Source organism: Nicotiana tabacum, chromosome 21 (genome assembly GCF_000715075.1).
Source record: "Nicotiana tabacum cultivar K326 chromosome 21, ASM71507v2, whole genome shotgun sequence".
Taxonomy (NCBI): Eukaryota; Viridiplantae; Streptophyta; class Magnoliopsida; order Solanales; family Solanaceae; genus Nicotiana; species Nicotiana tabacum.
The window spans coordinates 66,235,268-66,307,356 of NC_134100.1; the positions used below are offsets into that span (position 1 = coordinate 66,235,268).

The 72,089-nt window shown below is 38.9% G+C and overlaps 3 protein-coding genes, 1 long non-coding RNA gene and 1 other non-coding gene across 5 annotated transcripts; 3 read left to right on the forward strand and 2 right to left on the reverse strand.

Moving 5' to 3' along the window:
* Positions 1 to 19,073: 19,073 nt before the first annotated feature.
* On the reverse strand, positions 19,074 to 29,594 carry LOC142175499 (uncharacterized). Its single transcript, XR_012704607.1, has 2 exons — positions 29,027 to 29,594; positions 19,074 to 19,279 (listed from the first exon to the last, which is right to left on the reverse strand). It is a non-coding gene; the product is annotated as an uncharacterized LOC142175499 (long non-coding RNA).
* A 14,366-nt stretch (positions 29,595 to 43,960) lies between these two features.
* LOC107771168 (DNA-dependent metalloprotease WSS1) lies at positions 43,961 to 48,834 on the forward strand. The gene is made up of 4 exons (XM_016590498.2): positions 43,961 to 44,310; positions 44,410 to 44,605; positions 46,126 to 46,803; positions 47,495 to 48,834. The coding sequence occupies exons 1-4, from the start codon at positions 44,153 to 44,155 to the stop codon at positions 47,684 to 47,686; spliced, it is 1,224 nt and encodes a 407-aa protein (XP_016445984.1). The 5' UTR covers positions 43,961 to 44,152; the 3' UTR covers positions 47,687 to 48,834.
* Positions 48,287 to 48,445, forward strand: LOC142175658 (U1 spliceosomal RNA). Its single transcript, XR_012704751.1, has one exon. It is a non-coding gene; the product is annotated as a U1 spliceosomal RNA (small nuclear RNA).
* Positions 48,835 to 60,554: 11,720 nt separating the features above from the next.
* On the forward strand, positions 60,555 to 61,217 carry LOC142175490 (heavy metal-associated isoprenylated plant protein 47-like). Its single transcript, XM_075242346.1, has 3 exons — positions 60,555 to 60,681; positions 60,766 to 60,844; positions 60,911 to 61,217. The coding sequence occupies exons 1-3, from the start codon at positions 60,676 to 60,678 to the stop codon at positions 61,051 to 61,053; spliced, it is 228 nt and encodes a 75-aa protein (XP_075098447.1). The 5' UTR covers positions 60,555 to 60,675; the 3' UTR covers positions 61,054 to 61,217.
* Positions 60,747 to 63,957, reverse strand: LOC107784381 (uncharacterized). The gene is made up of 3 exons (XM_016605509.2): positions 63,606 to 63,957; positions 61,323 to 62,812; positions 60,747 to 61,065 (listed from the first exon to the last, which is right to left on the reverse strand). Exon 2 carries the CDS (start codon positions 62,759 to 62,761, stop codon positions 61,355 to 61,357), a length of 1,407 nt encoding a protein of 468 aa, XP_016460995.1. The 5' UTR covers positions 62,762 to 62,812; positions 63,606 to 63,957; the 3' UTR covers positions 60,747 to 61,065; positions 61,323 to 61,354.
* Between the last annotated feature and the right edge of the window lie 8,132 nt (positions 63,958 to 72,089).

The window sequence follows — 72,089 nt, forward strand, 5'->3', positions numbered from 1 at the left end:
ACCGTTTTTGATTTGATCCGTTCCGAGATTTACGCTGTGATCCTCGACCAGTCACCGAGGTTTACGCCGTGATCCTCGACCAGTCATGTATATCTCGCCTTTCTGTTATTGTGCTATCTTCAATCTTGCTTGATGTCTGTCTTGTTTGGCTTCATCGCTAATAGCCTCGATCTTGACAGGTACCTCGGTTCCGAACTTAGTACCTTATCCTCGTGATATGGCCTATTCCGTTACGAGGCCATCCTTCGATGCAAACTCCCGGTCTCGGTCAGATAGTAAAATCCGGTTAACCGTATACACCTTCTTCTCTTCTCACTTTCTTAGAAAGAGAAAAAAGAATATTGTGGGAATTCAAGTTCTTTCTGATCAACTTGAATTTCGTTTGGCTTTTGTAAATTCTAAAGAAATTCTGGTATACACCCTGTAGTGTGGGACATAAATTTCTTAAAAATAGTGGTTACATTATCCTCCTCTTGATTTCTTTAAGTAAATCTTTATCTGTTGAAGACTTGTCTTGCTATTTACTATCTCAAAAAAAATTGAGTTGATGGCGCGCCTCTGAAAGCAGGAGGGACTTTTATGATTAAGCTGCCTCACAAGTCATTTGTATCTTTCTTTGTTTAGAGAGAGATCACACCATAAAATTTTCTAGGCATTTTTTCCATTTAAAGACCATACCATAAAATGGAGTCAAAAGGAACAATACATTATAAAATTTTCTAGGCCTTTCACAGCTTTTAGGGTTGTACTTAATTTTTGAATCAAATAGGAGTGGCTCAATTAAATTAGTGACATACAGTAAAATTTTATAAATAAAGGCCTTAAAATCTATTTAATAAAATATATTGTATGTATCTTAACCATTCACTCAGTTACTTGCTAACGTCCTTCATTGGAGGCATGTGATAACTTTATTCATCAAGGTTTATATCATATTTTATAAGATCCATTCAAGGTTAAGATAATTTTATAATTTTTTATCATCTATGATGTCAAATTTTCACCACTAAGTAGAATATCCAAATAATTGAACACATTTAAAATAGTAAACCTCCAACTACTGGGGAAGTCACACTTTAACTTCCTCGGGGTAGTAGTCAATCCGATATAGCTAGACATTAGTATACGAGTACCCATAAATATAGTAGTCTATACAATAGACGGCAGTCTATTTTGAAGAAAACATAATGGTTTGATCCACTTTCTATAAGAAAAAATAACTTTAAAAAAATACAATAAGTGACCTTTTTTTGTCAATATCATCATCAAATTATTCTTTTTCACATACTCTATGTTTATTGTGAAATTCAAATAATTTAACCAAATTACCTATATCACATTCTAAAAAATAGTGAAATTCAAAAATTTTAACCAAATTATGTATATCACATTCTAAAAAAATATAAAATATAGAATATATTTTTTATAATGATTTTATAATATATATATATATATATATATATATATATATATATATATATATATATATATATATATGAGGGTCCTAAAGCAATTCATTTGTTGGTCTAAAACGTAATAATGGTTGCATTGTGATCTGGCCTAAATTGCCTAAAGCAATTGCTTTATTGGCTTAAAAAGTATTAATTGTTGCATTGTGATGTTGCCTAAATTGTCACGCCCAACTCGTAACCTATTGACAAACCTACCACTTAATAATTTAATGCAGAAGGGCATGTTAATCGTTTTTATTTTTGTGAATGGGAACATGTATAAGATTGTTATAAGTGCACTCTTTTTCTTTCTTTTTTCATTTGAAACATTTAGAGTGAAGTTTATAATGCCTTTTTTTTTGTTTTTCCTTTTAAACAACAGGAAATAACATGATTTTAATGCGCATAAGTTTGGAATTAGGCGTTTCGGTCGTAAAAGAAATGATACTCCCTCTGTTTTAACCAGGGGTGACAAATGGACGGGTTGGGCTAAATTTGAGCGGGTTAAGATGAGTTAGTCATTAAATGGGTCATTACCCAACCCAGTGCAAAATATACTTGCGCTAAGATATGTTAGGTCAATGGGTTAAACAATGAGTCATAACCCAATCCGCCTAACTTGACCCATGTGTTTAGGTAAAAATTGCACGGGGCGCCCTATTTGTCGCCCCCATTTAACCTATACACATATTTTTAAAATTCTTTAACCTATACCCTAATTTTGACAACTTCATACGCCTCCTCTTCTTCCTCCTGACCTATGCGCTCCTTTCTTCCTCCTCTTCTTTTCCTCTTCTTCTTTTCTCTCTCAAACACATGAGACTTTGTATAAGTATTATTGATTGGATATGTAAATTTTTTATTAAATCTTATCAACTATCATATTCTATATTGAAGGACGAGTAAATAAAACTTCACAAGCTGGTTAAAGTAGGTATGATTTGTGTCTTTCCCTGATCCATCCTTCTTAAATATACAACATCAACTTACTACTACATGTCCTCTCTTCCAAGTTACCTGCCACAAGAATGGCACATGCATGTGAAATTTATTATACACAATAGTTGCTCTCGCGATCTCTTGGAATTAGCTTACCCCTTGCTTTATGATATCATCTGCAGGAAAAAATGACAGAAAATGGCTGCAGAACTGAAAAATAAAAGATAGAAAAAATAACTTCAGAACATTATCAAAAAAATCAGTTAAAACTTCAGCACAATGTTGGCTTAAGTTATATTTTAAAGCCATCTAATTTCAAAGAAAGGCAGAACGCAACTTCAGCTCTAAGACTGCTGAAATTTAGCAAATATAAAATAAAAACTTCAGCTCCTAGAATGCTGAAATTCAGCAAATACAAAATAAAATTTCAGCTCCTAGAATGCTGAAGTTCAGCAATTACAAAATAAAATTTCAGCTCCTAGAATGCTAAAGTTCAGCAATTACAATACAAAAACTTCAGTCAAAACATGTTGTAGTTTTATTGAACTGAAGTTTATCATTGTACTATGAACTGAAGTTTGCGTGATTGCCTTTGCAAGTCAGGCGAAACTTCAGGCAAAAATATTTAAAGTTTTGCTTTGATAAGGCTACACTTCAGGCAAAACATTCTGAAGTTCAAACTTCAGACATAAATTTTTGCTACTTCAGGCCCGTATGTCTGAAATTACCCGAAAAGTGAGTACACTTGCAATTTTTTTTGCAAAGAGGGTATAAGTTAAAATGTGACCCAAAAATTGGGTATAGATGCAAATCCCCCATATTTTAGAATCATGCACCATCTTGCATAAATAAAGCCTTTTACCTTTTATATACCTATGTATGTTTCCTACTTTTTTAGCTTCTTCATAATTTATTCAATCCATGTACGGCGATGAATTGTTATATATCTACTTTTAAATTTTTAGGTGAGAAACACATATGGATAAATCTTATACTCAACTATTCATGAGCTTTTATAACTTTCTAAATTGGACTTTAATCGTAAAAATAGAAATCAATAACAAAACAAATTAGCACATGAAACCAATTAGCACAATATTGTACGAATAAAAGAGAAATTCAAAATATAAATATCTGAATGTGTATGTTTGAGGTTCAAATTTGCTTGCACAAGTAATATAGTACCAAATTTCAGATAAAATTTGTAGCTTTAAATAACCTATATTTGCAATATTAGTCGCATATATCTAACATTGATTTTGGAATAGTTAAACTTATAAATAAATAAAAAATTAAACTTCGATTAAGTCTTAAATAAGGAGCCCAAAATCGACTATTAAAACCTTGGTTCTCATTTTTAAATTTAAATATGACTAATGATGGGGCAACTAAGTTAATTTCTAGAAAAACTTTAAGTTGAGTTGAGATCTCTTTATTTTGGATGAGTTTCATGGATTGTATTTGGGTTACTTCATGGGTTGGAATGAGCTATAAAAAGTTATGGGCTAACTTGGGCTCAGCCCAAATAGACCCATGAGCTAAAATATTTGCATCCCAACCCATTAATCTTTGTGCGGATTAAACGAGTTGGATAAGTTTGGGCTCAAATTGCCACCCCTAGCTTTAATCTATGTAGCAATATTAACTATTTGGGGAGTCAAACTCATTTTTCTTATATATATATATATATATATATATATATATATATATATATGTGTGTGTGTGTGTGTGTGTGTGTTTAAAATATTTTTAAATTATTAATTTAACTAGTTTTATATAATTTTTAAATATGTAAATTTTATTTTCAAGAACTTGAAGAATTTATATTCTAATTCAAACTCAAAATTAAGTATATTAAATTTCATATCCCCAACCTTGCCACATAATAAAACAAAAGGAGCATTTCTTTATAAATATTATGCAAAATCTCATCTGATTTTTATTATACATGGCATAATTGTTGTTGTTCCACAGTTGTTCCATATTACTGACCAACGGTGGTCGGTGTGCTAAATTTAATTATTTTGGTTACTAACCAATTTTGGTCGGTAAAAAAAAATAAATTAATTAAATAATATTTTAAATACCGACCAACGTTGATCGGTAATCTGGACATGGCAGCCAACTTACCGACCAAAGTTGGTCGGTAAAGTTAAATTTTTGGGATTTAATGTGCATTAATGTATCGACTCGACCGGTCGTTTTGAGTATTTTAGCTCCGATCCCCTAATTTATGCTCCCTCTATATTATATTATGGTTACGTGACTTGCCGTGGTGCTTGGTGTCGGGTTTGGGAAAGTTTCAGAGCGAAATGGGACACATAGTCCCTAAGTTGGAAATTTAAGTCATAGGAGTTGACCGTAGTTTGACTTGTGTGAAGACGACTTTGGAATAGAGTTTTGATGGTCCCGATAGCTCTGTATGGTGATTTCGGTCTTAGGAGCGTGTCCGGATGTTGAATTGGAGGTCCGTAGGTCATTCGACGTGATTTGGTGAATGTTAGAAAAATGGAAGATTTTGGAAAATATGAACTGAGTGGATCATATTGATATCGGGGTCGAATTCTGATTCCGGAAATTGAAAGAGGACCGTAATATCACTTATGACTTGTGTACAAAAATTGGTCGGGTTCTGAGACGCGGGGCTGGGTTGACGTTTTGGGTCGATTTTTTAATTCTTTGCAAAGATCCTAATTACATTGTTTGAATTAGTTTTCTATAGTTATATTTATAGTATGAAATTATTTTGGCTAGATTCGATCCGTTCGGAGTTGGAAAATCGAAGGAAAGGCCTTCTAGTGGAATGATTTAGCGTGGTTTGAGGTAAGTGGCTTGCCTAACTTTGTGTGGGGGAAATTTTCCCTTTGGATTGTTGTTACTTGTGATAATTGTGATGTGTAAGAGCCGTATACGCAAGGTGACGAGTGTGAACACGGGCTAAATATGGAAATTACAGATTTTTAGCTATGTAAATTTCTTTCATATCTTAATTGAGTTATTTTAACATGTTGTAGTCTTCATTTCTAGTCTAATTTCACATGTTTACTTGTCTTATCCCTTACTTGCTAATTATTCTACATGTTTAGTTGAAATTCTTGTTTCTTTATTCGGTATTCATTATTTAACGGTAGAATCCTTTATTAAAATTGCTATTTCTTGGAATATCTTGTTGTTAAAGTTGGTATTGAGTTGCAAAAGCCGTAATTATTTTGTAACTTTGTATATATTTGTGGTTGGGCCGTTGGCTCCTTTTAGTGAAATTTTGTTACTATTTGGTTTCTCTGGCAAATTGTGATATTGGACATTTAAAGTGCGATTTGTGATACGTTATGATATTGATACGCATGATGTGGTATAAGGTCTGGATGTTGAAACGCATGCTGTGGTATAAGGTCTGGGTGTTGAAACGCATGCTGTGAGATAAGGCGGGCTTGATACACGTGGCTAGTAGGGGAACTATTAGAAGCCATGCGGTGCGATAAGGTGGGCTAAAACGAGGGATGCTATTTCGGGAAAAAATGACTTTCAAAACTAAATATAAAGGCTACCGTGGTGATATAAGGTAAGATTGTGAAATGATTTGTGATTTGAGACTACGAGGTGATACCTCAGTAGTGAATCTTGTTGATACTTTCTATTTCTTCACTTGTGTTTATGTTGTTTTGTTCCATGTTATAGCATTCCTTGTTTTCTTTTCTATAAAGTATTGTTTGTCGTAGTTCTGTGTATCTATTCTCGGTGTATGTCATTGATTGTCTCATTCTATTGCTATCATTGTTTCACTGTTATACTCTTGCTCTGTTTCTTATTTATTTCCAGTAGGGCCCTGACCTGACCTCATCACTACTCTACCGAGGTTAGGCTTGGCACTTACTAGGTACCGTTGTGGTGTACTCATGCTACTCTTTTGCACATATTTTTGTGCAGATCCAGGTACTTCCTATCAGTTCCGGCACTAGTGAGCTGAGCTTTCTTTAGAGACTTCAAGGTATACTTGTCTGTGTCCGCAGGCCTCAAAGTCTCCTTCTATCCTATTTTTCCTTATTTCTTTATCCTATTATAGACAATGATGTATAGGATTTGTTCAGTATTGTTACTTAGAGCTTGTGACTTATATTTCACCAGGTTTTGGGAGTTGTACATATTGAGTTACAGATTTTATTTATGTGGTTGCTGAAGTTTTGAGATTCTAAGTTGTTATTTCAATTATTCCGCATGTTGTTAGGCTAACCTAGTCATAGAGACTAGGTTCCGTCACGGCATCCTACGAAGGAAAATTGGGGTAGTGATAAGTTGGTATCAGAGCTCTAGGTTTATAGGTGTTATGAGTCACAAGTAGCTTTAGTAAAGTCTCGCGGATCGGTACGAAAACGTTTGTACTTATGTTCGGGAGCCTATAAATTGTTAGGAAAAACTTCTCTTCTTTGATTCCTTATCATGCGAAATTATTGACTTCGGGATTCTAAATTTCTGTCTTTCTATTCTCGTATAGATGATGAGGACACGTACAACCGGATTAGATGACCAGACACCCGCGCCCCTGCTAGAGCCGTGAGAGTCCGGGGCCGGGGTGGAGGCAGAGGACGTCCATGTGGTGAAGCCAGAGCACATGCGCTAGCTGCTACAGAGGAGCCACCAGTAGCTCCAATTGGAGAGCAGGCACTTGAGACGCCTGTTACTACCCCAACACTCCAGGAGACTCTCGCCTAGTTTTTGAGCATGTTCGGCACTTTGGCTCAAGCAGGGTTGATACCACTTGCTCCTGCCACATCTTAGGCTGGGGGAGGAGCACAGACTCCCATCGCCCGTACCCAGAGCAGTGGATCCAGGTTGACTAAGTCCCAGAGGTCATACAAGTATAAACGGTCGCCCCTGTTCAGCCCGAGATTAGGGCAACAACTTCTGAGGGGGAGTAACTCAGGCTCGAGAGGTACAAGAAGTGCCACCATCCTACTTTCAGCGACTTGGCGTCAGAGGATGCCCGGGGTTTTTATGAGGAGTGCCACCGTATCCTCCATACTATGGGTATTGTGGAGTCTAGTGGGGTTGCTTTCACTACGTTCCAGCTTAAGGGAGCGGCTTATAAGTGCTGGCGAGCATATGAGTTGGGTAGTCGGGCTGAGGCAACTTCACTCACTTGGGCTTAGTTCTCAGATATGTTCTTGAGGGAGTTTGTTCCATAGAGTCTCAGAGAAGCATGGCGCGCAGATTTTGAGCAGTTCCACAGGGTTCTATGACCGTGTCGGAGTATGCGATCTGATTGAGTGATTTGTCTAGGCATGCACCAGCCTTGGTTGCTACGGTTAGAGAGCGAATCCATCGATTTATCGAGGGGCTCAACTCGGATATCAAATTTAGCATGGCTCGAGAGTTGGAGATGGACATCGCATACCAGCATGTAGTGGAGATTGCTAGGAGGTTGGCGGGTATGTGGGCCTAGGAGAGAGAGGGGAGGGATGCGAAGAGGCCTCGTGATTCTATCACTTATAGTGGTGCCCATGCCCCAGTTGTAGCTCGTCATGGTAGGGGCTATGTGAGTCGCCTTGTTCATTCGGCACTTCCATCTTCCAGCGGTATTCTGACCACTTCTTGGCCTCAGACTCCCTATTATGCACCACTGTTGTCTAGTGCACCTTCTGCCCGGGGTGTTTTCAACGGTCAGTCCAACTGATCATGCCTCAGCCAGCCACAATAGCCACATCCTCCGAGATCCTATTTTGAATGTGGTGACACTCGTCATATGGTGAGGGATTGCCCCAGACTCAGGAGGGGTGCACCTCCATAGATTACTCAGGCTCCGCATATTCCACCGGGTCCTCAAGCTTCTTAGTCCTCGGTTACCGCACTAGCTGCCACTCCACCTGCACAGTCAGCTAGAGGTGGAGGTCGGGCAAGTAGAGGTCGCCCTAGAGGGGGAGGCCATGCCAGATATTATGCCCTTCCTGCTAGGACAGAGGCCGTTGTATTCGACTAAGTTATCACAGGTATTGTTCCGGTTTGTCATAGAGATGCATCAATCTTATTTGATCCAGGCTTCAGTTATTCCTATGTGTCATCATACTTTGCTCCATATTTGGGTATATCCTGTGATTCCTTGAGTTCTCACGTCTATGTGTCCATTTATGTGGGAGATTCCCTTATCGTTGAGCCTGTGTATCGGTCATGTTTGGTTGTTCTTAGTGGTTTTGATACTAGAGCCAGTTTATTGTTTCTCAGTATGGTAGATTTTGATGTTATTTTGGGCATGGATTAGTTGTTTCCCTATCATGTTATTCTTGATTGTCACACCAAGATTGTGACACTAGCTATGCCAGGTTTGCCACGGTTAGAGTGGAGAGGTACTTTAGATTATGTTCTTAGCAGGGTTATCTCATTTATAAAGGCTCAATGTATGGTTGAGAAGGGGTGTAATGCTTATCTAGACTTTGTGAAGGTTGTCAGTGTTGATACTCCTACCGTGGAGTCAGTTTCGGTAGTGAGGGATTATCCAGATATATTTCCGGTGGATCTTCCGGGCATGCCGCCTGACAGTGATGTCGATTTTGATATTGATTTGTTATCGGGCACCAAACCCATTTCTATTCCACCATATCGTATGGCCCCGACAGAGTTGAAGTTGCAGGAGTTGCTTGATAAGGGTTTCATTCGGCCTATGTGTCGCCTTGGGGTACTCTAGTCTTGTTTGTAAAGATGAAGGATGGTTCTATGTGCATGTGTATTGATTATCGCCAGTTGAACAAGGTTACAATGAAGAACAGGTATCCATTGCCACATACTGATGACCTATTTGATCAGCTACAGGGTTCCAGAGTGTTCTCCAAGATTGACTTGTGTTCGGGCTATCAGCAGTTGAAGATTAGGGAGCCATATATCCTGAAGACTACCGGCAGGACTCGGTATGGTCATTACGAGTTCCTTATGATGTCATTTGGGCTGACCAATGCCCTAATAGCATTCATGCACTTGATGAACAATGTATTACAGCCCTATCTTGACTCATTCATCATTCTGTTTATTGATGGCATTCTAGTATACTCCCGGAGCCGGGAGGGTCATGAGCAACACCTGAGGACTGTGCTCCAGAACTTGAGAGAAAAGAAGTTATATGCAAAATTTTCAAAGTGTGAATTCTAGCTTGATTCAGTAGTTTTTTTGGGCCATGTAGTGTCGAGTGAGGGGATCAAGGTAGATCCGAAGAAGATTGAAGCAGTGCAGAGTTGGCCTAGACCGTCTTCAGCTACAGAGATCCGGAGTTTTCTTGGTTTGGTAGGGTATTACCGTCGATTTGTCCCCCTATGACTAGATTGACCCAGAAGGGTGCTACGCTTAGGTGGACCGAGGAGTATGAGGAGAGCTTTCAAAAGCTCAAGACTGCTTTGACTACAACCCCAATATTGGTATTGCCTACAAGTTTGGGGTGTTATACTGTGTATTGTGATACGTCTCGTATTGGTCTCAGCGCGATATTGATGCAGGACGGTAGCGTGATTGCCTACGCGTTTAGACAGCTAAAGGTACATGAGAAGAACTATCTTGTCCATGACCTTGAGTTAGCAGATATTATTCATGCCTTGAAGATTTGGCGGCACTATTTGTATGGTGTTCCTTGTGAGATCGACACTGACCACCGGAGTCTGCAGCATATGTTCAAATAGAAGGATCTTAACTTGTGTTACCGGAGATGATTAGAGTTGCTTAAGGACTATGATATCACCATTCTATATTATCCCGGGAAGGCCAATATGGTGGCTGATGCCTTGAGTCACAAGGCGGAGAGCTTGGGTAGTGTAGCATATCTACCGGCAGCGGAGAGGCCATTAGCATTGGATGTTCAAGCCTTGGCCAAGCAGTTTGTTAGACTGGATGTTTCTAAGCCGGGTCGAGTTTTGTCTTGTGTGGTTTCTCGGTCTTCTCTTCATGATCGTATCAGAGAGCGACAGTATGACGACCCCCATCTTCTTGTCCTTAAGGACACGGTTCAGCATAGCGATGCCAAAGAGGTCACTGTTGGAGATAACAGTGTATTACGGATATAGGGCAGGCTATGGATGTTGGGCAGGCTATGTGTGCCCAATGTAGATGGGTTGCGTGCATTGATTCTCCAAGAGCCTCACAGTTCGTAGTACTCCATTTATCCAGGTGCTGCGAAGATGTATCAGGACCTGAGATAACATTATTAATGGAGGAGAATGAAGAAGGACATAGTGGAGTATGTAGCTTGGTGCCTAAACTGTCAGCAAGTGAAGTATGAGCATCAGCGGCCAGGTGGATTGCTTCACAAGCTAGAGATTCCAGAGTGGAAATGGGAGTGGATTACTATGGATTTTGTTGTTGGGCTCCCACGGACTCAGAGGAAGTTCGATGCAGTTTGGGTGATTGTGGATAGGTCGACCAAGTCGACTCTTTTCATTCCAGAGGTGACTGCTTATTCTTCTGAGCAGCGGCTCGAGTTTATATTCGCGAGATTGTCAGGCTTCATGGTGTGCCGGTATCCATCATCTCTGACCGAGGTACGCAGTTTATATCACTGTTCTGGAGAGCCGTACAATATGAGTTAGGTACTCGGGTTGAGTTGAGCATAACATTTCACCCTAAAACGGACGGACTATCTGAGCGCACTATTTAGATATTGGAGGATATGCTCCATTCATGTGTGATGGAGTTTGGGGGTTATTGGGATCAGTTCTTTCCACTTGCGGAGTTTGCCTACAACAACAGTTACCAGTCGAGCATTCAGATGGCTCCGTAGGAGGCTTTGTATGATAGACGGTGTCGGTCTCCGGTGTGTTGGTTTGAGCTGGGTGGGACTAGGCTATTGGGTACAGACTTAGTTCAGGATACTTTGGAAAAGGTTAAATTGATTCATGATCGACTTCGTATAGCCCAATCTAGACAGAAGAGCTATGCGGATCCGAAGGTTCGCGACGTTGCATTCATGGTTGTGGTGTAGGTCTTTCTCCGGGTTTTGCCCATGAAGGGTGTTATGAGGTTCGGGAAGAAGGGCAAGTTGAGCCCTAGGTATATCGGGCCTTTTGATATCCTTGAGAGGATTGGAGAGGTGGCCTACAGGCTTGCACTACCACCTAGTCTAGCTGCAGTTCATCCAGTATTCCATATTTATATGCTCCGGAAGTATCACGACGATCCGTCTCATGTTTTAGACTTCAGTTCAGTCTAGTTGGACAATGATCTATCTTATGTTGAGGAGCCGGTGGCCATTTTGGACAGGAAGGTTTGAAAGTTGAGGTCGAAGAACATTGTTTCAGTGAAGGTTCAGTGGAGGGGTCAGCTAGTCGAGGAAGCAACTTGGGAGACCCAGCATGATATGGCTAGCCATTATCCTCATCTTTTTACCGCTTTAGGTATGCCTATATACTCGTTCGAGGATGAACATTTATTTTAAAAGGAGGAGGATATAACGACTTAGCTGGTCGTTTTGAGTATTTTATCCCCTAACTTACGCTCCCTCTATGTTATATTGTGGTTACGTGAAATGGGACACATAGTCCCTAAGTTGGAAGTTTATGTTGTAGGACTTGACCGTAGTTTGACTTATGTGAAGACGACTCCGAAATGGAGTTTTGATGGTCCCGATAACTCCGTATGGTTAATGTTGGAAAAATGGAAGATTTTAGAAAGTTTGACCGGGAGTGGAACTTATTGATATCGGGGTCAGATCCCAATTCTGAAAGTTGAAATAGGTCCATAATGTCATTTATGACTTGTGTGCAAAAATTGGTGTCAACCAGAGTTATTTTGGTATGAATCGGCGTTGGTTTCGGAATTCTGAAGTTCATAGTTGCTTTGGCTTGAATTTCGGTTACAATTCATAGAATTTAAGTTGTTTGATGTGATTTATGGCCTCGAGAAGGTTCGTTATGTGTTTTGGAACTAGCTGATATATTCGGAAGGGATCCTGGGGGACCCGGGTGTGAATCGGATTGAAATCGGATCAACTATGGACTTGTTGGATTTGCTGAAGGTGCCCAGCTTCTGGTGTTTTTGCACCTGCAGAAGGAATGGCCATAGGTGAAGGCTCGCAAAAGCGATCTACTGGTCGTACAATAGGAAATTTCCTAGCCCAATCGGGATCGCAAGTGCGAGGTGTTGACCGCATCTGCGCATCCGCAGGTGCGGAGGATGGTCGCAGATGCGAAGGAAGGTTGATTGATCGATCATCGCAGAAGCGGAGAAGGCTCCGCAGGAGCGCACTCGCAGGTGTGAAGCTTGTCCGCATAAGCAGAACTTGCCTGGGTAAGTGGAATCCGCACCTGCGATGGAAATTCTGCAGGTGCAGAGTCACACATGTGGCAGCAAGGTCGCAGTTGCGGTTTAACTGGCAAAAAACGGGAATTTTCGAGGGTTTTGATTCATATTTCATTTTGGATTTTGGAAGCTCGGTGGGAGATGAAATTTGGAGGGATTTTCAGAGGAATTGTTGGGGTAGGAATTCTTAACTCGATTTTGGTTAAATTACACTAATCTATCATTGTTATTATTATATAATTAAGGATTGGAGATGGAAAAATTGGGAAAAAGTGGTAGAACTTCTTAGACTAAGTTTTTGGATTTTGAAAGGCAAAATGAGGTCCGATTTGGATATTTCTTGCATGGTTGGACTCAATATCGAATGGGTGTTCAGATTTTATAATTTTGATCAGGTTCCGAGACGCGGGGCCGGGATGACTTTTTGGGTAAATTTTTCAAAAGATTGAAATTTCATTATTTGAATTAGTTTCCTATAGATATATTTATCGTATGAAATTGTTTTTGCTAGATTCGAGCCGTTCGGAGTTGGAAAATCGAGGGAAAAGCCTTCTAGTCGATTGTTTTAGCATGGGTTGAGGTAAGTGACTTGCATAACTTTGTGTGGGGGAAATATTCCCTTAGGATTGGTGTTACTTGATAATTGTGATCTGTAAGAGCCGTGTACGCTAGCGGACGAGTATGTACACGGGCTAAATATGGAAATTACCAGTTTTTAGCTATGTAAATTCCTTTCATGTCTTAATTGAGTTATTTTAACATGTTGTAGTCTTCATTTCTAGTCTAATTTCACATGTCTACTTGTCTTATCCCTTACTTGCTAATTGCTCTACATGTGTATTTGAAATTCTTGTTCCTCTATTCCGTATTCATTATTTAACGGTAGAATCCTTTATTGAAATTGCTATTTCTTGGAATATCTTGTTGTTAAAGTTGGAATTGAGTTGCAAAGGCTATGATTTCTATTGAGACTTTGTGTACATTGTGGTTGGGCCGTGAGCTCCTTTTAGTGAAATTCTTTTATTGTTTGATTTCTCTGGCAAATTGTGATTTTGAGCACTTGAGGTGCGATTTGTGATACGTTATGATATTGATACACATGTGATGGTATAAGGTCTGGGTATTGAAATGCATGCGGTGAGATAAGGTGGGCGTGATACGTGTGGCCAGTAGGGGAACTACTAGAAGCCATGCGGTGTGATAAAGTGGGCTAAAATGCGGGATGCTATTTCGAAAAAAAAAGATTTTCAAAACTAAATGTAACGGCTCCCGCGGTGATATAAAGAAAGATTGTGAAATTATTTATGATTTGAGACTATGAGGCGGTACCTCAGTAGTGACTCTTGTTGATACTTTCTATTTCTTCACTTGTCTTTCTGTTGTTTTGTTCCGTGGTATAGCATTCCTTGTTTTCTCTTCTACGAAGTATTATTTGTCATAGTTTCGTGTAGCTATTCTCGGTGTATTTCATTAATTGTCTCATTCTGTTGGTATCCTTGTTTTACTTTTATACTCTTTCTTTGTTTCTTATTTATTTCCAGTAGGTCCCTGAACTAACCTCGTCACTACTCTACCGAGATTAGGCTTGGCACTTACTAGGTACCATTGTGGTGTACTCATGCTACTCTTCGGCACATATATTTGTGTAGATCTAGGTACTTCCTATCAGTCCCGACACTAGTGAGCTGAGCTTGCCTTGTAGACTTCAAGGTACACTTATCCGCGTCCGCAGGCCTCATAATCCCCTTCTATCCTATTTTTCCTTATTTCTTTTTCCTATTATAGATAGTGATGTATAGGATTTGTTCAACACTGTTACTTAGAGCTGTGACTTATAATCCACCAGGTTTTGGGAGTTGTACATATTGAGTTACAGATTTTATTTGTGTAGTTGCTGAAGTTTTGAAGCTCTAAATTCTTGTTTCTGTTATTTCTGCATATTGTTAGGCTTTCCTAGTCGTAGAGACTAGGTACCGTCACATCATCCTATGGAGGTAAATTGGGATCGTGACAATTAACTGACCAACATTGGTCGGTATTTTGCAATTTAATATTTTTTAGTTACCGATCAAGGTTGGTCGGTTTTCTAGGAATGATTTTGCCAAAAAGTGCCTGTTTTGGTAGCTACACTACCAGCCAAATAAAAACATATATTTCAGCATACCAATAACCCCCAATTCACATCAAACAACCCCCAATTCACCAAAAACAACCCTTAATTCACCACAAATCCAACCACACCCATATCCAACCAAACATCCAATTAATACTTTAAAACTAACAAGTTCAATTAAACATCAAAATTCAAAATCAATCAAAAACTAAGTAATTACAACAAGTTCAAAATATTTCATTCTAATTCAAAACTAGTTCTATTAGTCTAGTTCAAAGTATACCAAATTATTGGTCAAATGGTCTTTTCTACGGCATCACCACTATCTGATAAACTTTTATCTACAAGACGGTAAGAACGGTCTTGTAGATGAAGGGAAGAACGATCACGGGGAGGACGGGAGGAATGATCACGTGGAGGTCGAGCCTCTGGCAATGACTCACGAGACCTGGGCAACCGAAAATCTCCAGTAGAAAGGAGAGTTCTGATCTGAGCTTGCATACCAAGAAATTGAGCATCTCTAACCCTTTCTCTTTCCTTGGCCGCTTCTAGCTCGGATGTAAGCCTTGTCACTGTCTCCTGCATAGCATAGAGGCTCTCCCTATTAAATGCCTCGCATTGTGAGAAAGTCCCCATTTCTTGCATTCCACACCTGTAGCAATGAAATGTTTTCTCAAGAAGCCCGTATACCTTCCCCTTTTTTGGACCGCCAACAACCTCCAACCATATTCTTTCAGCATCCTCGTCCGAAGGTTGGGTTGGCTCGCCTAATTCACCAACTGGCTGACTATGAATGAAGTCCTCCATGGTACTTTGGTAGTGACCCTACGTTATTTCAAATTAAATTAGTATATAAAAAATCTAATAAAAGTAAATTATACCACTTAAGAAAAATTGAAAGCTTACATATGTATCCTCTGCCCGGTCCTCGACCCACCTATCTGCATGCTCCTCTTTCTTCTTCTTTAAAATATGCATCTTCATCTTGGTGCATTGGACACCCATACTTTTCTTCCTGAAAATAAATTAATTTGATTAATAAATAGAATTTATATACTTAGAAAACTAAAGACTTAATTTAAGCAATTACCAATCTTCTTCTTATTGTCCTGGTGCTGATAGCACCCCAGTGTGCAAGAAGCCTCCTTTCTTGGATGAGCGATCTTTCTTTCCTAGTTTGCTCTTCTGTAAGAAATCCTCAGTCTGCCATTGCCTTAACAAATCATCCCATAAAGGCTACAGACACCAGTCAGGTCTCTTGTTCTTCTTTCTACCATCCGAGAAATGATCCGCCAATCTCTTACGGACTTTAAGATAAAAATTTGCAGCAACTTCCTCGCTATAACGATCTTCCCATACACACTTACTCTGTATTTCAAATGTTAAATATTAGATGGAAACATCATAAATATAAACTATTAAACTATTTAAGAGAACATTTATACCTTAAACTGATTGAAAATTTGCTCCTTCGCCGAGTATGGGAAATCACTCTAAGTCATATAGGGGCCATCATAAAGCTTTTTGATAGCATTGGTGATTATCTTCGTAGTCTTCTTACCCATCCTGAACCTGCAATTTAACAATAAAAATACATAAAAATATTATAAAACAATAAACGCAAAAATAACAAATAACTCTTACCTGTTACCCTCAAGGACTATGATGATCCTGCCATAGTGATCATAATGCACTACCTCTGGATCATCATCCTCAGCATGTATATCAGAGGCATGTGTAGATGGTATAGATGGGGGCTCAGAGCTTCGGTCTCGCAAGGCGAAGTCCTGAAATGGATGGAGTAGATGATGAAGATGGTTGCAATCCTTGTGATTGCGACATAACTGAATGCGATCCATGTGGCTATGATACAAATGGCTATGACCTATGTGGTTGTGATATGGATGGCTGTGATCCATGTGGATGTGATATGTAGGGATGCGATCCACATGGATGTGATGCATATGGCTGCGATCTAGGTGGATGAGAGGCAGCTGGACTGTTTGATGGACGTATAGTCATATGGCCCTGTTATGGAAGACCCGGTGTCTGGATGAAAGTATAGGCCCGATGATGCCATGGAAGCTTAGTATAGCCATGTGTTAGAGGACAAGACATAGGCATATGTGAATAGGGTGGAACTGAGAGAGTAGTATTATCCCCTGATTCTACCCTCCTCTTTCCCTTCCTAACCTTTTCTCAACCCCGAAAACTAGTAGGGTCATTGTTACCTTGACCCTTGCCTGCCATCTGCATAATATAATACATATTTAGAATGAAAAATAAGAAACTAGCTATACCACGAGAGTGATTTTAAAAAACCAACTTGTTAATCCTCATCGACGTATTGTTCCTCATCCGAGAATTCTTCGTCCTCATTTGTATCAATTTCACCAGTTGATTATTCGTCCTCATGTTCTATAATTGTTACTTCATTTACATCAACTTCTTCCAATATGCGTTCAGGATGTTCCAAATCATTTTATAACCGATCGTCCACTATTTGGTGAACATTGAAGATATCATTTTGATATGTAACATCTAACACATTCTCGACTCCCACCCTACCTACGGGCTTAGTTTTTGTTACAACCCACCAATCAGACTTATTCTGCCACAATGGATAATGAGCATAATACACTCGCCTAACGTTATGTGCAATTATGAAAGGATCATAGCAATCATACTCCCTCATATAATCAACCTCAATTATGTTGTATTGGTGGTATACTTTTGTACCTCTTATTGGATTTGGGTCAAACCACTTACATCTACAGAGTATCAATTTTTTATATGGACAACCTATATATTCTAGTTGTAATATTTCTTTGACCACACCATAGTAATCAATATCTCCAACTTGGTTGCCATCACCACCTTGAACCCACACCCCGATGTTGTTGCTATTTTTATTCTTAGAGCATTCCTCCGTATGAAACTTATAACCATTCACAACGTACTTAGACATTGTTGTGACCTTAAGCCCAGGTCCCCAAGATATATCTTTCAAAAATTAATTTACACCATTATTTGAATTATTTACCTACATAGAGTTAAAAAACTCATAATTTAGCATAATCGAATATATATATAAAGCGGGAACTTTAGAAGTACATTATCAGGATAAAATTATAAACAGTTTGAACCACATATCAAAACTCGCATATACAGCATCGTAGCCAAATTGACCCACAAAATGACTGTGACACAGAAAAATAATTTAGTAGTTGCATCAATACGTAATCACTGTAAATTTTATATTTTGATTACTAATAAATCAATACTTACTTAAAAAATGGTTGAACTTCAGGACAATTTAGCAACACATGCATTGTAGCTGACTTGTACTCCATATCACTCAAATATATATTTCTAACATCCTTAGTGTAATGACTCCACCAGTTATTTTGAGCTCTAGCGCATCGTTTGGTAGTTTGAGGCCTTGAGTAGCTTCATTTCAGGCATTATTACTTGTACGTATGGTCGAATTTGAACTTCGGGAAGTTCGGAGTTGATTAGGGAGGAAAGTTCTAATTTTCGCAAGCTTTAAGTTGGGAGAATTGACTATGGTTTGACTATTGAGTAAACAACTTCAGAATCAGAATTTGAAAATTCCAATAGGTTCGTATGATGATTTTGAACTTGGGCGTATGTTCGGATTGAGTTTCGGGTGGTAAGGGAGTATTTCAGCGTCTATTATGGTAAGTTGGCATTTTTGGAAGTTCAAAATTTTATAAGTTAGTTTGAAGTGGATTTTTATATTATCGTTATACGTTTAGGATTTCGAGCCTTGAAATAGGTTCATATTGTGATTTATAACTTGTGCGCAAAGTTTGGCATCATTCCAGAATATTTTGAAATGAATCTGACGCGTTCATTGAAGTTTGGAAGCTTGAAAGTTAAAAGTGAAATTTTGATCGTCGATTCATGATTTTAGTGTTATTTATGGAGTTTCGAGCCTTTGGGTAAGTTTGTATGAGGTATTGGGACTTGTTGGTGTGAATGGATGGGATCTCGGGGGCCTCGGGTGAGTTTCAGATTGGAATCAGATCGAAATTTGAAGTTGAGGAATGCTGGTTTTGGCCAATTGCTGGTGCAATTGCACTTGCGGAAAGAGGGCCGCAGATGCGAATCCGAAGCGGCTAGGTTAGCGCAGAAGCAGATTTCGCTGGGGAAGGTTGAGATCGCAGATGCGGTCGAGTGTCCGCAGAAGTGGAACCGCACCTGCGGATGAGGCGTCACAGAAGTGAGGAGGTAGGTCGCAGAAGCGACTGGAGGTGATTAGGGAAGAGGCCAGAGTGCAATGAACTTTGAAGAAGGAATATTTCATATACTACATCAAATAATAAAATCAATTGTTTCAAGGTGCCTGCCAGCCATTAACCTTACAAAATCATATATATTCATATTATATCATAAACATTATAATGGTCTATAACTCTTCGTCATTAGCTTTCGATAAATCAATTTGATCTAGTCCACCGTTTTCAATTCCATCTCCAGAATTTTCCTACAAATTTAAAATTAAATTAAATTAAAAGTTAGATAGAAACCAATATTATACAAGTGCAAACTCAAATGAGCATATTTTCACAAATCAAAAGCACAACACTATTAACAATGAAAAAGTAGTACTACCAGGGCAGAAGACAATGGATGAGAGGACAAACCGAAATCAATAGCCATTTGACATTCAGAGTAATTTCTTATATGTTTCAGTGAGTAGTGAATATAGAACAGTTTACACCACCATAGGCAAATAACTTTATATAATCCTATTTTAGTTGGCCTCATTATATAGAAGGATTACAAACTTAACAGTGATCTTCTGATAGAATATGTAATAACAAACTATCAGACTTAGCATTTATCTTCACCAATCAGATGCACAATACTTTCAACAGAGAAAATGACATTTGGAAGCTACTTGTACACCATGTCTCTGTTAGAAAGCAGTAACTTTTGAATGCATGGACGACCCCTCTTGCATAAACATGATATTTTTATGTTCTTTGTATAAGAAAATAATTCGTTTGATTTCACAAATATGTAGGTAAGATGCTTTTCGCTTCGCCTTATGAATGTCCTCAAAGATGATAAAACTAAGGAATAAGAAGGAATAAACTTTTAGGTGGTATGATATATTTTTCTAATTTCCAGGTGGTATGAAACATAAAACTTTCTAATGAAGTTGAACATATGTTATAATGGAGTACTGATTTTAGAGAAAATAACTGATGGATAAAATTACAGTTTCGGCTTCAACAATAGTATATGTTTCACAATTCTACGGGCTAGAAGCTTGAAAGATAAAGAAATTGTATAACTGGATAGAAAATTATCAGATATTACTTAAGTAACCTTATAGAGTGCATATCTCTGCTTTGGGTTCTCAACTAAATTCTGCCAATGTATGTCTCTTTTCATATGGTTATGAATCAACCTAAATACCAAGGGAAATTCCAAATCACATTACACTAAAAGTCACAAGTAAGCTTCCTGAATGCATTAATGAATAACCATAACTCAGATGAATACCTAGTACATGGAAAAGACTTCAGTATGCTAAACATGGATGATAAATCCAAAATCAAGAAGAATTAACTAACTTTGTATGGGTTGTAATATTAACAATATTTAATATATAATATTTCTTTTGAAGCATAAAAATACTTGGCAAAAGTCCAAAAATCTTTATGTTCCTTACGGAATGCAATAGTCTTACTTTCATTCAAGGTATTTTGAAACAGAAAGTTTCAACACACTCAAATTTTACAGGAATATCTATAAATATGAAACTCGCAATTTATAAATCAACTGGCTAGATTGGCATCCAGTTAGATTGATAATAAATTATATACTAGTAGTTATTATAATGAAGTAATAGCCATTACTTATTTATTATGCCAATATTTACACGTGCCATAGGAAATATTTTACAAGCATGAACTAAGTAGAATTTGTAATAGGCAGTGAATCTGCAAGTTTCTATTTTTTCCAGTATCAATAGATAGGCAAAATGCAAGTAAAAAATGAAATATCTACATACTGAACCTAATCACAGAATTTAGATTATATTAGTAACATTCTCAGGCATGGAAAAACAAAAGGAACCTAACCATATAAGTTAGATTACTACCGTAAAGTTATTAGTCAGATCAAAGATTTTAAGTGTTACACTATAGAAATATCAGCAACTTGATTCACAAAGTATAATATTAGCACAACTCTTGATAACAATGGAGGGAAATTCACTGTTTGGACAGATACAATGTGGAGTTTCATGGAGGCATTCCAATACGAAAAGCAATGTAGATGATAGCAACTACAAGATAATATCACAAAACCACATAAATAATATCTATCTGACTGCCACCATGACAAATTCAATGCAGACCTGATTTTTTCCATAACGATACCATATTCATACCTATCAAAAAATGATATTATATTCATACTAATCCAGTATAAAACCTTTTAGTAGTGAGCAAGCATATATCCAAAGGAAAGAAAAAGGATAAAACACAAACACAATATCATATCAAACTCTCACATATCTCCTCTAGAGAAGAATTTTCAAATCTTTTACCACTGTCATTGATGATCAGATTTACTTATCTCGCCCTTGTATTATAACGACTCGGTCAGTCGTTCTGAGAGTTATAGCCCCGTTTCCCCCCATTTCTACTTCTTTATGTGTTTTTCAGCTGTGTTGAGTTGTATCGAGTTGGTAGGTTTGGGTTCGGAATAGTTTTGGAATGAAATGAACACTTAGTCTCTTAGTTAGAAAGCTAAGTTAGAAAAGTCAATCGGAAGTTGACTTATGAGTAAACGAATTCGGATTTGGATTTTTATGATTCGGTTAGCTTCGTTGGGTGATTTTAGACTCAGGAGTGTGTCCGAAATGTAATTTGGAAGTCCGTGGTAGAATTAAGCTTGAATTGGCGAAAGTTAGAAATTTGACGATTTTGGTCGGCAGTGGAAAATTAGGTATCGGGGTCGGAATAGAATTTCGGTAGTTGAAGTAGGTTCGTAGTGTCATTTGTGACATGTGTGCAAAATTTGAGGTCATTCAGACATGGTTTGATAGGTTTCGGCGTTGTTGGCAAATTTTGAAAGTTTAGAAATTCTTAGGCTTGAATCCGAGGTTGAATTGGTGTTTTGGTATTGTTTAGGGCATTCCGAAGGTTCAACTAAGTTCGAGTAGTGGAATATGACTTGTTTGAATTATTGGTTGAGGTCCCGAGGGGCTCGAGATGATTTCGGATGGGTATCAGGGAGTTTGGAAGTTGGAAAATGCAACTACAGCTGCTGTTCTGGTACGGCCGCACCTGCGGATAGGGAGCCGCAGGTGCAATGATCGCAGGTGCGTGGGAGGCTCGCAGATGCGGAGATGGAGGCCTGGGGCTTAGTCGCAGATGCGAACAGAGGATCGCACCTGCGTGCCCACAGGTGCGAGGGATCTGTCGCAGGTGCGAAGCCTGGTCGGTTAAGTGGAATGCGCAGGTGCGCACCTGGGACCGTAGATGCACTTATGGGGTCGCAGGTGCGGAACCCCTGGGCAGAACCTATATATATCACACTTCGCGAATTTTTGCCCTTTTTCATCCATTGTTGAACGGGTTTTTGAGCTAGGGCAGTGTTTTTCAAGGGAGAATCACGAGACATCAGTGAGGTAAGTTGCTTGGGTTTAATTACATGCGTTTATGATGTTTTTCCACTGATTAGCCATGAAATTAGTAGGGGTTTAGGGTGAAATTGAGGGAGTTAGGGTTTGAGATTTGGAGAGTTTTAAGTGAGGATTTGAGAGACCAAACGGAGTCCGATTTTGACGAATTTTATATAGTAGACTCGGGATAGGACGAGGTTTATTATTCTTTCATTTTTGACTGGTTTCGAGATGTGGGCCCGGGGCTGGGTTTTGGCCGATTTCGGAATTTTGGCCTATTTATGCAGTTTTTATTTTGGAATTCGATTCTTTAGCCTGTGTTGATAGTATTATTCTGATTTTGGTTAGATTCGGAGCTTTTGGAGACCGAGTCCAGAGACGAGGGCGTCCCGGAGTAGTATTTTACGTTGTTAAGGTAAGTAACAGTTTCAACACTGGCTTTGAGGATATAAACCCGGAGATTTGACATCACGTGATTGTTTGGAAGTGATACCCACGCTAGGTGACGGGCGTGTGGGTGTGCACCGTGAAGGATTGAGACTTGGTCCGTCCCATGAGGCTGTGAGGCCTAATGGCTATTATATGTGGTTATGTGTTTATTTGTTGTTGAACTTGTTTGCCTTCATGTTCGAGATCATGCTTAGGCTTTATTCATGCTCACATTATTTGCACTCAGTCATAGATATTATTGTACATATTTACCTCAGTCCCTATTAGTTTGCTAATATGCTGTGATACTTGACGTGGGTTGTGTTTCCCTTATTTATTGATGATGGTGAGGCTAGAGAGGTACATGACTGAGTAAGGCCGAGGGCCTGTTGTGAGGTATTTGATTGAGGCACGTGAGTTGTCCGTGCAACACGCGAGTTATCTGTACGGATCCATGTATTGATACCATAACGCGTGAATTGTCCACGTAGCACGTGAGTTGTCCATGCGGATCCAGGGGTTGATATTATGGCACGTGAGTTGTCCCTGCTTAGCGCTTGGGCTTTGGGATCCCATCCGGAGTCTGTACACACCCCCAGTGAGCGCAGGTACCTATTGAGTGTTGAGTGTATTGAGTGTTGAGTGCGAGTGCTGAATGCCGAGTGTTGAGTGATGGACTGACATTGCTATGAGATTGCATTTAATTTTGTTGTTGCTACATTTACCTGTTAATTTCTTTGTGGCATTTGTTGGTTTTATGGCATTTACATGTTTATTCATGTTTATTGTAAATTGTGAAAATAAATAATTGGACTGTTTTGCTTAGCTCGTCACTACTACTCAGTTCCTTAGTTATTTATGTTACTACTGAGTCGGTTGTACTCATGCTACACCTTGCACTTCATGTGCAGATCTAGGTGTGTTTGATTATGGAGGTCGTTGAGTCCGGGAAAATCGAGTATCGGAAACTACGAGGTAGCTGCCAGCGTTCGCAGGGCCTTGTCTCTCCTTCTATATATTTCTTTCTGTCTTGTATTGATACTTGACACTGGTTGTATTAGTTTGGTTATCTAGATGCTCATGACTTAGTGACACCCCGATGTCGGGCTATTTTTTCACACTTATGTTTTTATTTGGGTTTTATCCAGTATTTATGAAAAACTCCGGATATTTTTAAATGTCTTAATTCACTTATTTTAAAAATTTTGAAAGAGTCTTGGAAATGTTGGCTTGCCTAGTACCACGATAGGCGCCATCACAACAGGGTTAGTTTGGGTCATGATAAGTCGGTATCAAAGCCTAGGTTACATAGGTCTTACGAGTCATGAGCGGCTTTAGTAGAGTCTTGCGGATCGGTACAGAGACATCTGTACTTATCTTCTAGAGGTCGCATAACCTTTAGGAAAATTTCACATTCTTGGATTCTTATCATGCGTTCTGTGTATTCTAGTAACTAAACATCTGTTATTTCATTCTCTCACATATGGTGCGGACTCGTGCTACCGGTCAAGAGGGATAGCCATCAGTCCGGGCTGCGAGAGGCCACGGTAGAGGCCGAGGCCGCGGTAGAGGCCGAGGCCGCGGTAGAGGCCGTGGTAGGGGCAGAGTCACCGCCAGTGCAGTAGCTGGGGCAGCACCTACAGATCCCCTAGTTGTTCCCGCTCAGGTTCAGGTCCCGGAGGTAGAGGTTCCGACGGGACCAGCTCAGGGACCACCTGTGCCTATTGTGATTCCAGGGCTTCAGGAGGCCCTAGCTCAGATTCTGACAGCATGTACCGGCCTTGCTCAGGCAGTCTCTATCTCGACGGCCGCAGCCACTTCTCAGGCTGGGGGAGGCACTCAGACTCCCATTGCCCGCACACCTGTGCAGGTTATTCAGGTACATCAGACACCGGGGGCACCTCCATCCCAGCCGGTTGCAGCTGCTCAAGACTATGTAGATCCTGTGATGCCAGAGGATGAGCAGCGCAGATTGGAGAGGTTTGGAAGACTCTAGCCTCCGTCATTTAGTGGTGCTGAGTGTGAGGATGCACAGGGTTTCTTGGATAAGTGTCAGAGAATGCTTCGGACCGCGGGTATTCTGGAGACCAGTGGGGTCTCATTCACTACTTTTCTGTTTTCTGGGGATGCACTTAATTGGTGGGAGGCTTACGAGAGGTGTAGGCCGGTTGGCGCAGCGCCCCTTTCTTGGCAGCAGCTCTCCGTTCACTTTCCGGAGAAGTTTGTACCTGAGTCCTGCATAGAGGAGCTACACAGGCAGTTTGAGCAGCTTCGCTAGGGTGAGATGTCTGTTACACACTATGAGATGTGGTTCTCCGAGTTAGCTCGTCATGCGGTCTGGTTGGTTCCCACAGACCGAGAAAGGATCAGGAGGTTTATAAATGGCCTCGGTTTTCAGCTTCGATTGCTTATGACCAGGGAGAGAGTATCTGGGGTTACCTTTGATGAGGTAGTCGACATTGCTCGACAGATTGAGATGGTTCGAGGTCAGGAGAGGGCTGAGAGGGAAGCTAAGAGGCCTCGCAGTCAGGGTGGTTTCGGTGGTGCTCCTCAGGGAGGTCAGTTTCAGCAGGGCCAATTTCAGCAGAATCAGTCATCATTCAGTGCATTGCCAGCGCATGGTTCTCATTATGCCCCGCCCACTCAGGTATCATCGGGTAATTGTTTTGGGCATCAAGAGCAGCAGTTTCATCAGATGAGGGGTTGTTTCGAGTGCGGGGATTTTGGTCACATTGCGAGATATTGCACTAGGCTGTTGGGTGGGACTCCACAGCGGAGTACTCAGCCGACGGCACCAGCAGCAGTTCCTCCACCAACCGCCCAGCCAGCTAGGGGTGGATTTCAGCCAGCTAGGGGCGGAGCCCAGTCAGCTATGGGTCGACCGAGAGGGGGAGGCAGATCGGGGGGTGGTCAGGCCCATTTCTATGCCCTCCCAGCCAGACCAGACGCTATTGCTTCAGATGCTATAATTTCAGGTATGTTCTTTTTGTTAGACTCATTTGAGGATGAACGTATGTTTAAGAGGGAGGATGTAATGACCCGGTCAATCGTTCTGAGCGTTATAGCCCCGTTTCCCCCCCTTTCTGCTTTTTTATGTGTTTTTCAGCTGTGTTGAGTTGTATCGAGTTGGTAGGTTTGGGTTCGGAATAGTTTCGGAATGAAATGAACACTAAGTCTCTTAGTTAGAAAGCTAAGTTAGAAAAGTCAACCAAAAGTTGACTTATTAGTAAACAAATTTGGATTTGAATTTTTATGATTCGGTTAGCTTCGTTGGGTGATATAAGACTCAGAAGTGTGTCCGGAATGTAATTTGGAGGTCCGTGGTAGAATTATGCTTGAATTAGCGAAAGTTAGAAATTTGGCGATTTTGGTCGGCAGTGAAAAATTAGGTATCGGGGTCAGAATGGAATTTCAGAAGTTGGAGTAGGTTCGTAGTGTCATTTGTGATGCTTGTGCAAAATTTGAGGTCATTCGGACGTGGTTTGATAGGTTTCGGCGTCGTTGGCGAATTTTGGAAGTTTAGAAGTTCTTAGGCTTGAATCCGAGGTTGAATTGGTGTTTTGATGTTGTTTTGGGTGTTCCGAAGGTTTGCCTAAGTTCGGGTAGTGGTATATGACTTGTTTGAATTATTAGTTGAGGTCTCGAAGGGCTCGGGATGATTTCGGATGGGTATCGGGGAGTTTGGAAGTTTGAAAATACAGCTGGAGCTGTTGTTCTGGTGTGGCCGCACCTGCGGATGGGGTGCCGCAGGTGCGATGATCGCAGGTGCGTAGGAGGCTCGCAGATGTGGAGATAGAGGCCTAGGGCTTAGTCGCATATGCGAAGAGAGGATCGCACCTGCGGCCGCAGGTGCGAGGGATCTGCCGCAGGTGCGAAGCCTGGTCGGTTAAGTGGAATGCGCAGGTGCGCACCTGGGACCGCAGATGCGGAAGCGCATATGCGCATATGGGGTCGCAGTTGCGGAACCCCTGGGCAGAACCTATATATATCACACTTCGCGAATTTTTGCCCTTTTTCCTCCATTGTTGAACGGGTTTTTGAGCTAGGGCGTTGTTTTTCAAGGGAGAATCACGAGACATCAGTGAGATAAGTCGCTTGGGTTTAATTACACACGTTTATGATATTTTTCCACTGATTAGCCATGAAATTAGTAGGGGTTAGGGTGAAATTGAGGGAGTTAGGGTTTGAGTTTTGGAGAGTTTTAAGTGAGGATTTGAGAGACCAAACAGAGTCTGATTTTGACGAATGTTATATGGCTAGACTCGGGAGAGGACGAGGTTTATTATTCTTCCAATTTTGACTGGTTTCGAGACATGGGCCCGGGGACCGGGTTTTGGCCGATTTCGGATTTTTGGCATATTTATGCAGTTTTTATTGTGGAATTCGATTCTTTAGCCTATGTTAATGGTAGTGTTCTGATTTTGGTTAGATTAGGAGCTTTTGGAGACCGAGTCCAGAGACGAGGGCATCCCAGAGTAGGATTTTACGTTGTTAAGGTAAGTAACAATTTTAACTCTGGCTTTGAGGGTATAAACCCGGAGATTTGACATCACGTGATTGTTTGGAAGTGATACCTAGGCTAGGTGACGGGCGTGTGGGTGTGCACCGTGAGGGATTAAGACTTGGTCCGTCCCGTGAGGTTGTGAGGCCTAATGGCTATTATCTATGGTTATGTGTTTATTTGTTGTTGAACTTGTTTGCCTTCATGATAGAGATCATGCTTAGGCTTTATTCATGCTCACATTATTTGCACTCAGTCATAGATATTATTTTACATGTTTACCTCAGTCCCTATTCTTTTGCTGATATGCTATGATACTTGACGTGGGCTGTGTTTCCCTTATTTGTTGATGATGGTGAGGCTAGAGAGGTACATGACTGAGTAAGGCCGAGGGCCTGTTGTGAGGTATTTGATTGAGGCACGTGAGTTGTCCGTGCAGCACGTGAGTTGTCCGTGCAGCACGTGAGTTGTCCGTGCGGATCCAGGTATTGATACCATAGCACGTGAGTTGTCCGCGTAGCACGTGAGTTGTCCGTGCGGATCCAGGGATTGATATTATGGCACGTGAGTTGTCCGTACTTAGCGCTTGGGCTTTGGGAGCCCCTCCGGAGTCTGTACACACCCCCAGTGAGTGCAGGTACCTATTGAGTATTGAGTGTATTGAGTACTAAGTGCGAGTGCTGAGTGCCGAGTGCTGAGTGATGGAGTGACATTGCTGTGAGGTTGCATTTACTTTTCCTGTTGCTGCATTTACCTGTTAATTTCTTTGTGGCATTTGTTGGTTTTATGGAATTTACGTGTTTATTCATGTTTATTGTAAGTTGTGAAAATAAATAATTGGACTGTTTTGCTTAGCTCGTCACTACTACTCAGTTCCTTAGTTATTTTTGATACTACTGAGTCGGTTGTACTCATGCTACACCCTGCACTTTATGTGCAGATCCAGGTGTATTTGATTATGGAGATCGTTGAGTCCGGGAGAATCGAGTACCGGAGACTACGAGGTAGCTGCCAGCGTCCGCAGGGCCTTATCTCTCCTTCTATATATTTCTTTCTCTCTTGTATTAATACTTAGACACTGGTTGTACTAGTTAGGTTATCTAGATGCTCAAGACTTGGTGACACCCCTGTCGGGCTATTTTTTTCGCACTTATGTTTTTTTTTATTTGGGTTTTACCCAGTATTTATGAAAAACTCCGGATATTTTTAAATGTCTTAATTCACTTATGTTAAAAATTTTGAAAGAGTCTTGGAAAGGTCGGCTTTCCTAGTACCACAATAGGCGCCATCACGACAGGATTAGTTTGTCGCCCCTGCATAAACTGTCGAAAATTGAACACACTTCAATATTAAGACTTGGGTTGGTTTATAAGGCATAGAAGAAATTGAACGCAAACTAATTTCTTTCATAATAGGAGAAACAATTATGATTGAAACCTGAAAATATTAAGGGAAAATAAGCACGAGAAGCCCTTAAACAATCCTTCAAGTGCAACAAGGGTTTTTTATTTCACAACTTCAAATGCATCAAGATTTAGAGTGAAACACTAAAAATCCATACCAAAATTATATATAGTTCTTAGCAAAGAAATTAAACACAAAAAAAGTAATAGTAAAGAGAGATTAATCAAAGTGGGTTTGACAAGATCAGCACATACAAGTATGGAAGCAGAGTTAACCATTTCCGTAAAGGAACGAAAGGTGCAGACAGGTCGATAGCGGCACTTGATTGGGTGTTGCAGAGGAAGAACCGCCGAAGGAGCCAACACAAGTTGACTCGGTGCAAGACCACCTCAGTTAGTTTCATTGCCGAAACTCTATATTTTGTACTGAATGGACTTGGTCGTTGTAAGCCGGCGGAGGAGACGGAGTACGCGGAACGGCGGAAAGGGATTGGGAAATTTCAAAGGAGAAATAGTTTAGAGGTCTTCTTTGCCTCTTCAGAACTGGGGGGAAATATTTCGCTTAAGAGAAATAATAAGGAGAAATATTTGGGGGAAATTTATTGAATATTTTACAATACGCTTATAAAGAGTGATTTTTAGGATGAATAAACAGAACCCTTTAAAAGCGTTGCAATATTTGTGAGTAAGTGTTGTCAAATATTTTATAATTTGACAACACTTAAAAAGTATAGCCTTCCTAGTTAAAAACAAGATTTTACAAGCGTTGCCTAAATTGTGTGGCCTAAAACTCTTAATAAAGGCCACCCCTTAAAAGTGTGCCCACAAATACTTTTGGCAACACTTTTCAAGTGTTGTCTAATTTAGTGTGGTTTTAGCCCAAATTTGTTGTAGTGACAGGTTTGATGGGTAGGTCGAGGCCTTGTCCTGACCATGATACAGTTCAGTTATCTCTAGAGGCATATAGATGAGTCCCGTGTATTTTGTATGTTAGTATTGTGGCCTTGCCAGCCTTGTGTATATGTTCAGTTTGGTATTGCTGGTTGTAGACGTTCATGGTGGTCTCTTCGGCTTGCACAGTTATGCATATGAGCTTTTGGGTATGCTTACCCTCATATGGGAGAGACATTATTTTCAGATGATTCAGAATACGGTCCAATCGGTCTCGATTTGGTGTTATGAGCTTGCAGGTAAGCCTCATCGACCTAATTGACGGATACCCCTCTACAATTCATGGTTACATAGTGGTACGCTCGGGCCGAGTAGGGCACCGGGTGCCGGCCATGCCTCTCCAGTTTGGGGCGTGACATAGTTCATCTGCAACACGCATATCAAACCCACCTTATCTCACTACCTGCATATCAACCCATATCCTTATACCACTGCATGCGTATCAATATTACAACTCGCATCTCAAGTGCTCGAATGCCACAACTTGCCAGAAGAATCAACAATATCAATGTTTCCATAACAAATAGCCCATGGCTCAACCACAATGTGCACAAGAGTCTCAACAATAGCAACTGAAAGTGAATAGCTCAACAAGAATAGTATTTCAATAATTTACAACTTTGCCTCAATGTGATCATGGCTTTTACAACTTCAACACCAAAACTCAACAATAAGATATTCCAAAAAATAATAATTTCGAGTAAGGTAACTCAACAGTCAAATAATTAACAAGGCAATAAGGAAACAATAACTTCAACTAAGCATGTAAGGGCAAATAACAAGTAAGAGTTTGGACAAGTATTAACAATGTCAAATAAGACCTGTAAGGATATATAAACTATGATAGATATGACATGTTATGACAATTCGATTAAAGGCATGAAAAGAATCTACATAGCTTAAACCGGTCAATTACCACATATAGCCCGTGTACTCACTCGTCACCTTGTGTACACGGCTTTCACGTACCACAAATGACACACAACAACTCCAATACTAAGGGGTAATTCCCCCACACAAAGATAGGCCAGATACTTACCTCAAACAAGCTAACTCAATCCACTAGTAAGCCTTTTCCGCAAATATCAGACTCTGAATGCCTCAAATCTAGAAAAAATAACTTTATACCATAAATACAAACCATAGAAAACTATTCTGAAAAATAAAGTTGCAATCTTTAAGGAAAATCAAAACGTTAACTCAAAAAGTCAACCCCCATCTAGCATCTCGGAACCCGACCAAACTTATAAAAATCTGAATACTCATTCAATAACAAGTCCGACCATACTAAAAGAATTCAATTCCGACCTCAAATCAACCTTCAAATCCTCAAAATATAGCTTATGAAGTTTTCACAAATGTTTTTAATTTTCCAACTCAAAACACTAATTAAATAATAAAAACAATGATGAATTCATGTATAATAGTCAAATCCGAGTTGAAATCACTTACCCCGATCAACTCCTTGAAAATCTCTCTCAAAATCGCCCAAAACCGAGGTCTATAACTCAAAAGATGATGCATGGGAAAAAACCCTCGATCTGCCCCTTTTCCGCCCAGTGGTCCCGCTTTTGCGCACCAATAGCCGCATCCGCGACCCCTCACCTACAGAAATTCCATTGCAAGTGTGACTTTCACTTAAGCCAGAACCTTCCGCTTATGCGGTCACAAACAGCTTATGCGGACCATGTCTCGCTTCTGCGAGCCCTCTTCTACAAAGGAAGGACCGCACCTGCGGTCACAACCCACCTGGCCTAACATTGCTTCTACGGCTTACAAGCCACATCTGCAGCCCAAAATGTGCAAGTGCGATTGCACCAGATCCTCAACTGGGCAGATTTCCTACCAAGTCTCAAATGGTTTCGGATTCAATCTGAAACACATCTGGGGGCCCCAAGGCCCCGTCCAAGCATACCATCATGTTGCAAAATGCATAACGAACCTACTCGAAGCCTAAAATCATATCAAATAACATCGATTCTATGAATCGTAACCCAATTCAAACCTATTGAAACCATAAACATCCAACTTCCAAAATTAACGTCGATTCATACCAAACCAACTCTGATTGACCTCGAATTTTGCACACAAATCATAAATAACTCAATAGACCTATTCTAACTCCCGAAATTAGAATCCTACCACGATAACAATAAAGTCAATTCTTGGTCAAACTTTTCAATCTTCCAAACCTTCAACTTTCTAACTTTCGCCAAGTAATGCCAAAACGACCTACGGACCTCCAAATCAATATCCGAACATGCTCCTAAGTCCAAAATCACCATACGAAGCTATCAGAATCATTAAAATTCTATTCCGGAGTCATCTACATAAAAGTCAAACTCCTGTCAACTTTTTCAACTTAAGCTTCCAATTTTGGGACTAAGTGTCCTATTTCACTCTGAACCTCACCCGAAACCAAACAAACAACTCCGGAAAGCCACATAACCACAATATAACATAGATGAGATAATAAATAGGGGAACATGGCTAAGATACTCAAAATGACCAACCAGGTCATTACATCCTCCCCCTTTTAAAACAAGCATTCGTCCTCAAACGATTATAGAGACATACCTGAAGTGGTAAAAAGATGAGGATAATGGCTACGCATACCATGCCTGGTCTCCCCAAGTCGCCTCTTTGATTGGTTGACCTCTCCACTGGACCTTCACTGAAGCAATGTTCTTTGATCTCAACTTTCGGACTTACCAGTCCAAGATGTCCATCGGCTCCTCAACATAAGACAAATCCTTGTCCATTTGGACTAAGCTGAAATCTAAAATATAGGACGGATCCCCGTGATACTTTCGGAGCATTGAAACATGGAACACCGGATGAACTACAGATAAACTAGGCGGCAATGCAAGCTCGTAGGCCACCTCTCCCACTCTCTCAAGGATCTCAAAATGGCCGATACTAGGGCTCAATCTAAAGCTGGTATGAGGTATCTGGATCGACATAAAAAGATATTCAGAAGTATAGTATGAGCACACCACAATGGTACCCAGTAAGTATCAAGTCTAACATCGGTAGAGTAGTGACGAGGTCAGGTCAAGACACCTACTAGGATAAAAAAAAGAAATTGAACAAGTATACTGCAGTCTAAGAATGTACACGAGGAAAATGAGGCAATAAAGAAATATAACAAGATAGACTACAACTGAATGTAAAGCAATAAATGCAACAAGGAAGGATCACATAATAAGAACATCAAGGAAACAATGCGGACAAAATACAAGTGAGGTAAATAAGAGATAATAACAAGAATCACAACCGAGGTACCGCCTCATATTCTCATTTCACAATTTATATCACAATCTTTCCTTATATCACCACGAGAGCCTTACATTTAGTTTTGAAAATCTATTATCCCAAAATAGCTAACCGCATTTTAGCACACCTTATCACACCGTATGGCTCCAAGTAGTTCCCCTAGTAGCAACACGCATATCAAGCCCCACCTTATCTCACTGCATGCGTATCAACCCATATCCTCATACCACTGCATGCGTATCAATATTACAACATATCACAACTTACACCTCAAATGCCCAAATGCCATAACTTGCTAGAAGAATCAACAATATTAATGTTTCCACAACAAATAGCACATGGCTCAACCACAATGTGTATAAGAGTGTCAACAATAGCAATTGAAAATGAATAGCTCAACAAGAATGGTATTTCAACAATTTACAACCTTGCCTCAATGTGATCATGGCTTTTACAACTTCAGCACCAAAACTCAACAACACGATATTCCAAGAAATAACAATTTCGAGTAAGGTAACTCAACATTTAAATAATTAAAAAGGCAATAAGGAAACAATAACTTCAACTAAGCATGTAAGGGAAAATAACAAGTAAGATATGGGACAAGTGTTAACAATGTCAAATAAGGCATGTAAGGATAGCTTAACGATGATAGATATGATATGTTATGACAATTCAATTAAAGGCATGAAAAGAATCTACATAGTTTAAGCTGGTCAATTACCATATATAGCTCGTGTACCCATTCGTCACCTTGCGTACATGACTTTCACGTACCACAAATAACACACAACAACTCCAATCCTAAGGGGTAATTTTTTTCACACAAAGTTAGACAAAATACCTACTTCAAACAAGCTAACTCAATCCATTAGTAAGCCTTTTTCGCGAATATCCGACTCTGAATGGCTCGAATCTTGCCAAAATAACCTTATACCATAAATACAAACCATAGAAAACTATTCCGAAAAATAAAGTTGTAATCTTTAAGGAAAGTCAAAAAGTCAACCCCGGGCCTATATCTCGGAACCAAACCAAACTTACAAAAATCCGAACACGCATTCAAAAAACGAGTCCAACCATACTAAAATTATTCAATTCCAACCTCAAATCGTCCTTTAAATCCTAAAATATATAGCTTAAGAAGTTTTCACAAATTTCCCTAATTTTTCCATCTCAAAACACTAATTAAATGATAAAAATAATGATGGATTCATGTATAATAGTCAAATATGAGTTAAAATCACTTACCCCGATCAACTCCTTGAAAATCTCTCTCAAAATTGTCCAAAACTGAGATCTTTAACTCAAAAGATGAAGAATGGGAACAAACCCTCGATTTGCCCCTTTTCTGCCCAGCGGTCCCACTTCTGCGGACCAACAGCCGCATCTGCGGCCCCACACTTGCAAAAATTCCATCGCGGGTGCGTCTTTTACTTAAGCCAGGACCTTCTACTTCTGCGGTCACCAACCACTTTTGCGGTTCCGCTTCTGCGGACCATGGCTTGCTTCTATTAGCCGGCTTCTGCGGAGGAAGGATCGCACCTACGGTCACAACCCACCTGGTCCAAAATTGCTTCTACGGCTAACAGGCCGCATGTCACGACCTGGAATTCCCACCTTCGGGACCGTGATAGCGCCTAACATTTCACTTGTTAGGCAAGTCAATGTTAGAGAAATCCTTGAGCTAGTTTTTAAACAATTCAAATAAGTAAAATCAATTAAATAGAAATGGAGCAAAATAAAGTACGAAATATCATAATAATCCAATATCTAGTACAACCCGGATCTGGAGTCATAAGTACATGAGCTTCTAGTGGTTCTACAAATAAAGTCTGAAATAAATACAATTGTCTCGAATGAGATGAACAGTAAATAAGGAAGGAGGAAGGGGACTTCAAGGTCTGCGGACGCCAGCAGATCTACCTCAAGTTTCCAAATGGGCTAATCCGAGCTGATACGCCTCACAGACAGCTGTGACCAATACCAAAATCTACACAAGAAGTGCAGAGTGTAGTATGAGTACAACCGAGCCAATATACTCTATCAGTGTCGAATCTAACCTCGACGAGGTAGTGACGAGTCTATGACAGGATACCCACATAATTAAACCTGTACAGACAAAAAAAATACGTACGACATAACAACAATAAAGATTTAACATATACGATTGGGAGGGGGCATAAAAAGGGGTACAAGATACGGTAACTACAACAGGAAATGACAACATGAAATAGTCAATAAACCTTCAACCAATGAAAACAGAGAAATCATAATAAATAAAGATTGCACGGCATCACCCATTGTGTTTTTATTCTCAACCTCACCATGAAACAATAACAATGGCACGACATCACCCTTCGTGCTTTCACTCTCTCAACCTATCCATAAAATGATAAATACGGCACTGCATCACACTTCGTACTTTTACTCTCAATTTCATCATGAAATGATAAATATGGCACGACATCACCCTTCGTGCTTTAACTCTCTTTCTTACTATGTATAAATCAAAATATGAAACAATAACTGGCACGCCATCACCCTTTGTGCTTTAACACTCTCTCTTACCATGTAGCAAAACATACATAACATTTGGGAGGAAGAATAAGCAAGAATAACCTTACGTTAACAACGGTTCCACAATACGGAACCTCAACTTCCAATAATGCTCAATTATCACAAATAGTTCATAAATGCGGAAAGACGATCAATTAAGTAATAAACTAGTCTAAGCATGGATATCATAATCAAAGAAGGAAACAAATTACAATAAACAAGTTTCACCCGCATGCTTTAACCCAATAACAATGCATAAGTACTCGTCACCTCACATATACATTGTACCCGACATTTTAAACATGTAGCAAATAGGCAAACAGGTCCTAATCCATCAAGTCAAGGTTAACCACGACACTTACCTCACTCCACAGTCAATTCAGAGCTATACCGGGGCCTTTCCTCTAGAATCCTCCTCCAAACCACTCGTATCCAACAACAATTGACTCGATAACGTCAAATAATGCTAAGGGAATGAATTACAATATATAAAGATAGGATTTTTACACTTTTCACACAAGGTCAAAAAAATCAAACCCCAGGTCCGCTTGGTCAAAACCGAGGTTCGGACCAAAATTCATTTACCCATTCACCCCCGAGCCCGATTATGTAATTAGCCTTGAAATCTGACCTCGAATTGAGGTCTAAATCCCGAATTTGCCCCCCCCCCCCAATTATTCCTAAATCCCAAGTTTTCTACCATGAAAGAACAATGATTTGGGCTAGCAATTAATGAGTGATGTTAGAAATGGAAGAAAATAAGTTAAAGTGTACAAACCTATGAATTGTTGTTGAGTTTTTCCCTCAAAATCGTCTCTAAGCCGAGCTTTAGTGGAGAGTTTATGAAAAATGGAAGAAATTCCGTTTTGGGACTATTTTAAATCACTTGCGTCAGGTGTTCATCGCGTTCGCGTGAAACCTGACGCGTTCATGAAGAGCATGGCCTAACTGGCTTATGCGATCACGAGTAACTCCACGCATTCGTAAAGGTCTAGCCCGCCTCACCTCCGCGTTCGTGAGACTAGGCTCGTGTTCCCGTAGAGTTACCTCAACTCCCCTACCAAACCTATCTAACGCTACGCATTCGCGTGTGACTGGTCGCGTCCACGAAGAGCAACCCCCCCCCCCCCAATGCCTTGTGTTAGCGACTAAGGTCTCACGTTCGCGTAGAACAAAATCCTCCCCAGTGCCAGATCCTCTTCGTGATCGCGAAGCACAACGCACTAGATGACAGCTGAAGCTCAAAAACTAGATTTTTCGAAGATCAAAAGGTCTGTAGGCTATCTGTAACTCACCCGAGCCCTCGGGGCTCCAAACCATATATGCACACAAATCCAAAAACCTCATACGAACTTGCTCGCACAATCAAATTGCCAAAGTAACACCTAGAACTACGAATAAGATACCAAATCAAATGAAATTTTTAATGAAACTTAAGAATTTCTATTCTAACAACCGGGCGTCTGAATCACATAAAATCACTTCCGTTCTGCACTAAATTTTGTAGACAAGTCGTAAATATCGAAATGGACCTATACCAAGTTCCAAAACTAAAATCCGGACTCGGTCTCAATAATATCAAACATCAGTCCAATTTATAAATTCTTTAAACCTTTAAACTACAAATTTTCAACAAATTGCAATAACTAAAGCTAGGGACCTCCGAATTCGATTCCAGGCATACACCTAAGTCCCAAAACACGATACGGACTCATTGGGACCGTCAAATCACGGATCCAGGGTCTGTTTTCTCAAAACGTTGATCGAAGTCAACTCAAATGGATTTTTAAGGCACGAATTCACTTTTTAATCAATTTTTAACATAAAAGCCTCCCGAAAAAAGACACGGACTACACACGCAAATCGAGGAAGGCTAAAATAATATACTTGAGGTTTCGAAACACAAAATTAAGGTTTAAAACTCTAGTGACCTATCGGGTCATCACACTGCACCTGCGGCCCAAAATGCGCAGTTGCGATTGCACCAGATCTTCAGCTGGGCAGATTTCCTATCAAGTCTCAAATGGTTCCGGATTCAATCTGAAACACATCCGGGGGCCCCGATACCCCGTCCAAGCATACCATCAAGTTCAAAAACACATAACGAACCTACTCGATGTCTAAAATCACATCAAACAATATCGATTCTATGAATCGCAACCCAATTCAAACCTATTGAAACCATGAATATCCAACTTGCAAAACTAACACTGATTCATACCAAACCAACTCCGGTTGACCTCAAATTTTGCACACGAGTCATAAATGACACAACATACCTATTTAAACTCCCAAAATTAGAATCCAACCCTAATATCAATAAAGATAACTCTCGGTCAAACTTCTCAATCTTCCAAACCTTCAACTTTCTAACTTTCGCCAATTCAAGCCAAAATGACCTATGGACCTCCAAATCATTATCCAAACACGCTCCTAAGTCTGAAATCACCATACAAAGATATCAAAACCGTCAAAACTCCATTCTGAAGTCGTCTACATGAAAGTTAAACTCCAGCCAACTCTTTAATTTAAGCTTCCAACTTTGAGACTAAGTGTTCCATTTCACTTCGAACCTCACTTGAAATCAAACCAACCACTCGGGTAAGCTACATAACCATAATATAACATAGTGGAGGCAATATATAGGGAGAAAAGAGCTAAAATACTTAAAATAACCAACTGGGTCATTACAAAATTGAAGTCATAGCCACATTGAGTTAAAATAAAGCAATTGAAATTGTAGCCTATTTGAGTTTTTTAACCCCTTTTATAATTAAATTAATTAGACTTAATTAATCCCAATAAAATTGTAATGACCGAGTAGGTCGTTTTGTGTGTTGTATCCTTGTTCCTTTATTTATTATCTCTTTTATGTGTATTTATGGTTACGCGACTTGTCAGGGTGATTTATTTGGATTCAGGTGTGTCTTGGATTGAATTGGGACACTTAGTCCCAAGGTTGGAATCTTAAGTTGAAAAGAATTGACAGGAGTTAGACTTGTGTGTAGATGACTCCGGAATAGAGTTTTGATGGTTCCAATAGCTTCTTATGGTAATTTTGGACTTAGCCGCATTTTTGGATGTTGATTTGAAGGTCCGTAAGTTGATTTGATACTTTTTGACAGAAGTTGGAAAGTTGAAGGTTTGGAAGGGTGATAGGTTTGACCGAGGGTTGACTTTATTGATATCGGGCTCAAATTGTGAATCAGGGAGTTAGTATAGGTCTGTTGTGTCATTTGGGACTTGCATACAAAATTTGTGGTCATTCGGAGTTGTTTAGTTTTGTTTGACGCAAGTTTTGAATTCAAAAATGTTCATTGGTTCATTAGGCTTGAATTGGGGTGTGATTCATAGTTTTGACGTTGTTTGGTGTCATTTAAGGCCTCGAGTAGGTTCATATTGTATTTTGGAACTTGACGGGGCCCTGAGTGTGTATCGGGTTAAGTTCGGACCAATTAGAGACTTGGAGGATTGATAAAGCCTGCTGAAGTCTGGTGCTTTTGCACCTACGGTAGTTGGGCCGTAGGTGCAGCGCCGCAGAAGCGGCTAGTTTGCCGTAGATGGGAGTTTGGGCTAGGTGAGTTGGTTCTGCAGGTGCGGACAATCACGCGCAGGTGCGTAACTGCAGAAGCGGAAATTAGTCTCCAGAAGCAGAATTTTGGCTGTTAGTGAGGGACCGCAGGTGCAGTGGTTGGTCCGCAGAAGCAAAAGCACAGGTGCCCCTCTAAGTCCTCAAAAGCAAAAGAGCAGATGCGCCTCTGGGTCCGTAAAAATGGTATTGCTGAGTATTGAGTGAAGCCGCATCTGCGATGATTTTTCCGCAGATGCGGAATACCTGGGCAGATTAAAGATTGGATGAGGGTTTTATTTCATTTATCACATCTTGATTTAGAGAGCTCGATTTTGGGTGATTTTGGAGGGGATTTTCACGATTTGGACTGGGGTAAGTATTTTTACTCGAATTTGTCCATTATTAATGATTCCATCTTTATTTTTATCATTTAATTAGTGATTTGAATTGGAGAAATTGAAGATTTTGGTAAAAACTTTCCTAAAGTATAAAATGAGGATTTGAAGGCCATCTTGAGGTCAAAATTGGATGATTTTGGTATGGTTGGACTTGTATCAAAATGAATATTCGGAATTTGTGAGTCTGATTGGGTTCCGAGGTGCGAGCTCGGGGTTGACTTTTTTATTTTCATTAGAGATTGAATCTTTATTATATATAATTGCGTCCTATGGCTTTTATTTATGGTATTAAGTTATTTTGGCTAGATTCGAGCCGTCCGGAGTTGTATTTGTGTGGGAAGAGCTTATTAGTGGATTGATTTAGCTTGTTTGAGTTAAGTGTCTTGCCTAACCTTATGTGTAGAAACTACCCCTTTAGAATTTGGATTGATTGTACTATTTGAACTACGTAGAAGACATGTACATGAGGTGGCGAGTTTGTACACGGGCTTATATGTAAGAATTTGACCGTTTTAGACTCTTGGGTTAATCATAAGCATTTAATTGAAGTTGTTATCATTTGTTCTATCTTTTGTTGTCAAGTTATTCTCACATGCTTTAATTGAAGTTGTTATTATATGTTCTAGTTTTCATTGTCAAGTTTTTTCTTATATGCATTTATTAGTAGTTGTTGTTACATGCTATCATTTCCATTGTTAAGTTATTCTTATGCATTTAGTCGTAGTTACCATTTTATGCGATTTCTTTTATTGTTAAGCTTATGCTATGCATTAGAATTGGAAGATGTTGTTTCATGAAAATACTTTCATTGTTGAGCATTAAAGTTGTAGTTGTTGAAAGCTATTAACACAGTTGTGGTTGAAATTGTTGGTTATTGGAATACCATTCCTTGTTGAATTATTTCACGTTTATTTGTTGTTATTGAGATTATTGTGCATATTGTGGTTCAGCCGTGTGTTATGTATTGTGGTAACATTGTTATTATTGATTTTGGTAATGTTGTGGCATATGGGCACGTGTGGTGCGAGTTGATTATTATGTTGTGATATTGATACGTGTGTAGTGGTATAAGGGTGGGTATTGAAACGCATGCGGTGAGATAAGGTAGAATTTATACGCGTGTTACTAGTAAGAAAATTACTTGAAGCTACGCGGTGAGATAAGGGGGCTAAAATGTGTGTAGCTATTTCAGGAAAAAGGTTTTTAGAATAAATGCAAGGCTCAGGCGGTGATATAAGGAAGATTGTGATTGTAAATTATAAATTGTGAAATGCGAATATGAGGTGTGGTACCTCGGTTGTGATTTTTGTTGTACATTCTATGTTGAAAAGGCTTGATGATTTGAACGGTTATTATTATTCCTTCATTCGTCTTACTTGTATTTCAACTGTATTTGATCACTTGTTACTCTTATCATATATTCTTTCTTTGTTGTCCTTTATTATCTCTCATTTCCATTGTTAGCCTTGTATCATCGTACCGTTATGTTGTCATATATTTTCTCGCTTTTCGTTTTTTAGATTATACCATATTCTGTTTAGGTTTCTTTTATCTAGTAGATGTTGACATGACCTCGTCACTACTCTATCGAGGTTACGTTTTATACTTACTGGGTACCATTGTGCTATACTCATGCTATGCTTCTGCACATTTTGTACAGATCCAGGTACTTCTGCTCGTGCCTGACGCCAATGATTTGACTAGATATTCCGGAGACTTCAAGGTATACATGTTTGACACTCGCAGACCTCGAAGTCACCTTCTTTTATTGCCTTACTACTGTTTATCTTTATTTCAAACAGAGTTGTATTTAGTGATTTCTAGTGCATTTTTCTATAGAGCTTATGACTCAGTTTCATCGATTTTGGGAATCATTTGACTGTTGTACCGTTTGGGTTTTATTATTATAGATCATCAGTTTAATTTTATATCTTATTCGTTAAATCTGTTAAAATCTCAATGTATATTAGACTTACCTAGTCTTAGAGACTAGGCGCCATCACGATATCCTAATGTCGGAATTTGAGGTCGTGAGAGAAATGTAATAAAATATAATTATCAAATGTATTATTAATTAATTACTATAATTAATTGGTTGCCAAAATTAGTTAAAATACTTCATCTATTAAATTGTAAAAATTAATTTTGGTTAATTAAAGTAATTATAAATTTGAGAATAAATTATTATATTAATTCTAATACTTGTTTATTAAAACATGAAAGTTATTTTAATTAAAAAAAGCAGTAGGAGTAGAATAATTTATACATACTTAAGACTAAATTACTATTGATTTAATATTGCTAACTAGTATATGTATTATATCATTTATATTTTGAGAAAATAGTTATTATTAATTTAAAAATACTTTACTATATTTATTGTTGATTAATAAGTGTAAACAATTTGATTTAAAAGGGGATGGTCAAAATTGATCGTCAACAGCTGCCCTTCTTTGATCGAAGATGATAAAAGAGTTTGCGGGCAAAGAAATTGACTTAATGGTCAATTTTGTCCCGACTTTAGGCATGTGTTGCAGTAATAATATTTGGAATTGTGAAAAATCATGACTTATGAGATTACGGCAGAATTCTGGCTTTGAATCGCCTACATACCTCAGGATTAACGAGGATTAAGCCTCATGTAGTTCTGGATGGTGATTCGGAGGGAGTTGTGCTTGCAAGAATTGTCCCAGTATCATGTTATGATGATACTGCAAGACGGAAAGATTTTGGAACCCAATGACTACTGAATTGTAGCTTGATTACAAGATTTGAGAGATTTGACAATTTTGGTGTTCTATTTATCGAATTGAGTTGGAAGTTGGATCCTTTGCTTGCTTATGAGTCTATTGTCGCTCATAGCGGTGTAACCTGATTTGCTGCTTAGATGAAGTTCCACGTTATAATGTTTGAATCCTGCAAAAAGAAAAATACACACATACCTATATATCGTAATGCAAATACGTTAGGATATAATGTAAATGTGCATGAATAACAATGCCTGAATACCGGCTAGCCGTTATTTGGGTCTTTGGGCAATAGGATGTTTGAGTCTAAAACCTCCGAGCTCTGGGGCATTATTTGGGATGCCATGGATGGATGTTTGAATCTGACTTAAATATTATCCAGGCTCTGTACCATTCCGTAGTTGCCTAAGCATTAAAATCTCCACGCGATGGGAGTATTCGACTTTAATTTCCTCGAGATCGGAATATTTGACTTTGAATTTGAATCTCCATGCGATGGGAGTATTTGAACTTGAACCAAAATGTAAAAATACTTGTAAGCTGCAAAAATAAAACATTAAACATTCAAGGTAAAAGCAGAAAATAGTTGCATGCCCAAGAGGTACTCTTGACTGCATAACTAATTTGCAGCCATCGATCGGCGGAACGTGGGGCCAAATTGAATGATCCATCCTTCGATTGGCGAAGTTGGCAACGAGGTTTGCAATGATCTACTTCGGATCTCCGATTGGGCGGTGTGACAGTGCAATCTGTAAAAAGTGCTCCAATTGGCGGGGCGGATGACTTGATATGTACAAGGTGCTCCGACTGGCAGAGGAGACGGTTTGATATGTACAAAGCGCTCCAATTGGCAGAGCAGGCAATTTGATATGTACAAAGCACTCCAATTGTGCCGGAGGCTTGGCTCCGGGATACCTGCAAAGAATTCAAAGTTAGTCCTTAGCTATATGAGAGAATGAATCGAATGAATCGAATGATAAAGGTGGAATATGGGCTCATGAGATTGTATTGGGTCTGGCGTTGACTCCGATATGATATGGCGCCCTTTGGTTCCTGTCAATCCCACGCTCAAAGAAAAAATATTTGTAGGGAAGGGGCGTTGATTTGTGTTGATTATGGACCTGGCCTTCCCCCAAATCTAGTGGGTTATGCTGTGAAGTTCGGTAGGTGGAACAAGTAGAATTTTCTTTAAAATTGTTTTGAAAAATTATTTATATTTATGACAAACGTCGTCGTTCCGGATTATGACATGTTTAGACGTTTCCTTCGATGCGAGTATCATTTCTAGATGGCTCCGCCTTGCTGATGGTGCTTTCCTGGATATGCCCCCCAACGGCGTAGCTTCCTGCTGATGCGATTACTTCCTAATCTAGGTAATGCATTACAAAGACTTTTCTTAAGATGGTGATCAAACCCTTTCAGGATGCCTACGTATCCAAAGGAAATCTGGTCTAAAGGTAGTCGGAGGATATAAAATAATGAATGAAATGAAATATCCGAGCCTGACTCAGGTAGCCTACATATCCTAATAGAATTAGGATCTAGACCTCCAATAAGTGCAAACAATGATGCCTAAATTAGCAAAGCCAAACGGGCTCTTAATGGACCCAAAACAGATGTCCAAACGGGCTCGTGTCTGTTCCGTCCCAAACTAACACCTCAAATCTCTTTAAAATCCCGCCAATATCATAGCGGAGCAAACATTCGATTTCCAAGTCCTCGGCGTCTCATCGTTTCCTCGTTCCACTATGTGTATCCATAAAATTAAGATTTCAATCCCAAGCAGAGACTACTACTTTAATTGTTTTGATTCCGGCCTGATCATAAAAGATATCGCTTTTAGCATCAGATTCTAGGGTTTGCTTTAGGGAAAAAATACATGAACTTGGGGGATCTAAACAAGGTATGGGAAATCAAAGCTCTGAAGAGAAAGCCCAAACATGAAGAGGCCACCAAGATTCTTGAGAGAATTGCTAAACAGGTTCAGCCTATTATGCGTAAGCATAATTGGAGAGTCAAACTTCTATCTGAATTCTGGTAATAATAATAATAATAATCACTTTACTATTGGTAGTATATTTCTGTGTCGTCTGGTAGTAAAATCCTTTTACCCAATGTTGGTTGTGAATGTTGCAGCCCTAAAAGACCAGCGCTATTGGGGTTAAATGTAGGGGCGGGTATACATGTAAAGCTGAGGCTTCGAAGGCCCAACAATGATGAACAATTTTACCCATACAATGAAGTTCTGGATACTATGCTTCATGAGCTTTGCCATAACACTCATGGTCCGCACAATGCCAGTTTCTACAAGCTCTGGGATGAAATTAGAAAGGTAAATTACATTCAAAATATGCATGGTTGGGTTTGGAGTAGTTTTTTTTTCCTAAGCACAGCATTCTAAATTTTTGCTAGAGCTTTTGTTGAATCCTCCTATGTAACCAATGTTAAATGTGGAGCCGCCAGTTTGATTCCCAAATGCAGTAGTGGAGCCAGGAATTTATGCAAGGGGATTCAAAAAACAAATGCTAATTGTCACAGTTGGGATTTGAACCTGTAACCTAAAGTAATTATTTAACCCCCTTTGCTACTACAGTAGAATCTTCCCTTCAAGAGGATTCAAAAATATATTTTTAACAAATATATTATTCGCTCATTTTATGTAGTATAATTTGCAGAAGAGGATTCAATTAAACCTTCATGGCTCTATTAGCTCGGCCCCTGCTCAAATGCTTGTCGAGGTCATGGCCAATAGAGTTCCTATCTTCTGTTTTATGATGAGAATGGCAAACTATTACAAGTTAAATTAGCCATTTAGCCCTTGTTTTGTCCAATTTAGTGCTTAGATTATGAGTGAGTTGTGATTCAAAATTAATAACATATGCTTCTTACAAACTTCGCATATGTTTTTTGTTGTTGTTGTTTTTTATTTGAGTTCATTGTATTCATAATTTATGTAAGTACTGTTAGTTTAAATTCCTGAAAATTATATCAGTTAACTCTGATTTAGGTTTTTAAGGACTGGATTTAGCCTGATGAGACACTGGAAAACATGATCTTACTTTGGTTACTTGAGATTGTAATCTACTTTTTGAAGTTATTGAACATCTAACAAAATTTATTTGATTTTCCTCTTCACATAATGTATTTGAATATTCCAACGCTATGAATAGAAGGCGAAAAAGTAAAAAATTATGATACATCTATACCCTTTTTTTGCAGAACCAAATTTAAATTCGTTCCGAAGTATGCAGTCCCTTCTTTGTTAACTTTCACATAGGATAGAATCTTTTTGAATCTTGGTAGTAATAAATATCATGAAGCTGCCTCCTGAGACATTTTATCATCCATACTATCAAACGGCACAATAACTGTAACCTGACTATAACAGAAAAAGGTTGCTGCCTGGTTATGCTCATTGTCATGCCTTTTCTCTTTCCCTATGTAGAATGGTTACATCTGTGGGTATAGTTTCGGAAATGCATATAATACTGACATACAAATTTTTTAATCCTATGGATACAATACCAACTGAGGTACTATTATATATTACACTAATGGTATTCTTTATCTAGCAATTATCATCAAAGAATATTGCAATAAGCATTATCTAGTTCAATTATGACATAAAGTAGGAGAAGCATCAGCGCTCAGACTTTGCTCCTGGCCCCTGGCAATTGAGGCTTTGATGATGGAAGAAGCTTCTGCCTTTTAATACAAGTACATCTTTAATGGAAAAAATGCATGTTTATTTTGACTTATCTAAAACATAGTACTTATGCTGCTTTCTTTTTGTGTATTTTTGGCTTATTTTCCTTTGCGTCCATGAATATTTATGGTATTCTTTATGAATAGGAATGTGAAGATTTAATGACTAAAGGGATAAATGGCAGAGGAGAAGGGTTTGATCTCCCTGGAAGACGATTAGGGGGCCTTTTCCCACAGCCATCTATGTCATCTCTACGCCAAACTGCAGCTGCTGCTGCTGAAAATAGAGCACATCTTAAGTCGTTGCTACCATCTGGGCCTAGACGTCTGGGTGGTGACCGTTCTATCAAGTCTGCACTTACTCCAATTCAAGCTGCAGCAATGGCTGCAGAAAGGAGATTACAGGATAATATTTGGTGTGGCTCTGAATCATGTGACTTATCTGACATAGATGAAAAATCTGATTCATTGCCTGTGCCTTTGCCACCACGGCATACTTCTGATAGACCCGAGACTCCTAATGGGTTTGATGCACTGTCTTCTATGGTAACATCTCGTAAAAGAAGTCGAGAATCGAATTCTATATCATCCTCAAGGTCCTTGCATGGCACTAAGCCCCTGCCTAACCACGACAAAGAAATTGCTCGCAAAGTTGGTCAGGCAGAAGGGACTTCTCATACTGTGCCATCAAGAGGTTATCCAGAGTCCTTTGTTGATTCAAGTGGAAATGCTTCTACTTCTACATCCATGCATGTCCATGATGACTTACACGGTCCCAAGGAATCAATGATGTGGGAGTGTTTAATGTGCACATTGTTGAACCCAGTATGCTTCTCCCCTTCTAGTTTAATTTGAGCTCTTTTCTCTTAGTTTTCTTTTTCTCTCGATAAGCATTAACTTTTTTGTTCTAGATTAATTCTGCAGTTCTGGTAGTTGTCTAGACAAAATATGCTTTTACTGTAGCTTTCTTGGATGAGTTCCTAGCACAATAGTAATGGGTTTACAGTTAAGATCACGTTTAGAAGCAACAGTAAAAATGAAAGTGAAGCAGCACTGGCATTTGAGGAGACTTCTAATCTTGGTGACTTTAAATGCTGAATTATGTGGTCGAGGCATTATATCACTGCTGATGCAATTTTTATGAAGTGTCAAACAAATAAGTGTTTCATTGTTGATATCAGGTTTTGAGTTGGTGATCTTCTGATTAATGTGTGCTTTTACAGACCCTTTGGTATTCATCTGATATCGTACCAATTGCATTAAAGTGGAAAAAGCTTGATGGTTGTTGACTTCTTGTTTATTTCAATTACTGTTGTTTAATTCGGTTGTAAGTTTGTGAAATTGTTAATGTCTTATTTCTCCTGTTTAGTGGCAGAATATGTAAAAAACTTTGTTTTCTCAAAGGTTGTGCACTTCCATTTTTACTTTATGTGTTGGTGTGTCAATTAGTTTCTACAATTTTCTGTTACTTCCTGGAGTTGACGTCCTCCCTTTTTTTCATCAACAATATGTGCAGCCATTGGCTCCTGTATGTAAGCTTTGCCAAAACCAAAAGCCCAAAGATGTGGATGACAGAAATAGAATGTGGTCATGCAAGCTCTGTACGCTGGATAACAGTCTGAAGTCGGATCACTGCACAGCCTGTGGAGAGTGGAGATATTCTCATGGCCCTCCTATTGCAACACCAACACCCAATCTTGGCACCTGAGGGGAACATAAATTGCGTGCTATGCACATTTTTTGTGGAAATTGTCACTCCTGTTTGTGATGTCGCCAACAGTTGGCCAAATACTCAAGAGCTCAACTAATTTGATAAACTGGAAAAGCTTTCGTCTTTGCTACTTATGCTAAGGTGGTACTTCTACTTTGTGAATCTCCAACATAAACTTTTAGACAAAAACCACTTTCCAAACACTTGAAAAAAGGTCAAAGATAAGGCACAAGCATTAAAACTATGTTTAAGAGCCTTATCTCAATTTTCTTCATGTCAATTTCTTTTTATCAAGAATTATTCTATTTGCATTAGGAAAGATAGAACCAAAGTATCAGCAATGTTTTTGTTCTTTCCGGTAGAATTGAGCTCGTCTTGAAAGATGTATATAGGAAGTGTACTCTTTGGAAGATATTCACCTCTTCCCCGCAGCAGATTTGCAATATGTTTCTTGAGCACTGGAAAGACTAGTTTCCTTCTGCAGAGAAAGAACACTGCCATTTACCATACTCTGTGGCGAAGAAATGGATGCGCTGATTTTATCTCAAATTTGGAAGTGGAAGTTATTGGCGTGCCTGCTAAAGAAATGACTGATTTGAACAGAGCATACGAGGTCAATGGGCGATCGGCAAGGCCCATGGCCTAGGTTGGTGACTTTCATTGCACTTTGAAAGGATGGACGCCTAAGGTCGGCCCAAGTGGTCGTGCCTATGTCATAATTATCGCACAGGGGGCCTTCGTTCATGTGGCCCCACCAAAAAAGAAAAAAGAGGATATTTTCCAAAGACTATCGCTAGGGGGCCTGCCCCGCCAGAAAAGAAAAAAGAAGATATTTTCCAAAGACTACTAGTGTTGAGGGTGTGTTCTCTATCTTCTCTTTCTAGCTTTTAGTTGCCTATGAATTCTTCCATAGGTGTTGTGTTCCTGTGTGGGACACTTAACCTCTGAATTTGGCCTCCATGTTGTATTCTTGTTGACTTCTCTCTGCTATCTATGGTTGTGTTCTGCTTAATGCTGTAGAGGAAGCCGCCTTTTGAGCCCATCCACAACTATAGCGGGGTGTTCTCAAATTCGTCTGGTCACTTCGAATAATTCTCTTTTTTGTGACATCGGCAGTAGCTCTTCTTGAGAATAAAAAGAGTTAGACACTTTTGTTTTTCTTTTGTAAAATTTACGTAGGTTTATCATTTTAGATGACGACTTGGAGAGTGCAGATTAGTGACAGTGTTGGACCTTCAAGCCATGCTTGAATTCAATCCTGGATTAGGATGCTCGAGGGAAATGCTTGTTGACAGGCGTTTGCTCTTGCCAGTGCTCGATCATGCACCTTCTTGTCTTTGCCATATCGGTCAAGGCTCCATAAACTCATATACCTATAAATACATCTATCCATCTTCTCCAATTAAACATAGATGTCCATCATAAAATCAATAACAACATGAAAACAAGAAGATGACTAAGGTTCAAGCATCTAAATTTAGGTCAAGTTCATCATGTCATGCATTTGTTCAAGGGATTAAACCCAGAGTATTAGTCGTGATGACCATCAAAGTTTTGCGATTGATAATACATTTCATGTCAAAACTATCAAGCCTTTGAATCGAAGAACCCTGAAATAAAGTTCACTTTTTATCACAATTTGAACTCGATGTTATTGTTCATGGCAAGCAAATCTAAATTATTATTTGTGACGCTCTTCGTGGCAAATAGTTCACATTCAATCTCAAGCTCTCAAACTTCTGAATGATGCTTCGAAAAGAAGAGTGAAATGATATTCCATTTAAAATTGGAGACTCCAGAAATTGTGATTGTATTATTCTCTGAAATCAAATAGTGTTAGTGATAATGTCCAACTATGCCTTATAAATAGGACTAAGCGATCGCTGCAAAAATAATCCGGTTCAAGAGTCCGAAGTCGAATCCTACAGGGAACTAACCTATTTGCTACAACATTTTAATATCGCTAATGATAAGCTCAGACAACTTTCAGAGTTCAAGAATTGATTTGTGAATTAACAGAAATTACTTAACTAAGGAAAAATGACAATAAAAACTATCAATTAGCAAGAATGAAGTTGAATTTAAGGATAAAAGGATCTAGGGTTTACGATTTACCCAATTGTCGGATTAATTCCTGTCACGTTAGCTATAATCTCGCCGTAACAGTCTCTAAAGATGATGAGTTCTTGTTTACCGCAATTATCTCTCTATCAATTACGATAATTTACTAGAAGTATTCTCTCGAGCTACTCTAGTTGACAATTTGTACAACTCATAAATATAGCCCAAAGCTTCATTATCTCTAATCCCGCTTTCAAATTCAAGTAATTAATCTCTTAACTTACTCGAAAGTCGCATTGTTCAACAACAATCTAATCAAGTGTTCTTTCTCAAGCAACACAAGATAACTAGACATGATTAATCAAGAGCCCTTCAATTAATCACAAGAAATACATAGTTGAACAATTAAAGAGTAAGAACAGCTCAATTATATCAAAATGCAATCAATACTTCATCCAACAATTGGTTCCATCAACCCTAGATGACGGATTTAGCTACTCACATCTGTGTAAATAATCATAGTAATATCTAGAAGCATTAACTACAAATTAAAGGAAAGCGGAGAGAAAAACTCGAGTGATTCGTGCTTCCAAAGTATTCCGTAGCCTCTTCCCTCTCTAATGATGTCTAACCCCTCAAAAACTAACTCTAAGGGATATTTATTGGCTAGAGGCCGAATTTTACATGTCTAAAACTAATGAGGAATTAAAATTTGCTCGGATGGCATCGTCGGCGCCTTGCACTGTCTATGGCACTGTTGTTTCGGCGCAAGGCACTGTCTGGGGTGCCAATGACAGTGCCCTGGATAATGCCTTGCACTGTCTATGGCACTTATGACAGTGCCCTGGACAATGCCTTGCACTGTCTATAGCACTGTTGTTACTGTGCAAGGCACTGTCTATGGCACTGACTTTTCGTTGCCTTGCACGTCTTCTTTTATTGCTCCATTTTGTAGTTCTGAGGTACCATTTCATGCAACTTTTCTCCAATTTATGTCCAAGCATTCCTACACATGAAATAAGCTCTATTAAGCGCAATCGTCGTATAAATTAGCATCCAAACAATAAGTAAGTAGGGTAAATAATGTCAAAATATATGAAATTATCTCACGACATCGGTTAGTCTTACACATATTTAGTTTTTGGACAACATAAGTGAGATTTTGGGAAAATAGAGTGTCATTTTCACCAGGTCAAACAACTTATTTATGATTAAGGTCTTTTGATTGACATTAAGTTTCATCAGAAGTAAATAACGTCATCTTGGAGAATACCTAAATTATAAAGGAAAATGAAAGAACTTGGAAAAGATTGAAAGACTATATTCTTTAATATAAGTATAAATATTTGATAAAACCTTTTTTATAAAAAAATATTAGGATCACATGAGTACCACTTGTTGGCGGTTTAGCAGCTTATCTTTCTTAAAAACTTCAGATAATTTGGTTCGAAGGATTACATGCAACATTTAGGTCTAAGTGAACGTCCAATTGCTTAAAGGCTAAATAACAATTTGCGGACGCGACTTCTTCTCACGTCTAATGAGTTATGAGTATAATACGTGAGCTTGCGATGGATATCAGTATCATTTTATGTCTATAGTATCTTTTATTTTTTAAGCTTCCCGTTTAGGAAGCGTGGAAATGTCTTGTTAATGCATGTGCTAACATGTGTCCATCCAAAACTAAAAGTAAAACTAAATCTAATAAACGTGAAAATTAAAATTAAAAATAAAAAAAGAAGCGCAAAATCAGCGGTGGGATGAAGATAAATTAAGCCATTTGACTCAGTCATACTTGAAACTCACACGCAGGTACCAACTACCAAGTCATCCATCATATGCGAAGCTGGTGCCCTTTGAGTGTAATTTTTACTAGTCCCTCACTAAATCTTGTCTTTATGATGAATATGGGACACAAAAGGATTAAAAGCACTTAATGTACAATCCCGGTTTGGTTTGTTTTGTCTTACCTATTACCCTTAAAAATGAGTAATAATTAAATTTGTACGCGATTTAAAGGATACGTGATTTAATTCAATATGAATGATCTAAGAACAACAAGTAATTAATTAAATTAAAGAAAGAATGAACGATCAAACCAATCGTAATGTAACGATCAAGCCTGGTCTTAAGTTGAACACTGAAACCCGGTCTCGATCGGACCCTCGATATGGGCTCGGTCGCGATTAAAGAAGAGAATAGCGGGAGAGCACTTTGAACAATAGCTAGACGACAAAAATAAACTTTTATTGCTTTGATATGCGTGTCCACAGTGTGTTAAAATAAAAAAATTCTCCCTTTTATATAGTCACGATATTTTAGTCCTAATACAAGTCTAAATAAGGTAAAAATCTTCTTTTTCCGGGTAAATGTCGATCTGCAGTTGATATCGGACGGGATTTGTACTGTAATATCCGGTTGAGGGCGAATATTACGACTCCCTACTTGTCATGATCAACTGTTTCTCCTTTTTTCGTGGTCTCAAAACTTTACTTGATCCGGGTCCGTTGTTTTGCCGTGCCCGATCTCAGATGCATAGTTCATTCCTCCTGAGTTCCGATACAAGGGATCCTTCGGCCTTGCTTGTAGTTGCGTCGGACCGTGCTTCCCTCTCGTTTTCTAATTGGGAAATCGGAAAAAATATTGCCCCCGATTTTACCCGTACACACCTACTATACTAAAGTACTTGTAACCGAAATGCATCGGTTAAACTAGTACATTATCTATTTTAGTTACTTTCTTTCTCTTCTATGTTCTCAATATACCTTGGCTTGAGTAAAACTTCGCCACCTGCTTCTGTTATAAATTTGAGTACGTAGTTCGCTGTGTTGAGGTTTTGTTTTTAAGATGAAATATTCTTAAAATGAGGGTGAATGGGAAATGGAGGGAAAATGAAATTTTGAGTAAAATTTTAAGTTTCTCCCTCTTGACAATGAGACATTGTCCCATATTGGAAGAGGAAGACATTTTTGGTGGGTATATATATAATTGCTCTTCTTGTAGCTCTTAAAGAGTTAAGAAGAAAGCAAGCCTCGCGCCGTCGTCGCTCGCTCGGCTCGGCTACGGCTACGGCTACGGCTTCGGCTTCGGCTTCGGCTTCGGCTTCGGCTTCGGATTCGGTCAATCGATTGATTGATTAATTTTTTGGACCAAATTTATTTGTTAATAGTAAATATTAACGTAAGATTATCCGCATTTTGGATTTGGATTTGGATTTGAATTCGGATTCGGATTCGGATTTGGATTTGGATTTGGTCAAATGATCGATTGATTGATTAATTTTTTGGACCAAATTTATTTGTTAATAGTAAATATTAACGTAAGATTATCCGCATTAGTAACGGATATTTTTCAATTCGTGTATTGACCATTTGGCAGCCGCCTAATGCTCTTCCCACCATGAATGTGCTTGCTCCACAAACATGAAGTGCTTGCTCCACAAACAAGCTAATGCTTGCTCCACCATGGAGGGTGGACGTTTGGTCTTCTTCAACACTGGCTGCTATATATATGTGCAGCAGATGTTGAAGAAAAACACACAACACACAATTCGCTCAACAAATTGGCTATACATTGCACTCCTTCCTCTCAGCATTTCTATACGATTTTCTGAGTATATACTCCTTCGTTCTGCATTGTTTTTAACTTCAAACAAAGCAACTGTAAGTGTGATTTGCTACCGAACTTTGTGTTCGCTGAAACACTGGGGTTTGAAGTACCGCTATACCAGTGTATTATTCGTTCTATCCTGGGAGGAAATAATCCATTACCTTGGGTACTAGGAGGGGATTAAATTCCTTAAGGAAACACTGTGAATTCAGTGGGCTCGAATTTATTATTGTTTCATTACGTTAACTTTTTTTTTGCAGAATTATTATTTACAAATACAGCAATATTGGCGGGAATAACATTCTTAAGGATTTTAATATTTATTTCTGTATTTGTGTTATTCTTATTATTCTGCAAACTAAAACCTTTGTGGTTTGTGTACTCCCGTTTTGGAGAGTTAAGCTTTCGTGGCGTTTTGTTGGATATTAAAATCTACGTGATTTTTACTCCAGTTTAAAAACGTGTATTAAACGTTTGTTTGTGTCATTCTTTTACAGAAAAAATGATGACTGAAAGCGAAAACCAAGCTGTTTTGATGGTAACTGCCAACGCATCGACAAGCCGAACACCGGCGTTGGCACCGGTAGAAAAACTCGAAAAATTTTCCGGGATTGATTTCAAGCGCTAGCAGCAGAAGATGTTCTTCTATCTAACTACGTTATGTCTACAGAAGTTCGTCAAGGAAGATGTTCCTGATCTGCCAGATAAAACTCCAAAGAATGAACGCTTTCTCGTGATTGAAGCGTGGAAGCATTCTGATTTTTTATGCAAGAATTATATTCTTAGCGGACTGGATGATAATCTGTATAATGTATGCAGTAGCATGGAGACGTCAAAAGAATTGTGGAATGCGCTTGAAAAGAAATATAAAACTGAAGATGCCGGGATGAAGAAATTCGTTGCCGCAAAATTTTTGGACTACAAAATGGTAGATAGCAAATCTGTTATTACCCAAGTCCAGGAATTGCAAGTGATTATTCATGATCTACTTGCTGAAGGTCTTGTCATCAACGAAGCATTTCAAGTAGCAGCAATGATTGAGAAGTTGCCTCCGTTGTGGAAGGACTTAAAAAATTATTTGAAACACAAACGAAAGGAAATGTCCCTTGAAGATCTCATTGTTCGGTTGAGAATAGAAGAGGACAATAAAGCTGCTGAAAGGAGAGGCCGTGGAAATTCAACAATAATGGGAGCAAATATTGTTGAAGCTAACAAAAAGAGGAAGAAGGCTTCTGGTCCAAAATACAACCCAACCAAGAAGCGGTTCAGTGGAAACTGCTACAACTGTGGGAAAACCGGACACAAATCTACGGAGTGTCGTGCTCCGAAGAAAGACAAAAAAAGGGGTCAAGCAAACATGGTAGTAAACCATGATGATGTTGATAACTTGTGTGCCATGCTTTTTGAATGTAACTTGGTAGGAAATCCTAAACTGTGGTGGTTTGATTCAGGAGCCACTCGCCTTGTTTGTGCAGTTAGAGAAGCTTTTGCTACTTATGCTCTTGCTGAACCCGGAGAGACAGTTTATATGGGAAATGCTTCAACAGCAAAAGTTGAAGGATATGGGAAGATATTTCTGAAAATGACTTCTGGCAAGGTCATGACTTTGAACAATGTCCTTCATGTTCCCGAAATGAGAAAGAATTTCGTCTCTACTGGACTTCTTGTTAAGCACGGTTTTAAGTGCATTTTTGTGTCCAACAAGGTTGTCATTAGTAAGAATGAAATATTTGTAGGAAAAGGTTACCTCACCGAGGGCCTTTTCAATCTAAATGTAATGGTTGTGGAAAATAATAATAATATTTCAGCTTCTTCTTACTTACTTGAGTCAAATGATTTATGGCATGTACGTTTGGGTCATGTCAATTATAAAACCTTGCGGAAAATGATTAACTTGGAAGTACTACCCAAGTTTGAATGCGAAAAATTAAAATGTCAAACATGTGTAGAATCTAAGTATGTTAAACATCCTTATAAGTCAGTTAAAAGGAATTCAAATCCTTTAGACTTAATTCACACAGATATTTGTGACATGAAGTCAATACCATCTCGCGGTGAAAAGAAGTATTTCATAACTTTTATTGACGATGGTACTCGATATTGCTATGTTTACTTGCTGAATAGTAAAGATGAAGCAATAGACGCATTCAGACAATACAAAAATGAAGTTGAAACGCAACTTAACAAGAAAGTAAAAATGATAAGAAGTGATAGGGGTGGTGAATATGAATCTCCTTTTGAAGAAATATGTTTAGAATATAGAATTATTCATCAAACAACAGCCCCTTACACGCCCCAATCTAATGGGATTACGGAAAAAAAGAATCGCATATTAAAGGAGATGATGAATGCGTTGTTGATAAGTTCTAGTTTGCCACAGAACTTGTGGGGGGAAGCCATTCTTACGGCTAATCGAATATTAAATCGAGTGCCCCATAGCAAAACACAATCCATTCCATATGAAAAATGAAAAGGAAGGAAGCCCAACTTGAATTACTTTAAAGTGTGGGGGTGTTTGGCAAAAGTGCAAGTTCCTAAACCCAAAAGGGTAAAGATAGGACCGAAAACCGTTGATTGTGTTTTCATAGGATATGCGACAAATAGTAAAGCATATCGATTTCTGGTTCATAAATCAGAAAATCCCGACATTCATAATAATACGGTTATAGAATCAGATAATGCTGAGTTCTTTGAAAATATATATCCGTATAAAAAGGAATGTGAGTCGTTTGGTGAAGGATCTAAACAACCTCGGGAAGAAACAAAAGAAAGTACATGTAACCAGGAGGATCCAAGACGTAGTAAACGTCAAAGAACGTCTACTTCATTTGGACCGGATTTTGTGACTTTCTTATTGGAGAATGAGCCTCAAACATTTAAAGAAGCTATGACTTCTTCGAAATCATTGTTTTGGAAAGAGGCAGTCAATAGTGAAATAGAATCCATATTGAACAACCATACATGGGAATTGGTTGATCTTCCTCCTGAAAATAAACCTTTGGGTTCTAAATGGATTTTTAAGAGAAAAATCAAAGATGATGGCACTATTGATAAATTCAAGGCAAGGCTCGTAGTCAAAGGGTATAGACAACGAGAAGATCTAGACTACTTTGATACATACTCTCCAGTTACAAGAATTACGTCCATACGGATGTTAGTAGCATTAGCTGCAGTGTATGGTCTTGAAATTCATCAAATGGATGTTAAGACTGCCTTCTTAAATGGAGAGTTGGAGGAAGAAATTTACATGGAACAACCTGAAGGGTTTGTGGTTCCAGGTAAAGAAAAGAAGGTATGTAGACTTGTTAAGTCTCTTTACGGACTAAAACAAGCACCCAAACAATGGCATGCGAAATTTGACCAAACAATGTTGTCAAATGGTTTTAAGATAAATGAATGTGATAAATGTGTGTACATTAAAAATGTTCCAAATCACATAGTCATTGTTTGCCTATATGTGGATGATATACTGATAATGAGTAATGACATTGCCAACATAAATGCTACTAAGCGTATGCTCCATAGCAAGTTTGATATGAAAGACTTGGGAGTTGCTGATTTAATTCTGGGAATTAAGATCCATAAGATTCCTCAAGGTCTGGCATTGTCACAATCTCATTATATTAAGACAGTACTTGAAAAATTCAAGCACTTGGGCTTTAAAGTTGCAAAGACTCCAATTGACGTGAATCTTGCATTAGCAAAGAACAAAGGCCAAAGCATATCACAATTGGATTATGCTCGTGTGTTGGGATGCTTAATGTATATCATGAATTGTATACGACCAGATATAGCTTGTGCTATAAGTAAACTGAGTCGATATACGAGCAATCCAGGCTAATCTCATTGGATGGCAATGAAACGAGTTTTGGGATATTTAGAACATACCCAGAACTTTGAATTGCACTACAGTAATTTCCCTGCGGTGATTGAGGGATACTTTGATGCAAATTGGATCACCGATTCAACTGATTCTAAGTCCACGAGTGGATATGTATTCACTATTGGTGGAGGAGCGGTATCTTGGAAGTCGTCCAAACAAACATGTATTGCCCGCTCTACGATGGAGGCTGAATTCATAGCCTTAGATAAAGCCGGTGAAGAAGCTGAATGGCTCCGGAATTTCTTGGAAGACATTCCATTTTGGCCCAAACCGTTGGCACCAATATGCATACATTGTGATAGTCAAGCGGCAATTGGAAGGGCTGGGAGCGTTATGTATAACGGTAAATCTCGTCATATACGACGAAGACATAAAACCGTTAGGCAATTACTCTCTAGAGGAATTATCACGATTGACTATGTAAAGTCAAGTGATAATGTGTCGGATCCACTTACAAAAGGCCTAACTAGAGAGGTAGTTGAGAAATCATCAAGGGGAATGGGGCTATGGCCGAGAACAAGTCATTGTGGCGGTAACTCTACCTAGAAGACTGGAGATCCCAAGATCTAGGTTCAAGGAGATCAAACAAAGTCATTAATGACGGTTCAACATTGTCAAATAAAATTTTAGTCCGTTCTCGTGATGAGATAATGTTCAGTACCAAGGATAAAGCATTAAGGTTTTTTAATGATTTTTAAATTTGATACGGGGTATATCAAATAGTGTATCTACACGATGACACGTTTAGGAATCACCTATGTAAGTGTGAAGTGTTAGCCGCTTCAAGGAGAACTTTGTAAGGCCAGTTCTCTACGCACTTATGAAACCAGGCGGTGTTCATGGCTGAAACGAACACAACAATGAGAACCAAAGACGGTTAAGGGTTGATTGTGTGACTTATGGTTGTCTAGGTATACACCAAAGATCGACGGTTCAAAGATATCAAATCTACCGATTGACCGAGTATATCCGACATAAGTTTACTACGGAAAGTTCAAAGGGAAACCTACTTATCCAGATGCGATTAATCCTTACTTGTAAATCACACAGTTTTTCCATGCATACTTCCGTGATATAGCCATTCCCCATTCATGTGGGGGATTATTGAGGTTTTGTTTTTAAGATGAAATATTCTTAAAATGAGGGTGAATGGGAAATGGAGGGAAAATGAAATTTTGAGTAAAATTTTAAGTTTCCCCATATTGACAATGAGACATTGTCCCATATTGGAAGAGGAAGACATTTTTGGTGGGTATATATATAATTGCTCTTCTTGTAGCTCTTAAAGAGTTAAGAAGAAAGCAAGCCTCGCGTCGTCGTCGTCGTCGCTCGCTCCGCTCGGCTTCGGCTACGGCTACGGCTTCGGCTTCGGCTTCGGATTTGGATTTGGATTTGGATTTGGATTTGATTGAATTTGGATTTGAATTTGAATTTGGTCAAATGATCAATTGATTGATTAATTTTTTGGACCAAATTTATTTGTTAATAGTAAATATTAACGTAAGATTATCCGTATTTGTAACGGATATTTTCCAATCCGTGTATTGACCATTTGGCAGCCGCCTAATGCTCTTCCTACCATGAATGTGCTTGCTCCACAAACATGAAGTGCTTGCTCCACAAACAAGCTAATGCTTGCTCCACCATGGAGGGTGGACGTTTGGTCTTCTTCAACATTTTGCTGCTATATATATATGTGCAGCAGATGTTGAAGAAAGACACTCAACACACAACATACAATTCGCTCAACAAATTGGCTATACATTGCACTCCTTCCTCTCAGCATTTCTATACGATTTTCTGAGTATCTACTCCTTCGTTCTGCATTGTTTTTAACTTCAAACAAAGCAACTGTAAGTGTGATTTGCTACCGAACTTTGTGTTCGCTGAAACACTGGGGTTTGAAGTACCGCTACACCAGTGTGTTATTCGTTCTATCCTGGGAGGAAATAATCCATTACCTTGGGTACTAGGAGGGGATTAAATTCCTTAAGGAAACACTGTGAATTCAGTGGGCTCGAATTTATTATTGTTTCATTACGTTAACTTATATTTTGCAGAATTATTATTTACAAATACAGCAATATTGGCGGGAATAACATATATTTGATTGAAACTTGAGAAAAGAGTTTTTGAAGGTATGTTAAAAATTTATTTTTGAAAGTTGAAGTTGTAGGTTTATGCAAATAATTCTGTTTTCTTATCGCGTATCTCAAAATGTAATAGCAGTGCATAGCCACAGTGTTAGTTGCAGGTTTGATCAATTATTAATTTAGAACTCAATAACTTAAAAGGATTATAATTTCGAACCCAAAAGGTCCAAATCCTAGCTCCGCCTCTAAATAGCAGTGCATGTTCTTTAAAATATTGGACATAATTTTTAAAGGCTGACTTATTATTTTATAGTTGACTTAATGTATTACCCTTCTTTCATGGCACTTAGCAGGGTAGTCTAGCAGAATTCTTGCTACCCAACTCATAGTTTAACCAACCATCTCCGTGAAAGACTGAAGAACATACATCAAATCTTGATCTCTTTTTCTCATCTTTTTGGCTTTAGATTGTGAACTACATACGAGTTCATATTCTATATAATGCAATGGGGGAGGCATCCAGCAGCTTCACCCAAATGGTGTTATCAAACACCGTTTCACCAAAATTTAGTTAAATGTTAATATGTAAACGTATTTTTCTAAAATAATTACGTAGACATACGATACATGAACACGGTAAAAATTTATCAGCAGCCATCGTTTACATCAAACAAATAAATGCAAGACAAGTACCATTATACATTTTTATTACTTAACCATGATTAAATGATAGAGTATATTTTTTACTATAATTTTTAAATGTTAAGGTTAAACTACTTAGTTTGGTAAAAATACCGAGTGCAGTAAGTATTTACCCATCTATCGACACTGCTTGAAAAAATAGTTGGAACTAAGTATTAATCTGGGATAGGAATCCAAATTCATGTACTTGTGACAATAGGTCGAGATTAATTGTGAAAATTTTTGCTTAAGCTATTGAGAATATATTATATATGAATCCATAATTTTAGAAGTCTAATAAGTTAGAATGCTAAAAACTGTAAAGGTCGATTCATCAAGTTTAAATCAGGTATATTTCATCTATTTCGCATAAATTACCCAAATGAGAAAGGTTGATTCTGCCACAAATAAGGCAAAGTCCACCAGACAGACTGTCCTTGTGAAGTGAATTCGATACACGCAAAGCTGAACATGGCCAAAGCTTCATAGGCAAATTTCATCTTCATGACGTTCTATTTATTTTATTTAAAAATATTTCCTAAGCCAGTTCCTAGAAGTGCTCCTATATATACCAGTGTATGTGATATAGCTTCCTCGTCCTGATCTTACAGAAAGGTAACAACTAAATACCAAGCTAATTAAGCTGTGTGTATTAAGCAATGCTGGTAAGAATGCAATTTCAGTACATATTCTTTTTTAACAGCAATGCTATTTAGTTAAGCTCAGACAATTTTCATGCAATACTGCAGCAAAAGATTGTCATAAGAGTGAAGCATAAGTGCCAGAAATGTCAATCAAAATCCTTGATGATTGCTGCTATGTCAACTGGTATTTGCTAATTTCCTATAACTTACATACTAGCCCTGGTTCTCATTTTCTCTTCGCTTTCTGTAGGAGTCAACTCGGTGGCATTACAAGGGGAGAAGAAAGATGAAGTGGTGATAATAGGAGAACAAGTAGATGCTGCTGGTATAACCACCTTGTTGAGGAAGAAGGTCGGCCACGCCAGCTTGGTGCTTGTTGATGAAATCAAGTGAAGAAGAGGAACTCTGAAAAATGAGCTGCATTCAGAATAAATGTAACCGTGGAGTGTAATAAACAGATATATTTGTGATGTAGAAGAAACAAACCCAATTAGTTATATGTTCATTGTCAACAATATCTTTCTTTAAATGTTATGATCAATGATCGTTTTGTGTGATGCTTTTAGCTTCAAGATCAATTATGTTTACCTTTACTTGAACCATTGCAACAAGTTTCAGACAGGGCAACAGTCGAATAATGCTTTTATTAAGATAATACTCACATTCAAGAAAAACTATGTAACAGAATCAGGAGTCAGATAAGAGCAGGGTCCACAGTTAATTGCTCAAAGCTCATATGTCTAAGGGACGAAGCCAAATGAGCATCTGAAGCACGAATTTGCGTCAGTCTTTCTTGCATATTCTGGAATGAAGGACTATTTAACACATCTGATATTCTATCACCCAGTGATGGGTCCTCTGAGAAATTGACAAGAGCTTCCACAGCATTATCTCTCATTTCCTCCGACTCGTCCTGCAACATATCTACTAATCGCGGAATAGCTCCAGAATTTGTAAGAGCAGCTCTATCTGCTTCATTGTAACTCAACTGGGCGATAGCTCCAGAAACCTTCTCCCTCACATCAGTGTTTTGATCTTCCAACAGCTGAACCAGAACAGGAATTGCACCAGAATCCCGCACAACAGACGGTAAATGCTTGTAAGCTGCGAGATCCCACAATACATCAGCAGACGCAGCTTTAGCTTCGACATTGTCTCCTCTAAGAATTCTAACCAAGTGTTCAACAATTGCTACAGCATTCTCCTCTACCAATGCTAGAATGCAAAATACATCCTCCGCAATCTCCTTACCCATGGGTTCAGTTCCTTGCAGAAGCTCAGCGTACAAAGGAATTGCTCCAGCATTAGCAAGTGGTCTAATGTAATCAACATGAGATGAGATCACACCAAGTGCATTGGCAGCTACGAGTTTGGTAGAAGTATCCCCAACCTGAACTAGTTCTAAAAGCACCGAAAATATGCCCGAGTCAACAAGCGTGCGCCTTGCTCTCTTAACCAATCCAAGCAACCCAATTGCCTGAGCAGCTCTATATCTAGATACCATGCTGCCACATCTGGCAGATTCAACAAGAAAACCAACGCCCCCTGAAATCAAAATGGTCCTCCTAACCTCTCTCAGAAGAGCCAATGCACTCAAAATTTCTAGCAAGTATCGCTTTAGATCATCCGAGCAGGTATTCAACAAATTGAGAATGATTTGCAGCCCACCATGTGTAGCTACAATCACACGATTATCAGCAGCGAATGTGACAATATTTCGAAGGCATTTCAATAAAGCCCTTCGCAAACTCCCATCAGAATGCGTTAATAAACTCAAAATAGAAGGGATGGCACCTGATTCACCAATAAGTACAGCCAATCTCCCTTCCCCTTGACAAGCAACACTTTTCAAGCACTGAGCAGCGGCTTCCTGAATTGAAGGACTCAGATCAGTGGAAGGGATTCTTCTAAGAAGCTCTACAAGGATAGGAACTGTGCGTGCTAATAGATCCTCAGGCGCGTGTTTCGACAATTTGGCAAGCTTACTTGTAGCTTGGACCCATAAAACCTCATTGTCACATGCGATTGCGTTTAAATAAAGATCAAATGCTCGTTCCCAGTTTATGCAAAGCCTTTCAGTTTTTCTACCTGACTGTGCCATTACAAACTAGAATCTCTTCTATGGTCACGCTGTACACTCTCAGTCTCAGTGCTGTAAACATCAGAGGAAGGAAAGTTAACCTCCGAACATACATTACCATTTGTTGAAAGATTATGTTGTAAAAAAAAGGCTCGCAAAACGCTACACATACTAGACATAATTGTTTTGATAAACCTACTTTACCACATATATAGAACCGTAATTTGGGAGAGTAATAGTTTATGCAAGTTTGCCAAAAGCTCGTAGAAATCATATTCAAACACTACTGCTATGCAAACAAATTTCAACAATTTTCATAAAAAATTTAAGAACAGACACATACGGAAGATTAATGAAGTTAGGCTTCTTTACAGCATAGAACCACTGTTGATATCCAAAAGTTACAAATATACATGCTGTCTCTCTAGTACAAGTATACAGATACTAGTGAATGGAATAATCAAATGAAGAATGTCAAAGTAAAAGTTTTCAAGCCTTGTCATGGTTATTTTATCATACCATATACTATTAGCCTAATTAGAAAACAAATGTATCTTTTAATTTTATTACAGTGTTATCGAGCCTACTTGCTCACACCTCGACTATTCCACAATCGACTATTCCACAAGATACCTAGGAACCTTCCACTAGTATATATACCAAGGCAAACCCTTTTCACTAATTGATATTTTCTAAACGGGTGTCTTTCATTTTCCTTATTTCTAGCGATTGAGGTTAAAATAAAAATAAAAGAATTTAGATACAGTTATATTCTCAGGCGTAGAACAATAGTAAGCTGGCAAATAGGTGCAAAGCATCAAAATAACAAAATAACAAAACACAATAATTCCAATAAAGAGCTTGCCTCATGGAGAAGCGAGTTGGGAATTTCAGGAGTGTGCAAATGGGAAAATGAAAATAAGGACGACAGACGAATGAAAAAGAAGATTGGAAAAGAAAACCGATAAATACGAAATGATGGTTGGGTATTTGTAGTTCACAGTTCAGACCGACTATAAATGAAATGGATTAGGCCCATAATTTGAAGTGATATAGGGTGACCGTGGAGGTCAAATGGGGTATACATGGCACCATGTAGCCACTCTAAAGGGCTGTATTTAAGAATTAGTCAGTACATCCTAAATTTCAGTTTTTCAGGACAAAAATTAGTACTGGCCAATTAATCTCTAAATAGCATTCATGAGAATGGCTACAAAGTGCACATAGAGCCGCTTTTAGGATCTCTATTTAAAGGACAAACGAAAATGTACAGTATTTAAATTTTAGTCATTTTTTTTAGGAATCAAACATCAGACCTAGATTTTGAAGTTTGAATTCTAAAATCAAACTCGAGTCTGAAGTTTGAATTTTGTAATTCAAGCTTCAAAATCGAGGTGTTGAAGTTAGGTTGTGGCAGTTCAAAATTTCAAACCTTAAATTTTCTCCTAAAGACCTGAAGTGTCATGACCTAAAATACCTAGTTATGATTGGCACCTAACCCCTTGAGTCAGGTGAACCAAAATCACATCATAACAATCGACATCCGTAAAGATAATAAGTCTAATAAGGATAATAACATTGTGTGATAGTACTGTATTTGTTGTTGCAAGGATAATAACATAAACTAGATTAAATATTTGATACACAATGAAAGTTTAAAAAATAAATCTCAAAAATTGATAGCACAAGTCATGACCTACTAAAAATAAAAATCGAACTATGTCTCTGAATAATACATAAATCATCTGAAGCTACCGCGAACTAAGTTAGTATCTCATCACTGGAATCTCGAACAGATCTCGATCTGCTCACTCATGCTCGGTACTGGCTCGGGTCCATACTTATACATAATGCAGAAGTATCGCATAAGTGTGAAGTACTCGGTAAATATCATCGACATCTCCAATAAAGTAGTGGCTAGGGTTGTACCGAAGATATTTTCTTTCATAAACCTGTGTAGTTAGTAAATAATAATAATAATAATAATAATAATAAAAAATAAAAAAAATCACAAAACAAAAAAAATCCTGCTTATGCACAATGTCATGCCCCAAAATTATGTGACCGACACTCTGCACTTATACCCGAGTGAACTAACCCATACTATAATACCCATCTATATGCCTAATAGAGAATGTGGAAGCTTTTCAAAAATATAATTATTTTATAAATAAGATAAAGCATGAATACGATATTTAGAACAACCTTTTCTTTTAAATGAAAAAATATAAAAGTAAAGAGTTTGATTCACGCATGTCCTAGTAACCATAAATATCAACATAAAATAAACACTATTACTGTTTTATAATAGGGAATAAAATAGTCAATCAAAGCATACCCGACGATTCAAAAAAATAGTAATAAAGTCCTCCACAAGTACAAGTGTGAAGTCTCACCAAATAGTAGCAACAAGAGATGTGGAGATGTTCTATCAAAGGGATCGAACTGCTCAGGTCCAGCCCCTGGAACAGAAAATAGAAATTTGACCAATGGGCCTAAGCTTCACATGCCTTGTACGAATTATAAATTATTTTCTCAACAAAAAATGGGATAAGATTAGGAAATGTGAATATGCATAAACAATCGATATAAAAAAGAATTTCTTTATCAATTAACAGTTTAGATAATAAAATAAAATAATAATGTTAAACATATCTTCCTTTAGCATTAAGATTAACAAAACCAAGTGAGATTTTTCATTTACCGGGAGATCTATACCATCACCCACACGAAAGAAATGTCAACTAGGTTATCCACCTAGCGGCAAGTTTCATTATCCTACTTACTCAGGTCCTCTCATCGTTATGTCGTATGAATTGACTCAGTCATTCTAATAAGGTAACATAATGGTACCCTCTAGGGGGGGGGAGGGGGGGGAGGGGAGGCTACTTTGTCATAGTATGTCCTCAGGAGATTCCACACCTACACAAGCACATGTAGTTTCATGACCTAATGAGAAAAAGATATTCAAATCCAATCTCGGTGAGCTCAAGTAACTCACATAAATAATTATATTTACCATTTATGGCACTCATGGCTAAATCAATCATTTGTGAATTAACGCATTTTCACAATTCATGCATTTTCATTTAACAAAATATTACAAGTGCCATTCCTCATTTATTTAGTTCTTAAAACTAAAATAATATTACATTTGCAAGAAAATAATATTAATAGCACTTATATATTCTACTATGCAAGAAAATGATGCAATTTCAGCTAGCTCATCTCCATAAGCTAGGACTCACATTTAGAAGTTATTTCTAAATGGCTTTTTGATATGAGTTTGGAGAAGGTGGTAAGTTTTAACGTATCTCAATTTGCTTTCCAACACCTCTACAATCTAATCTCACCAACAACCTGCAATCTATGTAATAATAATTAATGGAGATCAAGAGTCATTTATTTATTGCTCACAAGCCCTATTTAGGGCTCAAACATAGCAAAAATATCCCTAAATAATCACCCTTGGATTTAAGCCTTAATACATATTATACAACTCAATACTTACTCATATACTCCCTCTGTTCCAATTTATGCGAATCTGTTTGACTGGGCACGAAGTTTAAGAAAAAATGAAGACTTTTAGAATTTATGGTCCTAAACAAGTCAAAAAGGGGTCAGAATATTTGTGTGGTTATAAAAGCTTCTAATTAAGGATAGAATTGTAAGTTTAAGCAAAATTATTTCCAAATTTAGAAAGGGGTCAATCTTTTTGGAACGGACCAAAAAGGAAATAGGTTCACATAAACTGGAACAGAGGGAGTATAAGTTATTGAAGTTCTTAGAATCTTCCAACAACAATCTAAAAATTATCAAATTACTATTCTATCTTCTTCTTCTTCTAGCTCCTCTACCATCTTTGGAGCCGTCGAAACTGGCATAGTCTGTGGCCTTTGGAGGTCAGCCCCTAGATTTGATGGGTGCCTCTTATGAAGCTACGTCAGGTGTAGGAGCAGTTTCTCTATTCACGTTGCTAGTACACATGTTCATCATACTCTGCGAATCGAGATAGCGCATGAGTTAGGAAACCATACTTACATTCAAGCTCTATTGAATGATTTCTAGAATATGAGAAGGAACGAAATATTTTGTAACAATCCGATAGGTCATTTTGAATACTAGCCCTTATTTCTATGTTCCGAGACCTATCATAGCTTCATTAGATGTTATATGACTTGCGTGTATAGTCCGTATTATTTTTCAAAAAGTTTTTACGTGAAATTTAAAAAAAAATAGATTTTTAGCTTTAAAAATAACTTGAGCTGGCCAAGACCAACATTCTTGGTAAACGACCTCCTCGGGATTTTGACGATTTTGGTAGATTCGTATGATATTTTTGGACATGAACGCACGTTTGGTTGAGTCCGAAGTGACCCGAGCGCGTTTCGGCGCATTATGTGAAAGATTGTGAAAAATGAGTTTTCAAGTTGAAATCTTGAGTTTTGATGATCCATTCTTATTTTTAATATTATTTTGATAATTTGAGGCAGCAGGCAAGTTTATATGATGTAATTACACTTGTGTGCATGCTCGGTTTGGAGCTCGAGGGGCTCGAGTGAGTTTCAGATTGGTTTCAGACCATTTTTGGACTTAGAGAACTGCTGATTTTTGCTCTGGTGTCCGTTGCTTCGCGATTGCGAAGCCTTTGTCGCGATCACGAAGGGAAAAATTTTGGGCTGGTACTCGTACACTATGCAAACATGAGGGTGGATCGCGAATACGATGGCCTGGGGGGAGGGTTTCCCTTCGCGAATGCGAATGGCCTCCGGCGAACGCGTAGCTTTGGTTGGTAAGGGGGAGGCAGGATGGTCCTTCATCGTGAATGCGACCAACAAGTCGCTAATGCGGAGGCTTTGCTGGGGATGCCTTCACGGACATTGTTGGGACTTTGCAAATGCGAAGGCTAATGGGCCAGTGCACATTGCGAACGCATCAGGTGCTTCGAGAACACGTCAGGTGCTTCGCGAACGCGAAGAACACTGACGCCCAGCTATTTAAAAGCTCAAAGTCGGGATTTATTCATTCAACACCATATTTGAAAGCTAGAGCTCATGCTAGAGAGGAGTTTGAGGAGATTTTCATCCCAACTTCATTGGTTAGTGATTTTAAACTAGTTTTGATATATTTTCATAATCACCCATTGATTTTTAACCTTAATCTATAAATTTCATGGTAGAAATTAGGAGTTTTGGGTAGAAATTAGGAATTTTATAAAATTGAGATTTAGACATCAAATTGATGTCGGATTTCGAAATAAATCACATAACTGGGCTCGAGGGTTAATGGGTAATCGGATTTTTTGATCCGAATCTCAGATTTTGACCAAGCAAGCCTGAGGTAGACCTTTGTTGACTTTTTTCAATTTTATTAAAGAATGAATCATTTTCACACGTGGGTAGTTTCTAAAGCTTATTTTGAATCATTTGAATTATATTTGGTTAGATTTGATTGGTTTGGAGGCTAATTCTAAAGAAAAAATCATGGTTGATCATTAATTTGGTTACGAAAAGAGGTAAGTGTCGTGGTTAACCTTGACGGTTAACTTGAGGGAATTAAGATTTGATTGGTTCATTTGCTAATTGATTTATGTGTGGGGACGACGTATATGTAAGGTGACGAGTGTATATATGTTGTCACGGGTTAAGCATGCGACTTGGGATATTTATTTATTGTCTTCAATTATTTCATGTTTTCATTTAATCCATGTTATTACTTGTTAAATGCTCTAATTGTTACTTGTCCTTACTTGTTAAATTCATGCCTTTATCCATTACATACCTTAATTTGCTAATTGTTTTCATAGATTCGTGTCTTTATTTACTGACTGTCGCTACTTGCTTTATGACCTTGTGTGTTATTAGATAGCTATTTTTAATCGGTTTATGTCTGTAATTATGTAATTCTCTTCTTGCGTTTTATTTGAGTTATGCCGTAGTTGGGTGTAGTTGTACATTTATTTTATTACTGTATGGGATCGGGTTGTACGCCGCAACGATTATTGGTATTATTGTGTGGGATCAGATTGCACGCCGCAACGGATATTGGTATTACTATTTGGGATCGGATTGCACGCTACAACGAATATTGGTATTACTGTTTGGAATCGGGTTTCATGCCGCAACGATATTTGTATATGTATTTGTGGATCGGGTTGTGCGCCGCAACATAGAAGACATATTATTTATATATAATTATGGATCAGGTTGCGCAACGCAATGAGAAGACATGTTATGTATATATAGTTGTGGATTGGGTTGCGCGCTACAGTGGAGAAGACTTATTTTACAGTGTCTAACTGTTCTTACTATAGCCATGTTGAATTGAGAAGTTGAGCATAAGTGTTATTCTGGGTCCTCTGTTATGTGTTTTCAGTTCCGGTTTTATGTTAAATTCTTGCTCTCTCTATTTTTGCCATTATTTCATTTATATTCGTACATGTTTATAGTGAGTGCCTTCTTATAGCCTCGTCACTACTCAATCGAGGTTAGGCTCGATATTTACGGAGTATATGGGGTCGGTTGTACTCATAATATACTTTTGCACCTCTTGTATAGATTTTGGTGTTGGTCCAAGCATCAGTTAGTGGAGGCTCGCTCGGATTAGCTTTTCACAGATACTTGAGGTAGAGCTGCACGACGATCGCAGTCCCTGAAGTCTCCTTCCTTATATAGGTTACTGTTTAATTTGCTTCAAACAATTGTATTGTTATTCATACAATGGGTGTAGCACTTTTAGAATATTCATGTACTTGTGATACCAGATTCGGGGATTTGATTAGTCAGCGTTTGGAGTTATTATATCTATTTTAAATTTCTACAGCTTTATTTCTTATTAAATTGCTTTCAAATTGGTTTTAAAATGACTAGTTGTGTACTAATGTTGGTTGTCCCAGCAAGTGGACGTTAGGATCCATCACAACCCGCGGTTAGGATTTTGGGTCTTGACAAGTTGGTATCAGAGCACTAGGTTATCTAGGTTTCACGAGTCATGAGCAAGCTTAATAAAGTCTGGAGGATCGGTACGGAGACGTCTGTACTTATCTTCTAGAGGCTATAGGGCTTTAGAAAACTTTCACTTCTTTTCTTCTCTATTGTGTGATTTTATTTTATTATTGAGTTTGAATTATTCTATTTTTGTTCTCTCACAGATGGTGAGGACACGCACAACATCCACAGTAGAATAAGTTCTGGAGCCCTAGGTTACAGCCACTACCAGGGGTAGGGGCCGGGGCTGAGGTAGGGGAAGAGGCATAGCTCAGCCTAGAGCACGCGTAACAACACCTATTGCAGAGCCTTAAATCAAGCAGGGGGAGGAGATCCCTGTTCAAACTGCACCAGTCAGACCAGCTCAGATCTCGGATGGGTTCATAGCCACTCCCGTACTTCAGGACGCTCTAGTCCGCCCGATGGGCCTTATGGAGAGTGTGGACCATGCCAGATTATTTCCTATTGCACCAACTATCTTTCAGGCTGGGGAAAGAGCCTAGACTCCCACCACTCACACACCAGAGTAGATGGCTCATGAATATCAAACTCCGGCGGTCCCAACAGTTCATGGTGAGGCCCGCTATATCGTCCGAGGGGCTAAAGAGGCTGGACAAGTTCACTAAGTTATTTCCTGTTCGCTTTGGTGGTACACCTTCTGAAGACCCACAAGATTTCATAGACTGTTGCTATGAGGTATTGCGCAACATGGGCATAGTGGAGTCCAATGGAGTTGACTTCACAGTGTTTCAGATGCATTATTCTGCCAAGAAGTGGTGGTAGGAGTATGGTTGGGGCAGACCAGTATGTTCACCTCTACTTACTTTGGATCAATTCTCACAGCTATTCTTGGAGAAGTTCATCCCTTTTACTCTAAGAGAGGACTACCGCAGCTAGTTTGAGAGTCTATAGCGTAGCATGACTGTTACCCAGTACAACCAAATTTGTGGATTTATCTCGCCATGCAGTTGTCTTGATCCCTACTGAGAGGGAGAAGGTGAGGAGATTTATTGATTGCCTTACTTATGGTATCAGGCTACAGATGGCCAGAGAGACTGAGGATGATATTTCTTTCAACCGAGTTTTAGAGATTGCTAGATGGATCGAAAGGGTTCGTGGTCAGGGTAGAGAGGCGACATCTGAGAAGAGGCCTCGTCATTTTGGTGGTTTCAGTGGTGCCTCATTTGGAGGCTAGGGTTCTTTTGGTAGAGGCCATTCTATCAGGCCGGTTCATTCTACACTTCAGGCATCACACAATGTTTAGGGTAGTCGTGGTTCTTATGGGTCTCGTGAGAGAAGCTAGCTTAAAGTGCACCTCTAACTCCCATCAGTGCACCATCGATTCAACGCTATCATAGTGGTTATCCGGGTCGTCAGGGTCAGTCCCAAATTCAGCAGCCGAGAGAGTGCTTTGAGTATGGAGGTATAGGTCATATCAGGAGGTACATGTCATATCATGAGGTACTGTACTAGACTTCAGAGCGACGTGCCTCAATAGGGTTCTCCTGCCATGGTTCTGGCACCGGTTGATCCGACGCCCGCTCAGCCAGCTCGAGGCGGGGGTCAGGCAGCCCGAGGTGGTTTCCAGGCCATTAGAGGTGGAGGCCAGCCAGGGAGATGTCTTCGGAGATGTGGAGGTCAGACTGATGGGGCTCAGCCCCATTTCTATGTATTTCTAGCTAGACCTGAGGCATAGTCATCTGATACGGTCATCATAGGTATTGTTCCGATTTTCCATAGAGATGCCTCAGTTTTATTTGATCCGAGTTCCCCTTACTCGTATGTGTTATCCTATTTTGCCCCATATTTGGGTATGTCTCGTGATTCTTTGAGTGCTCCTGTTTATGTGTCTACGCCTGTGGGAGATTCTTTTGTGGTAGATCGCATTTATCACTTGTGTGTGGTTTCTATCGGCAGTTACGAGACTAGGGTAGATCTTTTTTTACTCAGCATGGTGGACTTTGACGTTATTTTAGGTATGGAGTGGTTGTCACCATATCACACTATTTTAGATTGTCATGCTAAGACCGTGACGTTGGCTATGCTGGGATTGCCACGATTGAAGTGGGGAGGTTCATTGAGTCATGTTCCCAGCAGGGTGGTGTCCTTTCTAAAGGTAAAACAGATGGTCACGAAGGGGTGTTTGGCATATTTAGCCTTCTTGAAGGATGTTAGTAATGATACTCCTACCGCTGATTCAGTTCCGATAGTGAGATACTTCCCAGATGTGTTCCTAGCAAACCTACCGGGCATGCCACCTGATCAAACATTGATTTTGGTATTGACTTAGTACCAGGCACTCAGCCCATCTCTATTGCACCGCATCGCATAACACCATAAATTAAAGGAATTAAAGGAATAAC

Coding starts and splice junctions, on each gene's coding strand:
- LOC107771168 (XM_016590498.2), top strand. CDS start 44,153: ATGAACTTGGGGGATCTAAACAAGGTATGGGAAATCAAAGCTCTGAAG. Junction 44,311..44,409: donor AAACTTCTATCTGAATTCTG/GTAATAATAATA, acceptor TGAATGTTGCAG/CCCTAAAAGACCAGCGCTAT. Junction 46,804..47,494: donor TGTGCACATTGTTGAACCCA/GTATGCTTCTCC, acceptor CAATATGTGCAG/CCATTGGCTCCTGTATGTAA.
- LOC142175490 (XM_075242346.1), top strand. Junction 60,845..60,910: donor GATTGCTGCTATGTCAACTG/GTATTTGCTAAT, acceptor CGCTTTCTGTAG/GAGTCAACTCGGTGGCATTA.
- LOC107784381 (XM_016605509.2), bottom strand. CDS start 62,761: ATGGCACAGTCAGGTAGAAAAACTGAAAGGCTTTGCATAAACTGGGAA.